Here is a 72,089-nt window from a genome sequence, read left to right as displayed (position 1 = left end):
GTTTTTCTTGTCGGAATTTCCGATCGTGTGCACGCCATTAGTCTTTTGACTAAAATCCCGAATGGATGTTTCCCCATTGGCCCTTGCCTGCCCTCCTCTCTGTACACAATCTCACTATAATTTTAATACTCTGAGGTTTAGTTTTGTATATAAGCTGTGAACAGAGAAGACAGATTGAACAAGAAATCGAATGTATGACTATCAGCTGTTACTTCTCTTAATGCCGGAATTTATCAGTCTATGTATTTCTGGTGTTTTTCAGGGGAGAAGTCATTGCTAAGGCTGGGGCAGATGAAACCATCGTTTCCACAGATATAGGTAAAGACTGTCTGTTCTCAGTGTGTTCAGCGTGAGATAATATTGGATCCTCCAGGATGATGCGCTTTTACAGACTCACTTTTGCCAAAGTATTAATCTGCCATTTTGCCAGTGATACATATACAAAATAATCCTGATCGTCCCTCACTGTCATAATCGAGGTAAAGTGTACCTGAAACATTCACATTAAAGCGGTATTAAACCCAAAACCAAAAATGTATTATATTGCAGCCTACCAATTATTGGATGTGGTGGCTGCATCAGTTTTCTTTCATTTGGCTTTTTTTCCCCTCTGTTTTAACCACTTAAGGACCGCCTCCTGCACATATACGTCGGCAGAATGGCACGGCTGGGCACATGTACGTCCTGTACTAGTACCCAGCCGGGGGTCGTGGGCGTGCGCCCGCGACCCGGTCCGAAGCTTCGCGACCGCGGGACCAGCTGGAGAACCGCGATCGGTCCCCGGAGCTGAAGAACAGGGAGAGCTGTGTGTAAACACGGCTTCCCCGTTCTTCACTGTGGCGGCTGCATCGATCGTGTGATCTCTTTTATAGGGGGACACAATCGATGACGTCACACCTACAGCCACACCCCCCTACAGTTGTAAACACACTTCAGGGAACACATAACCCCATCAGCGCCCCCTTGTGGTTAACTCCCAAACTGCAACTGTCATTTTCACAATAAACAATGCATTTTAAATGCATTTTTTGCTGTGAAAATGACAATGGTCCCAAAAATGTGTCAAAATTGTCCGATGTGTCCGCTATAATGTCGAGGTCACGAAAAAAATCGCTGATCGCCGCCATTAGTAGTAAAAAAAAAAAAAAAAAATTAATAAAAATGCAATAAAACTATCCCCTATTTTGTAAACGCTATAAATGTTGCGCAAACCAACCGATAAACGCTTATTGCGATTTTTTTTTTTTTTTTTTACCAAAAATAGGTAGAAGAATACGTATCGGCCTAAACTGAGTAAAAAAAATATTTTTTAGATATTTTTGGGGGATATTTATTAAAGCAAAAATTTAAAAATATTGAATTTTTTTCAAAATTGTCGCTCTATTTTTGTTTATAGTGCAAAAAATAAAAGCCGCAGAGGTGATCAAATACCACCAAAAGAAAGCTCTATTTGTGGGGAAAAAAGGACGCCAATTTTGTTTGGGAACCACGTCGCACGACCGCGCAATTGTCAGTTAAAGCGACGCAGTGCCAAATCACAAAAAGTGGCAAGGTCCTTTTAGCTGCATTTTGGTCCGGGTCTTAAGTGGTTAAGGTCACTTCCGCCATCCAATGGTATGGAGCCATCTTCTTTCCCTCTCTCGGCAGACAGCCTCTCAGGGGAGCAGATCGGATCGTCTCTGCTGCGACTGACGGCCTCGGTAAGCGGCGGAGACAACCGGAGCGTGGCAGGAGGGGGGGGCCCCTCTCCCGCCCCTGATAAAAGGGATCTTGTGGCAAATTTTCCGCGGAGACCCCTTTTACCAGAAAGAGGACCGTCCGCCGTTTAAGAATATATGGGGGTATAGCAGCGATCTGCTGCCATAAACCTGGTATTCTGCATCCAAATTACAGACGTAGAAGGGACCCAACAACTTCACCCACTACAGGCTGTCTGCAGAAAACTACAGGAGGGGGCGGAGATAAGACCATACACCCTGCACAAGGAGAGAGAGCAGCAGTGACCGGTCTGCATTATAGGAAGCTCCTGCACATAAGAAGACTTTTACGCTGGATAACAGCACAGATCTAGAAGAAATGCACAAAGAACACCAAGTACAATTACAACAAGCATCTTGTATTTATATATAATTTGCTTAAAAGAGACCCACGCAGCAACCTTTACTGCATTACAGTGCTCTAGCATTTATCAGACCCTTCAGAGTTTAACACTTCTTGTAATAAAGGATGCCTGTGTCCTCTGCCATAAGCTGTGGCCTCTTCCATTGACCCATACACAACTGCTGAGTCCTGCAATGATGTGGAGGCCAGAAGAATGAGTCGCAGTGCTCAGCTGGGGACAATGTGGCATCTGGCATTCCCAAAAGTGTTAAATGCAACTGATTGATAGATAATTGTACTAAAAGTTCTCTTTAAACATACTGTACAAGGCTGACTGTGTTATTTAAACATTACAGTACTATGTATTTAATCTTCTACTATATATGTATATATTTTTTTCAGACTTGCAATACCTCGCTGATATCCGTCAGCAAATACCAATTCATAGCCAACGTCGCCATGATCTCTACAGTGTGGAGGAGAAGCCCAAATAAACTCCTTAGATGTCATTTTTTCTTTACACAAATTGTATTCCTGATCAGAACTGTGATTATTTATAAGGACTTAATAAGGAGTATATAGGTTGTTGGAAAATATATCTGTGATTAAATGTAAATTCTCTCACTGAGTAAAGAGGAGCTCCAGAGTTTCCATACTTGCAGTTCCTTGATCATCCAGAGGAGGGCGACGATCATAATGCATCAGAGTGGTGGGAGATATCCGAATTCATCACTGTAATGTATGGTGGGAACGTTTGTACTGCGTCCTCACAACCATGTAACAGATTAGTGAATGGGCTTATTTAGTACAACAGAGAGGAATATGAAAAGCACATTATTTTTCAAATAAACCAATAAGCATTAATCTTTCTGGCTACTTTGAACTGAAGAAAGGAAGAATGTGATTGGTTGGTATGGTTCTTTGCATATTTACCATATGTGACTTTTTTCCTCCAGTCAATGCTAGTGCTTATTTTATCCCAATAGAATACAGCTTTTTATTTCACATATAGTATTTTTTGTCCCCCATACATTTCATCTTCAATGAAAATAAAAGTTTGTTAAGTGCCTTTTATACAGTGGATGATTTTTATACACCTAGTTTTATTATTTCTCTTCACCTCTGACAGTCTTCTCTGAATAGATGGCAAGTGTGACAACATAACCTCTGTATTCTCTGATTACCAACTGTTACTATTAAAATGTATATTTTGTGCTGATGATCTCCTTATTTCTCATTACGTTACACATGTAGGATCATTTTTTTAACATTTCAAGACCTCACATGATCTATTTTTTGAAGGTACAAATACTAATGATATACACAAAACCCTATTTAGTTAGAAACAGCCTTATAAAACAACTGAACAACTCATGACTGTCATCCTGTGGTGATTCGGGATGAGCTTCGAGTTCGACTCAAACATTGCCTGTTCGGCGAACAATTTTGAAAAGCCGCGGAACACCCTGTTAAAGTCTATGGGAGAAATCTAAAGTGCTCATTTTAAAGGCTAATATGCAAGTTATTGTCATAAAAAGTGTTTGGGGACCCGGGTCCTGCCCCAGGGGACATGTATCAATGCAAAAAAAAGTTTTAAAAACTGCAGTTTTTTCGGGAGCAGTGAATTTAATAATGCTTAAAGTGAAATATTCCTTTAAATTTCGTACCTAGGGGGGGTATAAAGTATGCCTGTGAAATAGCGCATGTTTACCCTACTTCAAACTGTCTCTGCCCAAAGTGTAATTTCTGAAGGAAAAAGTCATTTAAAAATCACTCGCGGCTATAATGAATTGTCGGCTCCTGGCAATTCAGAGAAAATTCATTCATAAAAATAAAAAAAAAGCAAAAGCGTGGGGGTCCCCCCAAATTCAATAACCAGGCCCTTCAGGTCTGGTATGGATATTAAGGGGAACCCCGCCGTCAATTTAAAAAAAAAATGACGTGGGGTTCCCCCAAATATCTATTCCAGACCCTTCAGATCTGGTGTGGATTTTAAGGGGAACGCCACCCCAAATAAAAAAAAAAATGGTGTGGAGTTCCCCCAAAAATCCACACCAGACCCCTTATCCGAGCACGCAACCTGGCCGGCTACAAAAAAAGGGGGGGGGACGAGAGAGCGCCCCCCCCCCCTTGAATGTCACGTGACGGGTGGCTCTGCCTCACCTATATAAGAGCTGTCACTGGCTCAAGCCGTGTCATTCGCCAGGCTGTCTCCGGTGGAGACAGGTGGCTGGCGATGCGTGCGCTCTGGATCCTGGACCTGGATGAAGAGATCTTCTCATCGCTGTACCCCGGCAGAGAGGAGATCACCCGTCGCAGGATACCGACAACGTTGGAGCGGGGATCGAGAGTGGATTACCACCGCTAGATTTTTATTTTTTAATAAAGGATTTTTTCCACGGTGTGTGTGTGTTTTTTTACTATTATTTACACTTCCTTAGTGAATTGGTAGAGGTACAATGTACCCCATTACCAATTCACATGGGGGGGGGCGGGATCTGGGGGTCCCCTTTGTTAAAGGGGTCTTTCAGATTCTAATAACCCCCCTGTCCGCAGACCCACACAACCACCGGGCAAGGGTTGCGGGGATGAGGCCCATGTCCCCATCAACATGGGGACATCCTCCCCATGTTGAGGGCATGTGGCCCGGTACGGTGCAGGGGGTCTCTCTCATCCCCCCATCTTTTCTGCGGCCGGCCAGGTTGCGTGCTCGGATAAGGGTTCTGGTGTGGATTTTTGGGGGAATTCCACGCCATTTTTTTTTTATTTGGGGTGGAGTTCCCCGTAAAATCCACACCAGACCTGAATTTTTTTTTTTATGAATGAATTTTCTCTGAATTGCCAGGAGCTGGCAATTATTTATAGCTGAGTGATTTTTAAATGACTTTTTTTCCTTCAGAAATGACACTTTGTGAAGAGACAGTTCTAAGCACGGGAAACATGCACTTTCCTGACAGACTCCATGGCAGCCTACGTGTGGGTTAACCCCGCCTCTCATACCTCATAGGACCCTACTCCCATAAAGCTTTGCTTCCTGGCCATAGACAGTGTTCCTTTTTTGTCCTCCTCCTAGGACCTATTGTATTTTCAATCTAAAAGGTTCAGTCCTGGCGGTTTTTATTTTGGGAGATGATATGTACTAGTGTCCAACATGTCCCAGCTATTAGCAGGGTGAAGTGAACAGTACAAACTGATGCCTGGTAGAGCTTACTATCCAGCCATTGGCTGGCAAGCAACTTTGGTCGTTTATCCTGGCTATTAGCAAGGAGGCCCTTTTTCACCCTATATGAAGTTTCCCAGGCGGTGAATACATGCTCCCTGTTCCAGGCTGGACCGGATCGCTGGTGAAGTATAAACTTTTATGTTTTAAAATCTCACATGGCAGCTGTTTATGTTTGTTGTTCGTTGCGCCGCACAGCCTTACCTGTTGGTCAAATGGCCGCTGGAACGCATGCTGCGTTCCACCTCTTCCTCCACTCAATTCCTGTGTGTGAGAGCCTGCGCGCGCACGCGAGTCTCCGGCTCGCGCGTGCGCAGTAGCGTCTGATCGCCGTTCGCGCATGCGCACACGGTAGCAAGGGTCACGCCAGTCACAGCGCAGTTGCGCGGTGGACGCGGCGGGCGCGGTGACGTCATTAGGGCGGCAGGTTTAAAAGACTGTCAGTGACAGCTGATCCTGGGGGTGCTCCTAGGATCGTTTTCTGACTTCCAGGCACGGTTTCTGTTGGACAAGGTAAGGTGCCCTGTGGCACTTGGTACCTTCTACTGCATCATGTTACTGCTATTGTACTTGCCTATGCCCTATTCTTATCATCTAAACTTCTGATTGTTTGCAGTGTAAAAAATTTTTTCACTATGGATGTCTCACCGCCCCCCGGTGGCCAACCCTTGCACCGCAGGTAGGATGGAAATTTTTAATTTCCTCTGCCTGTCTGTTTGGGTCATTAATACTGTATTTATTTCTGATTTCCCTTTTTTTTCTGTTACCATCAGCCCTTCTAGGTCTGATCGTCAGCCTTCAGTCCATGAAGATATTGACGTCACTAGATTACATCGACATCATTCTAGAGCAAGTTCTAAACGCCCAAAGAGCAGGTCACCTTCCAGACATCATGGGGAAAAATATAGATCCACCTCTGAGCGTCATTCCCACCGTCATTCCAGCAGCTCTGGAAGAAGGTCTTGCTGGGGGTGCAGGGCTCAAGTCCCAGAAGACAAATCCCTCTGTGATTCCTGTTTCTCTCGGGCTACAAGAGAAAGAGAAGGTGGAGACCAACAAGTAGAAGCTCTAGTCAGGAAAGTGGTCCTGGAATCTCTGAATAAACCTGATCCCAGTGGTGACATCCTTTCGCCTGTAGTTCCAGCTCCAGTCCTTGTACAAGATGACTCTGAAGTTCCGGGTCCATCTCAACGTAATCGCTCCTCAAGTTTATCCTCCTTTAGTGAGGAAGAGAGTGTCGTCAATTCCACTGGATTTGACTTTTCTCTAGTCCCAAATCTGGTGAAGGCAGTTAAAACCGCTCTAAAATGGGAAGATCCGGTGGAAGCTCCTAATAAACAGAAAAAATATTTTAAACACCTCAAAAAAGAGCGTCCTAGCTTTCCCCTTTTGGGTGAACTTAGTGAAATGATCACTGATGAGTGGACCTCCACTGAAAGAAAGAATTCCTTGATCTCCAAAGTGTCAAAAATGTATCCATTTAAACGCGAAGAAGTGAAACACCTAGAGTCGGCCCCTTTGGTGGATGCCGCTTTAATGAGACTGGTCAAGCATGTTACTCTTCCTTTAGAAGACACAGTTTCTTTTAAAGATGCTTTGGATAGGAAGATTGATACTGACCTCAAGCGCATATATATTACAGCAGGTATGGCTTGTAAGCCAGCTCTGGCCCTTGCGGCCCTCTCCAAAGCAATGGAGACCTGGACAGATGAGGTGGATTCTACTCTTTCAAATGTGTCTGGTCTCCTGGTCAGAGACCTACCAGTTCACGAAATAAGAATGGCGGCTGCCTTTATGGGAGAAGCTTCCCTTGACATTATCCGCTTAGTGGCACGGGTCATGCTCTCATCTGTTACAGCTAAACGCGCCCTATGGCTCCGTCCTTGGGTAGCCGACCCAGCCTCTAAACAGGCATGGTGCCGTATTCCCTTTCAAGGGTCTTCCCTGTTCGGGAACAAACTTGACAGCGCTATCTCCCGTGCCACAGGGGGTAAGTCAGGTTTCCTTCCCCAAGACCGTCGTCCCTTCAACCAAAGGAAATTTTTTCCCAGGCAAGACCAAGATCGTGCTAGAGAGGCTCGTCGGTACAAGCCGGGTAGAGAGTTCAGGAAAAATTGGAGAAGAAACCAACCGTCGGGTCAAAAACCCACTAAAGGGGCAACTCCGGGTAACCGTGACACCCCTAAGTCCTTTTGATATTGGGATCGCTCAGACGGAGCAGGTTGGAGCTCGGCTTCTGCAATTCCGGCACGTTTGGGCAGCCTTGATAAAAGACTTTTGGACAATCAAGACAGTATCCTTAGGTCACTCCTGGACCTTTGTCAACCCTCCTATACTTCAGTTTGTCCCCACAACTCTGCCTCACTCAGAAGAAAAGAGAAATATCCTTCTAACATACACAGACACTCTCTTGTCTCAGGGCGCCGCTATACAAGTTCCAGCGGCAGAAAGATTTCAGGGAATGTACTCACCTCTGTTCATGGTTTTGAAGAAGTCCGGCTCTTGGAGGCCAGTGATAGACCTGACGCATCTGAACACCTTTATAAAAAAGGAAAAATTCAAGATGGAGTCACTTCTCACAATTCGTCAGACCATTCTACCGGGCGACTGGCTTGTGTCAATCGACTTGAAAGATGCCTACTTCCACGTGCCCATAGCGGCAGAATTTCAGAAATACCTTCGGTTCGCAGTAGGCAGTGTTCACCTTCAGTTCACGTGTCTCCCATTCGGGCTTACAACATCGCCGCGAGTGTTTTCAAAGCTCTTACTGGCTGTCGTGGCCCTAATCAGAATGAAAGGCATCCGTCTATACCACTATCTAGACGACCTGCTGTTACTTTCACAGAACAGGGAACAGATATTGATACATCGGGCTCAAGTTATCCTTACTTTGACCGAGTTCGGCTGGCTTTTGAACAGGGAAAAGTCATCTAGAACCCACACAGTCCCTAGTCTTCCTCGGTGCCCAGTTCGATACGATCCAGAGTACAATTTCTCTACCCTTAGAAAAAATCCCAGTCATCCGGGAAAGAGTTCGTCTTGCGTTGGAGTCCCCTTTTCTCAAAGCTTCACTTTGTCTCAAAATTATAGGCACCATGGTATCCACGACGCCCATGGTCAGATGGGCACAATGGCGAATGCGTCCTTTCCAGAGGGGTTTTCTCCAACAATGGGATCCGAGGCCCCAGGACCAATTAATCCGGATAACTCAGTCAATGAGGGACAGCCTCCTCTGGTGGCTTCTGCGGAAAAATCTCCTCAATTGTCTCTCAATAGCCCCTGTCTCCTGGATCACAGTTACATCCGACGCCAGCAACAGCGGCTGGGGTGCCCTTTGCCTGAAAGAAGTAGCTCAAGGGAAGTGGGATTTCCCATCTCGAAAGGTAGTATCCAATATCCTGGAACTCCGTGCAGCCTTCTGTGCCCTTCAAGCCTTCACCCATCTGGTAAAGGGGTCGTCAGTCCTTCTAAGGATGGACAATACGACAGCCGTGTCTTACATAAAAAGACAAGGAGGCACTCGCAGTTTGTCCCTTCTGAGGGAGGTGGAGCCGATTATGTCATGGGCTCAGACACATCTGACAGATCTAACAGCAGTTTATCTCCCCGGAACTCAGAATATTCAAGCAGATTTCCTATCGAGGACGACACTCGACAACAACGAGTGGTCTCTCCACAGCGAGGTTTTCATCTGGATCCTGTCACTAGGATTCACACCGGAAGTAGACCTATTTGCATCCCCGTGCAACTACAAACTGGAGAAATTTTACACAAGAAATCGCTGTCCCCAAGCGCTCGGGGTGGATGCTCTAACAGATCAGTGGATGTTCCACAAAGCCTATGCCTTTCCCCCAACTCCAGTTATTCTCCGGTTCCTGTCGAGACTCAGATGGGAGAAAGTCGAGGTGGTCGCAATAATTCCTTACTGGCCCAACAGACCATGGTTTCCACTGTTGTTTCAGTTGAGCTTCCGGGATCCAGTTCTGCTCCCATCCAGACCAGATCTCTTGCTCCAGGGTTCGACCCCTCACCCTTGTCCATCACACCTGCACCTGATGGCCTGGTTTTTGAGAGGGAAAGATTGGAAGCGCTAGGTTGCCCAAGCCAAGCAATCTCTACATTACTAAATGCCAGGAAAGTGAGCACCAATAAAGTCTATCAGAGGATATGGTCCAAGTTCTCGGATTACACCTCCTCCATGAACAGTTCAGCCAAAGTCCCCAGAGTACAGGACATTTTGGGCTTCCTTCAAACTGGGCTTGACCTACCCTTATCAGTCAGCTCCTTGAGGGTCCAAGTATCAGCAATCTCTGCTTTCACAGGTATTTCGTGGGCCAGACATTCCCTTGTCCGTCAATTCTTCAAGGGAGCCATGAGGTTAAGACCTTTAAGAAAACCAAGATTTTCTAAGTGGGATCTTCCATTAGTCTTGGACTTTTTTTCAGGAGATCAAGATTCAACTAATCAATCTATCAAAGATCTTTCCCTCAAGATTGTCTTCCTTGTGGCTATAACATCTGCCAAAAGGGTCTCCGAAATTGGCTCTCTAGGCTCCAAAGAACCGTTCCTCACCTTTTTCCCGGACCGTGTAGTGTTGATTCCAATGCTGGGTTCCAAACCTAAAGTCACGTCAATCTTTCATGAAAACCAGGAAATTGTACTTCCCACGTTTCATTCTTCTGAGGGTTCTATGGTTCATCCTCTGGATGTCGGCAAAATCCTTAAACAATATCTGGAAGCCACAGCGTCCTTCCGTAAATCTGATCATTTGTTTGTGTCATTCCATGGAAAAAACAAAGGCATGCGTGCTTCCTCCAGAACCATCTCCGCATGGATCGTCCAAGCTATCCAAAGGGCTTACAAGGCTAAAGGGTTGGCTCCTCCTGAAGCGGTAACCGCTCATTCCACGCGGAGCGTCTCTACATCATGGGCGGCTGCCCGACATGTTTCCCCTGAAGTTATTTGCAAAGCGGCCTCTTGGTCGTCTCTAAATACATTTATGACGCACTATTGCGTAGAACCGGCCTCCTTGTCGTCGGTTAATTTTGGTTTGAATATATTATCTGTTGACAATGTCAATTAAAATTTTGTTTCTTTAACCAGCAATTGCCCACCCGGGTGTGTTTGGCTAGTCATTTCCTACACGTAGGCTGCCATGGAGTCTGTCAGGAAAAGGGAAAATTTATATGAAATACTTACCGTAATTTTCCTTTCCTGATGGACTCCATGGCAGCCGGAGTTCCCTCCCTTTGCTGGAGTAGGCTATATTACGGAACACTGTCTATGGCCAGGAAGCAAAGCTTTATGGGAGTAGGGTCCTATGAGGTATGAGAGGCGGGGTTAACCCACACGTAGGCTGCCATGGAGTCCATCAGGAAAGGAAAATTACGGTAAGTATTTCATATAAATTTTCCCTTATTTCACAGGCATACTAGACACCCCCCAAGGTACGAATCTTAAAGGAATATTTCACTTTTATTGTTTTACTTTAAGTATTATAAAATTCACTGCTCTCGAAAAAACTGCAGTTTTTAAAACTTTTTTTTTGCATTGATACATGTCCTCTGGGACAGGACCCAGGTCCCCAAACACTTTTTAGGACAATAACTTGCATATTAGCCTTTAAAATTAGCACTTTAGATTTCAAACGTTCGAGTCCCATAGACTTTAACGAGGTTCTAAAGTTCACACAAACTTTTGGTCTGTTCGCAGGTTCTGGTGCGAACCGAACGGAGGATGTTCGGCTCATCCCTAGTGGTAATGTAAGGAGTCAGAGCCATCTCTTCAGTTCTTTCACCATCCATTACTACAGTCTGGAAATGGCTTCCAAATGGAGGTCATATAAATATATGTCTACCAGTTGGAAGATAATTGCTTGGTTGCATACAAATCAGATCAGATAGATCCACCATGTGACAGCTTCTTGGACATGAAAGGCTGAGTCTGGTGAACTTTGTAACTTCATAGTGTTTCAGTCTTCAGAAGTGATATCTTCATTCCATCACACCAACTCTGTTCCTGTCCACCTTAAAGGGGTTGTAAAGCTTTGTGTTGTTTTACCTTAATGCATCCTAAGCATTAGGGTGAAAAAACACCTTGCTGTGTTTTACTTACCAGAGCCCCGGGAGGAGCCAAGAGAGCCACCCTGGGACCCCATAAGAGGATGTTCGGGGCCACTCTGTACAAAACAAACCACAGTGGAGGTAAGTATGACATGTTTGTTATTTAAAAAAAGTGAACCATTAGTGTCACTTTAAGCCTCGTACACACAAACAAAACCTAAATGAACAGGCTGACAGTTCCTATATCTCTCAGAAATACAGGGGAAAGGAGACGAAGCCTTACAACGTGAACCTTTGTCTTCTTCTTAAAATGTCTTCTGCTGTCATATGCGAAAATGCTAGTTGCTTGGCTGTCTCTGGCTTCAGTAGTCTCTAAAGACACACGATACGAAAATCGGATGGAAAAATTTGTACGACGAGCTGTGTGACGATTTTCGGATCCTTAGTACGGTGCTTTCGACATCCGATTCCACTTTTTCCTCAGACAAAAGCTGGATGTGCAGACTATAACATTTTGGTCGGATGTGAACTCAACGTCCGATTTTTGTTTCATTAGTACGGTTTTCGTATGGAAAAAAAATCGTACTACGCATCAGTGGTGGCTGGTGCTCAAAATTTTTGGGGGGGCGCAAACGAAAAAAAAAAATTCCAGCCTTACTGTGCCCATCAATTGTCACCACTGTGCCATCAATTGTCACCACTGTGCCATGCCATCAAACGCAACTGTGCCATCAATTCCCACCACTGTGCCATTCCATTAAACGCAGCCACTGTGCCATGCCATCAAACGCAGCCACTGTGCCATCAATTGTCACCACTGTGCCATGCCATCAAACGCAGCCACTGTGCCATGCCATCAAACACAGCCACTGTGCCATCAATTGTCACCACTGTGCCATGCCATCAAACGCAGCCACTGTGCCATCAATTGTCACCACTGTGCCCTTTAATTGTCGCCGCTGTGCCCTTTAATTGTCCCCACTGTGCCTATTGTCACCACTGTTGATGTCACTGTGCCCTTTAATTGTCGCCACTGTGCCCATTAATGCCGGTGTGCCAATTGTCCCCATTGTGCCCATTGATGTCACTGACTGTGCCCTTTGTCGCCGCTGTGCCCTGTAAAGTGTCCCGCCCGGCACTTACCTTTACTGGAGTCAGCCATCCACGTCCCTCGATGTCTTCTACCGCCCTCGATGACTGACAGGCATCTCAGCCAATCAGGTTACCGGTAGCCAGAATCGGCCAACCTGATTGGCTGAGACGCCTGTCAGTCTTATCCAAGGAGCGCATCCCTAGTGCGTTCCTTGTATAAGCTTCCGGGACCCGAGGGCTGTACTCGGAAAGCCTATCAGAGCCATTGGCTCTGATAGGCACTTCCATACAGCCAACCAGCTGCCGTTATTCAGATGGCTGGACAAGAGCGCCGACCATCTGAATAGAACAGCGGCAGCGGCGATAATAACATAGATTTGTGCAATGCATGAATCTATGTTATCAGACTCAGTGGCGGTGAGAGCCAGAGGGGTAACCTCTTCACTTTCCACATGAGACTCGCATGCAACAAAAAACGGACGTTCAGTCGTCTGAAAATCTAAGCGTGTGTACGAGGCCTTAGACACTGACTTGGAACAAACATAAAGATCTGGAAGATTAGAGTTAAGTCAGAGATCCTAATCTTCATAAACACGATCGGATTTTCTACGGACAAAGTGTCGGACTTCTGTCCGAAGGGCGTTGGCCGTGAACTTGTATTGCATACAAACAGCAAAGAATTGTCGGCCAACAAACACAAAACTTTGTGGTTTTTCAGCTCTTTAGTGCCACACTTTGGGCAACTTCTGCCAATGTTGTGTTATGCTTAGCATTGCTTCTGAGCATGCGTGTTTGTACTTTGAATTTTTTCCCGAAGGACTTGTGTACACACGATCGGATAATCCGACAGCACATATTTGTTGTCGGAAAATTGTGTGAATACATCAATGCTGTGCATGTTATCTCAGCTTGCAGAGCTTGGATTCATTCATTGAGTTGACCAAAAATGTAAATATTGCAGAATGTTTCAGAATATACAGCCTCATGCTACATAACTAAGCTCCATTTCACGATGAATAAACAAAATTATTTATGTATCTTAAATAGAAAACTATCTTTAGATTTTTACTCCAAAAGCATTTTATTAAAATAAATTAGATAAAAATCAAAAAATCTTATTTAAATAAAACATTTTTTTTTTAACCGCTTCCGGACCGCCGCATGTACATATACGTCGGCAGAATGGCACGTACAGGCACATTGGCGTACCTGTTCGTCCCTGCCTAGACGTGGGTCGGGACCCCCCCCCCGGTACTTGCGGCGGTCCCTGTGGCTGTCCGAGCGATCCGGGATGAGGGGGCGGCTGTTCGTTTTTGTCCGCCCCCTCCGGATCGCTCTCAGCCAATCCGCGCGCTCCCCCTGCGTATCACTTCCTCCTCCTGTGTAAACACAGGAGGAGAAAGTGATGTGATCTCTCCTCTCGGCGGTATTTTCAACCGCCGCTGAGGAGAGATCACAGTGACAGTGAGTCTGCACAACACTACACTGACACACACTACACTGACACCAGTACACACAGGCACATTAACCCCTTGCGATCAGCCACCCCCCCACCCCCCTGTCACAGTGTCACTGAATGCAGTGATCATATATGTACTAATCACTGCATTTAGTGTCAGTGTGACAGGCAGTTAGTGTTAGGTTCAGGGTAGCCCCCGTACCCCCCTCCCATATAAAGTTTTAACCCCTTGGTCACTGCCCTAGTTAACCCTTTCACTCCCTATTGCCAGTGTCACTAAGCGATTATTTTTCTGATCGCTGTATTAGTGTCAATAAAGTGATAGATGAGCGCAAAAATAGTGGTATAATAAAAATAAAATAGCAGTGAAACGTCCAATTAGAGAAAATAACACTAATAAAATATGATCTCCAAAGTGATGCAAAAGTGTAACGAATAGTGCCAAGTAGGCACAATGGATCTACAAAATCCAATGTGTAAATGATACAAATAATGAAAAAATAATAAAAAATGTGAAAAAAACCAATTGTGACAACAGTTCATATGTGACAGTTCATGAATCACAGAAGTGAATGACAATTCCAAACGGTGACTGTGTATCCAAGCAGAGTGATGAAAGGATCCACATGAGCAGCTGAGCTCACAATGTGCTTACCTCACACACATGCAATGACAGCATGGTATCTCCACAGATGAAATCCGACACGAGAATCCTCCTCACCTCTCCTATAGTGACACAGGTCTGTGGATGGTAGAGACGGCGTCCTTCTGGTTATGTCTGCAACTCCGGACTTCACCAAAATGTATTAGTGTCGCTGTTCCTGCTAGGTAACTATTTTTTTTTACTAAAGACATGTGGCTTAATACATTTTGGCCTAAATGTTTGACTAAAATTTAGTTTATTTGATTTTTCCTATAACAAAAAGTAAAAAATATTGATTTTTTTCAAAAATGTCGCTCTATTTTTGTATATAGCGCAAAAAATAAAAATCGCAGAGGCGATCAAATACCACCAAAAGAAAGCTCTATTTGTGGGAAGAAAAAGACGCCAATTTTGTTTGGGAGCCACGTCGCACGACCGCGCAATTGTCTGTTAAAGCGACGCAGTGCCAAATTGTAAAAACCCCTTGGGTCATTTGGCAGCATATTGGTCCGGTCCTTAAGTGGTTAATCATTGATTTTTATCCATCCTGCTCTCAAGCATGTCTTATTTAATTCAGTGTTTCCTATAGCAATCCTTCTTTTGTACATTGTTGAGATACTAATGCCTCTGAATGTGTGTAAGTGAAGCCACCTGCACTGCTGAAGGGGGAATGTGAATTAACCAGCCACAGGTGTATATAAGCAGCATGGGGGAAAGCCTAGTCTGTTCCACTCCTGTGCAAGTTTCTCTGAGATTAGGCAGCGTTGGGTGAGTGCATGCTGCTGTGTTTGGTTATTTAGTGTCATGCATTGACTTAGACTGGCCATACATTGTACAATTTTCTTGTTTGATTGCTTTAGATTTACCTTCAACTATGTAATACCAGGGCCTGCCTGGTTGCATACAAATTGAAAATGTTTAGTGCTGACCTCCCATATATGGTTTTGGCAAATCTAAAAGAAGATTGTATAATGTATGGCCAGCCTTATACAATTTGCGGCACGCTCCTTTCCTATTTACTTGATATACTGGTAATATTTTCGGGGGGCTGCTGAGTGACTCCCCTAGTCTGATGATCCTTTGCATTGCTGTGTGTGTAGCCTACCTTTTTTACAGGTCTGCCCCCCATATACTGTGACTGGATAGTGAAGAGATTGCAGCAGCCCCTTCTACTAATCTGCTCCTTATTTATGATCATGGCATATGCTGGTAATGCAGGTGGCTTTTAGTTGGCTTGGGCCTGTTTCACATGGGCTTCTGCTTATGTAAGCGCAGTGTGAACAGCACACTTTTACAAAGCATTTTCTGAGCTTTTAGCAAGCTTTGCTGTAGCTTTTAACTGCTTCTAGCCCAAGGATGTCATTAACTTTGAGTGGGGATATCTGAATGATGGGTGCAGTTATTCCGATATCATCTTTTACAGCTGGTGATTCTGTGCGCTGTAAGAACAATCATTGCAGCAGTTCAGCCGCTTTATCGAGCTTGCAGGCAGTGGCAATGGACATCCTCCCCTCTCCTGCTGCCCTCAGTGCCTCTCTGGGATCGCCCCCTACGATCGACGAACCTGAGAAGGAAGCCGCTGGATGTTGATCATAGATTTTTAGTGACCAGTCATCTCTATGACCTTTGGAGGGTGACAATTCCTCTTTATAGAGAGATGTGGGGCCTTTTAGACCCCCCCCCCCTTTATCTCTCAAAGAGGACCTGTCACGCACCATTCCTATTATAAGGGATGTTTAAAGCGGGAGTTCACCCGAATATTTATTTTTTTTGTTTTTTTACCCTTAGATTGATGCTCATTTTGTCAAGGGGGAATCGGCTTTTTTTTTTTTTTTTAAATCAAAGCTGTACTTGCCGTTTTAGAGAGCGATCTTCTCCGCCGCTTCCGGGTATGGTCTTTGGGACTGGGCGTTCCAATTTGATTGACAGGCTTCCGACGGTCGTGTCACGAGAAGCCGAAAGAAGCCTAACGTTGGTGCGGCTCTATAAGGCGCCTGCGCACCGACGTTCAGCTACTTTCGGAAAATCGTGACGCGATGTATGCGACCGTCGGAAGACTGTCAATCAAATAGGAACGCCCAGTCCTGAAGACCATACCCGGAAGCGGCGGAGAAGATCGCTCTATAAAACGGTAAGTACTGCTTCGATTTTAAAAAACTAGCCGATTCCCCTTGACAAAATGAGCCTCAATCTAATGTTAAAAATTTTCATTTCTGGCCCGGTGAACCTCCACTTTAAAGTACCATTCAGCTCTAGTTTGCAAGTGGTGAACTTTGGGGGTGCTGATGTCCCTTTTTTTTTTAAACAAGCTGTTAGCAGTTCTTGAAGCTTGCTGAAAGCCTCCTCATGGCCAGGGCTTTTTTTCAGGGGGAACTTGGTGGAACTCAGTTCCACCACCTCTGGTTTAGACCCTTTGGTGTCTGATCACCACAATCACTTGTAAACACAGGAGTCTGGTTTCTGTGTTTACAAGTGACAGCTCTGCACTGTGTATGTAATGCAATCCTGGTATTTAATGCCACTTTAGGACCCTCCTCCTGTTCGTGAAATTGTACTAACCACACCCACTATTTGATGTGATTTGGAGGGTGTATGTAGGGGAGGGGCTTTGTGGGGTCGTAGTTGAGTTCCAGCACCTATTGTTTGAGAAAAAAAGCCCTGCTCATGGCTTTATTTAAAGTGACAATTGGCACTCCCTTTATATCACTAAAAGAGTAGCTGAAGAGCACTTTTTTAAATGCTTGCACAAACCTGCTGTTGTGTGAAGGGGAAGCAGCTCGGGTGTGGAAGTCTTCAAGGTAATCACTCCACACAGAACTACAGGTGCAGGCAATGCACATACCAGGCAAAAACGAGAACTTCCGGACAGCTGCACTCCGAATAAAAAATTGCCTTTTTTTGTAAAATCCAAAACTGCACTACAAGGCACAGCACATCGGTGAAGCTGATGCGTTTCACACTATACTAGTGTTTAATGATGACTAGTGTTTTGTTCGGAGTGCGGCTGTCCAGAAGTTGTTTTTTTTTTTTTTTTTTTTTTTTTTTTTTACAAACCTGCTTTTCTTGCTGCTTTTATACAAGCTGAAGCCCATGTGAAATGCCAAAGCTGTATAAATTGGATTAACTTATGCCCTAATCTTTCTGATGTGTCGCAATGCAAACCTTGCTCTCTACGCAAGTTGTCAAACATGCTCAGAAAAACTGAGGCTCCTCACTGTGATTGGGTGTCTGTGAGAATGGTATTGCAAATGTCCTGTGCCATGCAACTGTGTTCTTCACTGGTAGCATATTCTGAGGGACACTTGGCAGTTATCACTAAATGTCTTTATTGCCCATCATAAAACTACTGCAGCATACCTCCCAACTTTTTTGAGATGGGAATGAGGGACACCTATCTGCAAAAGTATGCAGGCATAGGACACACCCATTGCCACGCCCCCTTAAAGGAGAATTGTACAAAAAACACTGGTTAAACCCGCAAGTGCCTTTTTACCACTACTATTCCTTTATATTGTTTTTTGGAATTTACAAATGTAGCAATTTAGAAATCAGATGAAAGGTTTAGCGCTGGAAAACACTTTTTGACAGATAACAATTTAATTTTATATAGATCAGACCAAAATGAGGGACATTAATTCAAATCGGGAACAGTCCCTCGAAATCAGGCACAGTTGGGAGCTATGACTGCAGCACCCAGCTGATCCATCAAACTAGGCCCGAAACAAATAGATTATGAAAATTGTAATTGATTAATTTCATAAATCGGCCAGTAACATAATGGGGTTAAAAAAAAAAAATTGGCTCTTTATAGTACAAAAAAGCAAATCACTACTGTAAATATTACTTTCACTGTCCCACAGTAAAAAAAATGAACCCCCTTACAGTAGCGATTATTTGCTTTTTGTACTTATTTTTGTCTTTTTCTTTAACCCCATTATGTTGCTAAACATCTCAGGCCGGGGTCACACCTGTGTTTTTTGGTGCTTTTTGCAGAAACACACTACAGTTCATTTACATGTTTTCCTATGGGACACGTTCACATCCATGATTTTTTTTTTCAGCTGCTGCGAATTTGGGAAGGGCAAGGACTTTTTAAAGCAAAACGGTGCTATATATATTTTTTTCAATATACTTCAACGGAGAAGCTGCAGAAAGGCATGTAATGTGTTTTTGCTGCAATTTGTGTTTTGTAATCTGCCCAACAATAAATTGGGCCAAAAAAAATGCAATTTTTTTTTTTTTTTTTAAGGCCATTATCTGATTAATCGAAACAATATTCGGCCAACTAATCAATTATAAAAATAATCGTTATTTGCAGCCCTACATCAAACTATACTCAGTAGGGATGTGTATCAAAAGCTTGATAGGAGGTCCTAACCAGGGGTCAAGTCCTGGAGAAAAAAAGTGTGGGAACTCCCACCCAAGATCCACTCCCCCACCAAAAAAAAAAAAAGATACGCTCTTATGCATAATTACTAAACCACATGTTTTTTCTAAATCCCACAATAACTTGCGGCAGACCTCCGCAATGTCTCCTGGGAACCACGACAAAAGCTCCTAGGAGACATTGCGGCATTGAGGAAGTGACGGAATACCCGCACACTACTCAAAGAATCCATATACAGGAAGCGGCCAGTAACATAAGCGATTACTAAGGTTCGCCTGCCCCTGACAGTGACTCGAGCTGGGCATCACCGCTTAGTGAAGGATTGGCTCGGCTGCTCTAGTCCTGCAAAGGGAACTGCGTTCCTGCTGTGAAAAAAGTGCAGGAACTCCGTTCCCGCAGGACTTGAGCCCTGGTCCTAACCCTTTAATGATCATTCATGTTGGAACTGCTTGGATTTTGCTGTCATTGTGAAGACTTGTCATCTCAGCATGAGATTGGGTTAATGGGCGTTGCAACTGGGAGGCACCCACAGCAATTAAGACGTGAGATTCTAATGTCTCGGGTCTACTAGAGGGTCCTCCCCTTCATCCTTCTTTAAAAGGGATTTCCCATCACTTGAATGGTAACTTGGCAAAATCACTCCAATGGGAACCCTCGCTTGCCATATAGTTTTGCCTGGTGTTTGAGGCATGGACTACAGCTGTGTTTTCCTCTGGTAACCTCTATTCCAGCAATAACCTCCAGAGCTCAAGAGGTTTAGGGACTCTGATCACTAGGGACAGTTTTGTCATATTCTCATTGAGTTTTGAGTTTTCCTTGTGTTGCACTGACAAAAAATACTATCTGTTGACAGGTTATCTTCATAATGTCTGGTCGTGGCAAGAAGGTTCAGAAGCCTGCAACTGCTGGCAAGTCTTCCAGGTCATCTAAAGCAGGTCTCCAGTTCCCAGTAGCCCGCCTCCACCGCTTTCTGAGGAAGGGAAACTATGCAGAGAGGATTGGCTCTGGAGCAAGCATCTACTTGGCAGCCACTCTTGAATATCTGTGTGCCGAGGTCCTGGAGCTGGCAGGAAATGCAGCCAGAGACAACAAGAAATCCCGCATCATGCCCAGACACATCCAGCTGGCTGTCAGGAATGATGATGAACTGGCCAAGCTGTTTGCTGGTGTTACCATTGCAGATGGGGGTGTCTTGCCCAACATCCAAGCTGTTCTGTTGCCAAAGAAGACTGCAAAAGGCTCGTCACAGGAGCCCAAAGCTGCCGAGTCTCAGGAGTTTTGAATAAACAAGTATTTAACTTTATGTACTTGTAATTTAACTTGATAATGCACTTATTTTATCTGTTTTGGTTTGAAATTGTTTATACTTTTCTATTAAAATTTGGTTTTTAATGTATTGATTGTTTTAGTTACTATAATGTGTGCAAGTAGTGAAAAGTAGGTGAGCGCTATGGCTTTTTCATAAATTGTAAAGCTGGCCCCAACAAAGTCTGCATTTTCTAAAGTGTTCCCACCTAAGGCCTAACATGGGCTTTTAATGCTAAATAGTCCTAGATTTAGGGACCGTGTGAAGAAACAGTCTATGAAAGTTGGCGCTTGGGATGTCTGTCCACTAATGCAGTGTTTCCCAACTCCAGTCCTCAAGGCAACAGGTCATGTTTTCAGGCTTTCCATGCACAGGTGATTTGATCAGTTTCACTGCCTTAGTAATTACCACAGCCGTTTCATCTGAGGGAAATCCTGAAAACATGACCTGTTGGTGTGCCTTGAGGACTGGAAATGGGGAAACGCTGCACTAATGATTCTTATTATGAAATCACACATGTCAAGTGTGTCATTGGTGAACTCGGGTGCTAAATGAAACAAATTGTTCACAGGGTGATGTTGACGGAGCTTTAGAGGCTAGAACAAGCTATGTTGGATAATAAAAATGTGGAGCAGTGTGCAAAGAAATTTGAATAAATTTGTCCTAATCATCCATTTCATGGCATCTCTTCACTTTACCCAATGACCTTGTAAGCTATTCTACAACATGGGTGCTCAACCTGTGGCCCTCCAGTTGTTGACCTGCAAGGCTGACGGGTATGAGCATGACTCCAGAGGCATTATGGGACTTGGAGTTTTGCAACAGGTAGAGGAGCCACAGGTTATGGCCCATATTCTACAGCAGTGTTTCTCACATTGGTCTTCAAGGTGCACCAACAGGTCATATTTTCAGGCTTTCCATTGGCTTGCACAGGTGACTTGATCAGTTTCACTGCCTTGGTAATTACCACAGCTGTTTCATCTGAGGGAAATCCTGAAAACTTGACCTGTTGTTGCACCTTGAGGACTGGAATTGAGAAACGCTGTTCTACAGACTAGCTTGGGTTTTAGTTGCTGCTGTCCTGTTATGAAAATGCTGGCTGTCCAGGTAATTCTAATGTTGTGTCAGATAACCAATAGAACTTCTATTCCCAGTATAAACCTTCATTATCCCTTGGACAAATTTTGATATCCACCTTCATTCTGTGGTGGCTGGTGCTAAATTTTTTGGGGGGGCACAAACTAGCTGAAAAAATCAATTGCAGCCAGTTTGCCCACAGCCTGGCCCTTGCCGTCCTCAACACTACCTTGTTGGCTGAAGCGACAATCGGGTGACTGGTAACCACACGGTGCACCTGATTGGCTAAGAGGCGGGTCAGTGTTAGGGAAGCGATTCTATTCCCTTACACAGCATGGTTTAACCAGGGAACACACAGCCTGTGCTCCCTCTGTTTAACCATTTGGAAGCTGATAACCGCCTAACGCTGATAAATATAAATATCAGGCGTAGTATAGGGAAACAGTCCTGCTCTCACTTGTAACACTTTCTGTGCCACTCCTGCCTCCAAAGAGACACATTCAAAGTAAGTTCTGAGATTTTCCCGAACTGCAAGGCTAAGGAGAAATATATATATATATATATATATATATATATATATAATTTATTAGTACACACACAACTGTCTCTCTGCGGTGGTAGAAGTTGCAGAACACTGCCCCTAGTGGTCAGTGCGCTGGTACTACCAGTATAAGGCAGTCCATGCTCAAATTGGAGCAAAACTTTTCTTGCTGATGATGAAGCCTTTGGGACCCTAATCTTGCTAACTACATCATCCCCCCCTCCCCCAAGTTCTGCACATGTGGCCCAAATGTGGATCCGGTGAGGATGAAAACAAAAAACTGAAAAGGGTGATTACTCCCATCCTTGACTTCATCAAAGCAGCAAACAAAAACGGCACTGTAGGCAAAGATCCTACTTGTAGAACCTTGGGTCAGGCGAAGTGATGATGTCTCCTCTTTTGTTTGTGGTGATAATGGAGTAAACTTGATCCACCTTTCCGGGACATTTGAGAACCACCTTGTCACTGTAAATGTACTGACCGGGGCTCCAGTCCTTCAAGCAGCCCTCAAACCGGTGCGTAGTCAGTGCCGCAATCAGCTTTTGGAACTCCCAAGTATTCCCAAATTGCATCCCTGCACCAACCCTCTCATCAATTACGGGCATGAGGGCTGTAGTCCATGGCCACCTTCTTTATAACGATGCGTTGAAGGCGAGCCAGTTTCAGCAAGGTACGGGGGGGGGGGGTGTCCTAGCAGGACAATGGCGTCTGGCGCTCTCTTTTCAACAGGCAAGGCAGAAGGCATGGGAACAAACTCTTCAACAACACTGGTGCTAGGCACTGCAACTCCCCATGTTAGCTGCGGGACCTCCGCCCGTGGCGTGGAATCCCCGGAGCGTCTCTTTTGTGTTTGCAGGGTTTGGAAGCACGGGAGTTTCTGCCCCACTGTGATTCGGGCAGCTCCGGCTCAAACCATTTATCATCCCCAACATCGGATGAAGAGTCCAAATCAGAAGTGTCATACTCTTCAGCAGGCAGACACACGCTCTCCGACAAGAGTACTGACCTTCTCATGCTTGCATGTAGGTAGGCCTCGACCACAGCCGTGGGAGACCTGAACGGGGCCCATTTTCCCAAGGGTGAGCCAAGAAGGGATCACCGCCATAAACACTGTCTTGGTTGCAGCATCCACCTTCACAGCAGGCACACTCTTTATCTTCAGTGTTGCTTACCTCCGGTGACACAATCGGGGTACCAGCCGATGGCAGGATCAACGTGGAAGAGACAGTCACTGTTTCAGGATCGGCTATAACAGTAGTGGAAGAGGGTTCAGGCCTTGGGACCTCTTCTTCCGCGGTCACCGTTCCACCAATCCAATCCACCTGATACTCCCGGGGAGATTCAGTTGGTGGCTCCACTTGGAACAAGTAGTCTCGGCATTTCTTACACCGAACAAAAGGCAAGATCCGGACAGCCAGCGCCGAACAGCGGGGGCAGGACAGCCCAAAGGGCCTCCACGCCACCACTGGAAAACAAGTTGAACCTTCCCTGGCTCTGCATTCGGATCCCGGTATCAGTCAGGGGGACTCCCGTGGCAGCAGACCTTAAATTGACGCCCGGTACAGACATCGGGGGTCTGAGCTTTTCAAACGGCGTTGGTGGCACAGATATGGTTGCATGACTCTCTCTCGTGGGTGGGCACTCACTCTGTCCTTTGGCGCCAAACTCACCCTACATCTCACGCAGGGGTGGGTAACTCCTCCCACTTTGAGTTCTTTTTCTCGCACATTGTAGGCACACATCACTGCGCTGCACGTGTGCCCAAAATTTCAATGGCGACGTTAACTCTTTCCTCACCAGCACAGTCCAACACCACGACAATTCCTTGTATTAATGGCGGAATAAAACTTCTGAATTCGGTTGTTCGAGGTAACAGCCTATCCCGGACGAGCCCCCACGTGTAGCACTACCCCCGGAGGAGCTGCTGGTTTGTTTTGGGTGGCACATTTACTTCGTGGCTCTCCAAATTCCTAGGGGTGTATGGTGCATTAAGCAATAGTAATGGAATGTCCGAGACAGGTGTCTTTTCTGTGCCCTTTTTTACCCAGCCGGGTAAAAACAGTAAAACTTGTGGTGAAAGGATAGAGTTGAAGGGAGAAGGAGAACCGCAGATTCAGGCGTAGTATAGGCAAACAGTCCTGCTCCCACTTGTAACACTTTCTGCGCCACTCCTGCCTGAGTGGACCTAGTGTACCCGGACAGGCCTCTCTCTCTGACCCGGCAGCCAGAGTATCACTCAAACTTTTTTGAGGAAAAGTCTCTGCCACAGACGCTCCTGGAATGAACTTGAAGCTTGAGGAAAAGTCTCTGCCACAGACCCTCCTGAAATGAACTCAGGGAGAAGCCTCTGCCACAGGCCCTCACCGATTGCAATTATGGAGACGATCCTCCTTGGAAGAATTACGCCTGGATCTCCTTCAGATAGTTTGTCATTAAAAAACCTTGTCCACTAGATGGCGGTAGCGGCGCATCGGCGCGCACGGGCGCGCACAATCGCGGCACTTTGACGCGCACAGGCACGCGCATGAGCGGCAGCGGTGTGCGGGCACGTGCAGATGCCATTTTGGACATTTAAGGGAGCCGACACTGGGGCCTCTTGCTGTTCGGTCTACTCTACAGCGTTCCGTGAGACCCACCTGTTACCCATTAACCGCTACTGATCCTGTTCCTGATTGCTCCAGACGTCTGCCTGCCCTGACTTCGGCTTGTTGTGACTACTCTTCTGCCTCTCCCTCTGATCCCTCTGCTGCACGCCTGTTGCTGACCCGGCCTGAACCACGACTCTGCCTCTGCCTACTGTACCTGATCCGCCAGCCTGTGTATGACCCGGCCTGTTTGGACTTGCTTGTGTCTGTAATACGGTACACCTTCCCCGTTTCTGCAGCTTCCAGTACCTCCACCTTCAGCCATTCAGTCTGCACCTACACCACTGACGCATCCCCGGAAGTCTTGCTCAGCTCCAGCACCAGCGTTACACCAGGCGCTTGTGCGACTCTGCACTCTCGAACTCCCTGTCTGCTCTACCAGGGGTTTCCAGGCTCAGAGGAGTAAGAGTAGCCGCTCCCTGCATATCGGGCTCAGACAGCCACCAGGTACGTGACATAGTTGCTCAGGTACCGACTGACAGGTGATCAATCCCTCAGTGTCCGGCTACCTTGATCCCTGGTGGTTTATCGAGATCCTTTTGGATCGCCAGCCTCTCATTGGCTCTCCTCAGATGGACTCCCCACTGAACAGCTATACCGCATGGGATCTTCAAGAATGGGAACCCAGTCAACCACTGGGCTCCCGCCACAGCTCAAATGTTCTGGACCAATATTGTCCCGGAACCAGGAACACCGCGTGGCATGTCCTCCCCCGGCAAAGTAGGCCATAACGCCGGGGCGCTGTGGTGCAGTCACCTTAAAGGTGGGTGCCGCACTTGGCGAAGAAGACCCAGACTCAATGGCGCCTGCCCCATAAATACCCTCCCCCAGCATGCCCAGCAAGGAAACTCCCTCCTGATTGGCTGCTAGGGCAGAGCACCCAAGTCTCAACTCCACTGTCAACAACAAAACCTGGGGAATGCCCAGGGAAAAACCAAGCCTCCTTACCGACCAGCCTGCAGAACAACCAAATTAACGTGTCTAACAGTATGCGTTAAATACAGGGGTTTTGTCCGCACACATTTGTAAACGCATGCGTGAGCCACAGAGCCGCGCCAAGGCACCCTGTAATCTGTGGTCCTAACACTTAACAATGAGCGTCCCCACAGTGGTGGCACATGCATTCTAATGGATAGATGGGGGCAGGTGGACTGAAGGGGAGCCACCCCTCCTTAAAGGTACAGGAGCACACCAAACACCCAGCATATAGCACAATGGCTGCAAAGGTGTTGGTGCACTGCTGGACCAATACAAGCACCACAGGTGAAACAAAAACCTGTCCACCACCCCCATCTATTGCTGGCAATCGCAGTAAGTGGCATAGGAAGGCTAACACAGATAACAACAAAACCTGGGGAATGCCCAGGGAAAAACCAAGCCTCCTTACCGACCAGCCTGCAGAACAACCAAATTAACGTAACAGTATGCGTAAAAAACAGGGGTTTTGTCCGCACGCATTTGCAAACTCCCCTTCCACCCACCGCTCGCCCCCCTCCCCTTTCTCCTCTCAGCCGAGTGAAGAACAGAGAGCAGCTCTAATGTTCGTAGCGACACCGCCCACCTTCCTGTACACTGTCCCCATCGGCCACAGCAGAGGGCCAATCAGAAGACACTGGGGAAGCATCATGGGAAACATAGTCCCGGAAGATAGGCGCCGGGCACCACCAGCACCCCATGCTTTCAGTGGTTAATGTGCCGATCGATCAGCAAAGCAGCACGTTCCCCCTCCTCTCTGCCAGACCCCCCCCCTCCTCTCTGCCAGACCCCCCTCCTCCTCTCTGCCAGACCCCACTCTTCTCTGTCAGCTCCCCATGTGGCAAGTGACAATGCGCAACATGTGGTAGGTGACGTGGCAAGTGACAATCTGCAACATGGAGCAGGTGACGTGGCAAGTTACAATCCGCAACATGTGGCAGGTGACAATCCGCAACGTGTGGCAAGTGACACTACGCAACATGTGACAATCCGCAACGTGTGGCAGGTGACAATCCGCAACGTGTGGCAGGTGACAATCCGCAACGTGTGGCAGGTGACAATCTGCATCTGGTGACGCAACGTGTGGCAGGTGACAATCTGCAACGTGTGGCAAGTGACACGCTGAATCTGGTGACAAGGAACCAGTGGCAAGTGACACGCTAAATCTGGGGATAAGTGGCAAGTGACTTGCTGAATCTGGTGGCAGGGGACAGTAGCAAGTGACACACTGAATCTGGTGGCAGGTGACGGTGGCAAGTGACACGCTGAATCTGGTGGCAGGTGACACGCTGAATCTGGAGGCAGGTGACATGCTGAATCTGGAGGCAGGTGACGGTGGCAAGTGACTCGCTGAATCTGGAGGCAGGTGACGGTGGCAAGTGACACGCTGAATCTGGAGGCAGGTGACGGTGGCAAGTGACATGCTGAATCTGGAGGCAGGTGAGGGTGGCAAGTGACATGCTGTAAAGTAGAAATATTGTACTTTCATTCGTGAGAGTAGGTGCGTAAATTGGGGCAAGCTTGTAGGGGCCCCATAGCATTACTTTGCCCAGGGGCCCATGATGCTATTAAGATGGCTGTAGGAGACCAGATATAGTGAATGCAGGGTCCTGGGTTTAGTAACAGATGATTTGTGGAAAGTGGGACCTTACAGTTTTAAATGCCACAATGTACAAACTCTGACAGGCTTAAAGCGGAGTTCCACCCAAAAGTGGAACTTCTGCTAAATCCACTCCTCGCCCCCTTACATGCCACATTTGGCATGTACATTTTTTTGGGGGGGAGTGGGGCATCCTATTCCACTTCCTCCGAGGGGCTGCTAAGGCGATACATCATTTCGCCTTTTGGCGGCCCCTCCCTGTCAGCGATCGACTGGGACACGTGACAGGTCCCAGGTGATCGCCTGTCCTATCAGATAGCGCAGCGCTGCTCGCGCATGGAGTGCCCGGCCATGAAGCCGTCACGGCTGGGTACCCACAGTAACAATGAGGACTCCGGCCGACGCGTCGCTGGAACGTGGAGCAGGTGAGTGCGTTTATTAAAAGCCAGCAGCTACACTTTTTGTAGCTGCCGACTTTTAATAAGCATTAAAAATGCCTGGAACACCCCTTTAATAGGGCATGTTTTTCCAGACTTTCTAACTGGGTGAAACCAAATCTGAACTCTGGAAGCTGTGCCAAAAGCCAACAGCCAAAGAGCAAAAGGTCTAGTCACTAGTACGACCAATCACCAGGAGTTGTCACTAAAACATGAAGGCAATCTTCCAATGGGGACACATTCTAGTGACAACTTACTTCTTTCTTTGTAGAATCTCCTTTCTCATTAATGGAAACCTCAGCCTCTATTATTACCACGTGCAACGTCAGTGTTGTAATAAGAATATATGTCTGTCCACATTCCTTTAGAAGAGGAATCAACTTAGGGAGAACCTCTCACAAAAAGAAAATTGCCTAAAAAGTGGCTTATCAAAGCAGATCTCAGGGAAAAGTCTCGTCATACCAAAAGGAAGTAGCATTTTAATTCTGAGTTTTTGAAAATTACAGCAGCTCCAGACTAAACTTATTTTCTTTTTTAAATAACATTAAAATACAGAATGTTTATCAATTATATATTCTTAAACCAAACTTGTTTTATTTTAAATACTTTTTGAGCAACGGACTTGGTACCAGAGTGTAGATTATTCACAGTGAAGTCAGAATCTGGACCTGTACATGTTCTAGGTAAGCGAGCGTATTATAGCCAGGTAGCAAGCATTTTCAAAAGCAAGTTGAGCAATGACAGCCTCTATATGCTCCTCTCAGCACAGTATATCAAAAGTGTGTGTGTGTATATATATATATATATTTTTTTTTTAATTTAAACAAAAAACCTTATCTAGCTTTGGCTGGAGTGCCAACAAGCTATATCCTATTTAGTTTTTTTTTTTTTTTTTTTTATAGCTGTGCCTCTGCTGAGAGATCGAATCTCTGAATTTGTACTGGTGACCATTGTCCCCAGGGCTGAAACAGGGAAAATCCAAATGTTTGAGTTGGCACCAGAACAGAAATAGAGATTTTTTTTTTTACAATGGGACACTACATTTCTCTTATGTCTATGGGGCAGGAAGTGAATGTTGTTCTCCCCATAAAGACACTGATTGCAAAAAATAAACCAGAGTTTTTTAACCCTTTCCTACTCTAAACAAAAAAAGTTCTGGCTTACTTTATAGCTGAACACCAACTCACCTTGCCTTCAGTCTTGCACAGTTGGACAAGCTTCTCGCCATTTTTTTTTTTTTTTTAATTGCTTACTCCAAATTCACTGCATACTGTGAGCTTCATAGGAAGCTGCTGAAAGTTGGAAAGAACTTGCCTAATTTCCTGGCTACAAAGTCTTTCCTTCTCCAGATTTCCTATCCCAGGCCTGCCCCTTCATGCATTGAATTTCAGTTTTTGAATCGTGGCGGTTTAAAAGGCACATTGTTGGTATTCCCTTTGACAGTCCACCTGAAAATACAGCCGTGGCCAAACGTTTTTAGAATGACACAAATATTAATTTTCGCCAAGTCTGCTGCCTTCGATTTTTATGGCATTTTGCATATACTCCAGAATGTGATCAAGCGTTATCAGATGAATTGCAAAGTCACTCTTTGCCATGAAAATGAACTTAATCCCAACTCCAAAAAAAAAACATTAATGGTGATAAGGACAAGGCTCAAAACCACTCTGTAATGCTGAGTTAGAACAGCCTGGAAGCTTTAAAAGGAGGGTGGTGCTTGAAATCATTGTTCTTCCCCTGTTAACTATGGTTACCAGCAAGTAAGGATTCACTGGAAAGGATTTTGTAGCTACTAAGATTGCACCTAAATTAATATTTTTTTGATATTATCAAGAACTTCAAGGAGTAAGGTTCAATTGATGTGAACAAGGCTTCAGGGCATCCAAAAAAAAAAGTCCAGCAAGCGCTAGGACCATCTCCTACAGTTAATTCAGCTGCAGGATTGGGGCACCACCAGTGTAGAGCTTGCTCAGCTATAGCAGCAGGCAGGTGTGAGTGCGCCTGCACACACACAGTGGGTTGAAGACTTTTGGAGGATGGCCTGGTGTCAAGAAGGGCAGCAAAGAATCTACTTCTCTCCAAGAAAACCATCAGGGACAGACTGATATTATGCAAAAGGTACAGGGATTGGAAAGCAGTAAACCAATTTTCTCTGATGAATCCAATTTCCGATTGTTTGGTGCATCAGAAAAAACCTTCATGCCAACAGTAAAGCATCCTAAGACCATTAATGGTGTTGCTTCTCAGCCAAAGGATTTGGCTCACTCACAATTTTGCACAAAAAAACAGCCACGAATTAGGAATGGTACAAAAACATCCTCCGAGAGCAAATTCTACTAACCATCAAAGAACAGTTTGGTGATGAACAATGCCTTTACCAGCATGATGGAGTCTTGCCATAAGGCAAACGTGATAACCAAGTGGCTTGGGGAACAAAATAAATCGAAATGTTGGGTCGATGGCCAGGGAACTCCCCAGAGCTAATCCCATTAAGAACATGTGGTCAATCCCCAAGAGGCGGGTGAACAAAAAAATAAATAAAAATTCTGACAAACTCCAAGCATTGATAATGCAAAAATTGGCTGCCATCAGTCAGGATGTAGCCCAGAAGTTGATTGCCAGAGGTCTTGAAAAAGAAGGGGGCAACACTGCAAATAGTGACTCTTCTTAACCACTTAAGCCCCGGACATTTAGGCAGCTAAATGCCCAGGCCAGGTTTTGCGAATTCGGCACTGCGTCGCTTTAACAGACAATTGCGTGGTCGTGCGACGTGGCTCCCAAACAAAATTGGCGTCCTTTTTCCCCACAAATAGAGCTTTCTTTTGGTGGTATTTGATTACCTCTGCGGTTTTTATTTTTTGCGCTATAAACAAAAATAGAGCGACAATTTTGAAAAAAATGCAATATTTTTTACTTTTTGCTATAATAAATATCCCCCAAAATCATATATACAATTTTTTTTCCCCCTCAGTTTAGGCCGATACGTATTCTTCTACCTATTCTTGGTTAAAAAAAAAAAAATCACAATAAGCGTTTATTGATTGGTTTGCGCAAAATTTATAGCGTTTACAAAATAGGGGATAGTTGTTTTTTTACTACTAATGGCGGCGATCAGCGATTTTTTTCATGACTGCGACATTATGGCGGACACTTCGGACAATTTTGACACCATTGTCATTTTCACAGCAAAAAAATGCATTTAAATTGCATTATTTATTGTGAAAATGACAGTTGCAGTTTGGGAGTTAACCACAGGGGGCACTGAAGGAGTTAGGGTTCACCTAATGTGTGTTTACAACTGTAGGGGGGTGTGGCTGTAGGTCTGACGTCATCGATCGAGTCTCCCTATAAAAGGGATCACTCGATCGATGCAGCCGCCACAGTGAAGCCGTGTTTATATACGGCTCTCCCCATTCTTCAGCTCCGGGGAGCGATCGCGAGGGGGCGGCTAGAAACAAATAGCTGCACCCTTGTCCCAGATCGCTCCCCGCGGGTTACCAACCGCCGCATGTACCGGGGAAGGGTCCCGATCGGACCCCCGACCCGCGGAAAGGCAACGTACATGTACGCCCATATGCCTGTATGTGCTATTCTGTGGACGTACATATACATGCGGCGGGCATTAACCGGTTAAACTTAATGTAATTGTCAAAAGCCTTCAACACATATGAAATGCATGTAATTCTACTTCAGTATACATCGGACAAAAAGGTCCAAAAACACTGAAGCCGCAGACTTTGTGAAAATTAATATTTGTGTCATTCTCAAAATATTTGGCCACAGCTGTACAGCCTGCCTAGGAACTCCTACTCCATCAGACTCACATACACTTCAATCATTTGCATAACTCCTCCCAACAGCCCGCTGCTTGCACCAGCTCACACCACATGCAGTCCAATGCGTTTGTTTTTCCTGCATCAAAAACGCATTGAAAGTAGGTTATATTGTTTCCAATAGCATAGTTCACACCAGTGCAGTCTGTTCCAGAAAAGTAGAACATGCTTAATTTTTCCTGGACTAAAATGCACATCAAAAATGCACTGGACATCAGTACAGTTATTAAAAAAAAAAAAGCATCCAAAAACACGCATGCAGAACATATCTTGGGTGCATTTTTGTGGTGTGAACCAGTCCTGAGATAGTGATGTCATCATGAAGCTCTGTACAGGACCTCTCACCAGCAATGCTCTGCTTGCATTTTACAGAGACGCAGTGCTATCATTTGGGATTAAAATAAGGTATGTCATGAAGATGGAATCATTTATTATAAAATATCAGCAAGATGTTGATGAGGGGGGAGAAAGGATGGCAAACATAAGCAAATTAAACTTCAGCTTTAGGCACTACATTCAACACTTCCAAACTGGAGCTGTAGTGTGATTTAAAGTGAAATAATTATATTAGCTTTTTAATAATAGACATGAGACACTAACCCTCTAAACAATTCTTTTGTTTGTTTTTTTTAAACCTATTTTTTCTTAATGTAAATTTTAACGTTATGGATGTACAAGGGGTAAAAAAAAAAAAAAAAAAAATCAGCAGCAGTTAAAAAACAGTCCAAACTTTTTTTTGAAGAACCCTTGTATTATGAGAGAGCCATATATGCTCATCACACATGCAGGCATTGCAGCACTACACCCATTGATTGTTTTTACTACTTCCTTTCACAATGGAAGCCTAAGCTCAACCAACCAAAAATAACTCTCTTAATGGTTAATATCATAAAGAGAAACACCTAGACTGACAATGCTTATAGTTCACAATTACCCCCCAAAAAAAATGCACTATGCTGTTCTATATAGGTATAATGGCATCATTTGATATACCTTCCTTCCAGGCAGAGCTCTCTTTCTCTTCAAATACTGTATATACCCGAATATAAACCGAGGCACCCAATTTTACCACAAAAAAAATAAATAAAAAAAAATGGGAAAACTTGACTCGAGTATAAGCCTAGGGTGTCCATCTGCATGCCTCACTGTGCCCATGACTAGACTTAAGTTTAACATGGGAGTCTATGGAAGAGGTGCCCGGGTTTGAAAAAAAAAAAATCAGTGCTCCCCAGACAACACACTTTTAGAGGAGAAATGGGGCTACATGGGGACCTACGACCAGGTCCAGAAGATCAGGCGCAAAAAGGTGACTCGAGTATAAGCCGAGGGGGGGCATTTTCAGCACAAAAAAAAAAAAATATGTGCTGAAAAACTCAGCTTATACTTGCGTATATATGAGACTTGTAGGCCATAATCAAATAAAAAAAAAATTGCTTTCTTAAAATCTTCTACAGGCTGTGATGGGCCAGTCCTGAGTTATTGAGAGACAAAAGCAGTCATCAGGAACCAGAACCCACTAATGCAATAAATGGGAGGGCGCACCATTCTGTTCTTTCATTCCACACTTGCACTCTCTCCTGCCACAGCTGCTGAACTTATCATAGGCAACTGGACAAAGTTAAAACTGTGCATGAGCAGTCAGAAGGCACAAGACTGCTGGCATTAGGGGGGCACTGGTTCCAACAGCTGCTCCGCCACTACAATAAATGAGGATGGATCCATCATTGGAAGATTTTAAAGGATAAATTCACCCTTTCAAAAAAAAAAAAAATGCATTTTATGTTAAAAAAAAATAAAAAAATAACCTGCATTTTATTTCCCTGGATTCTGCAGAGAATTTCACCTGTGATCAGCAGATCATGGGTACACTCTCAGTCTCTTTTTGACTCTCTGCCTGTACCTCATATGGGCAAGCAGTTACCTGAGAGCAGGAAGAATCAATGGACTACCAGAGATCTCACCAGCACCCAGGACTACAAGCCATTAGCCTGAACAGGTAGCCATGCATTCAGAGGAAACTCTGAATGAAGCACCCGTGTTGGTGGAGCCCCACACGGCCATGTTCTATTCAAATTGTGGGAGTGGAGGGTAAGGTGGGAGAGCTGCAGGAGTGGGAGCATGTTAAATGCTCCATCATAAAAACAGGAACAAGTAACATGTTCCGAAAGTGAACTTATCCTTTAAAATGGCTTCTCTAATGCAACTTTGCCATACATTGGCTGGAAGGGTAGGTTTAGCACACTGTGCATATCCAAATTGGACAGCAGGGTCTGTTTTTTTGGAAAAGGTAACCAAGTAGTTCTGAAAACACTATTTGCATGGTTGTTATGCATGCAGTATTATAGCCAAGCAACTAGCATTTTCATAAAGACAGAACAGCAAATATTTGTTTTCTATAAACAGACTTCCAATGAATATTTCAAGCAAAGGAAAAAAAAAACCACAAAATATCCCTGTGTATTGAACTGTGAGGTCAACTTGCTATGGGTTACTGTACTTTTCACAGCACTGCCGATTCACTGTTCGCTCCATAATAATGCTGAAAACCCCTAAGATATTATAATTTGCATGCTATGAAATAATTCTTCATCCTTACTGTATAGGGCAGGGCTGTGGATGAGTCTTTTGTAACAAACAATAAAAATGAAAAGTACGATTTCTTCTGTTCAGAATGGAATGTGAAGCTTGTGCATGCCAAGTATCTATTTATTTTCAAAGCTGGTAACTTAAAAAATAATAGTTACTTTTCACTACTAAAAAGGAAGAAATCAGCCTTTTGTGATCAAATATGTACAAGGAAATCTTGACAGGCTTGAACTGAAGCAAATTGGGGAAAAATAAAATTGTAAAAAGTACCAGACATATATATAAAAAATGAAATTTAAGAAAAACTGCTCACACATTAACCATCCATTCCCAGACAAAACTCAAAGAAACACAATGCTGTCATTTTATTTGCACAGCCAACCGTGTCGTCCTGTTCTCATGCAAAAAGGTGCCTTTATTGTTCCCTCGCGGAGTCCGAGGGAAAGGTGGCGCAGCATCCCAGACACCCAATCCCACAATACCAAGAACATCTAACAGAAGGGATGAATGACAACACCACAAGCAGAGAAACAAGGGTCCGCCATTCCACATTTTTGGATGTGTGCCTCTCCTCACAGGAAAGACTTGTCTTCAATGACAATAACTTCTCAGCTTTCATTTGCTCATCAGCTGGGAGTCCATTTTACAGTGTTGGTGGCTTCAAGCCGTACTTCCTGGCGACCTCTGTCTGAGCGTATGCGGCATCACATAGTGAGTAGAGGTGGGCCATTTCCATTTCAGATTTAGCCAGGTTAATGGCCTTGTTAAACATGTCAATGGCTTTGTCCAGATTTCCCCTGAAACAGAAAGTAATTTATTAAATTTGTGTCAGTGACCACCAAGTAACCCCCGCCCTAGAGATGTGTTGGCTTATTTTACACTCCCATTAAAACATTTATTGCCGAAATCCACCGATTGAGAGAAGCCACATGGCAACTATTTTGGGTGAGCTCATGTTTTAACTTGGTTCTGTGGCACTGGGGAGGGGGCATAAGAAGTTTGGCTAAGTAAAGGTAGGGTGGAGAGGAATGATGCTTTCAATGGTGGACCATAAACAACGTTTCAAAACTACTGCAAAAAAGGAAAATTCAAAAGATCATTGCAATAAGTGGCAAATAACTAATAAAACTATTGCTTGAACTTACCTCTGAACTTCTATTGTCCCCATGGTCTCGTAGGCAAAGTCACATTTGTTGTCTATTTCAATGGCTTTGCCGATGAGGTCTAGCCCTTTATCTAGATCTTGCTTCCACTGAAGCTGAAGTAAACTGTAATAAAGACAAGAATATATTTTACCTAACACGATAAAGAATGAAATACCTTCTTGCCATGGTTGGCTCTGAATGCCAAATTGAGAGGTTCCTCTAGTCTGAATCAATATTTTAGCCAATAAAGCTTTTGAAGCTTTTAAAGCATCCTCCCTATAGTAACATTAATTTGGAACAAGCAGCAAGTACAGCAAAACCCCCGTTTGATGACTGATACAGAGGGGCGGAGCTGGGAACTCACATGTAGTCCCACAGCACCTGCACTTAAAGGTATTAGCTGCCAATTCAAGCAGCCAAGTCATATTAAAAAATTAAATACCACTTTTGAGCAGGTTGACAATTTACAGGAAACAATCATCTTTTTCCACATACATATGGATCATTATTTCCATGTACAGTTCCTAATATCTACCTAAAGGAGATCATTTTTACGGTGCAGGACCTATGTGTGCATTTGCGTTTATTATCAGTAGTGCTTTTACAGTTAATTTTTATTTAATTTATTAAAATTTGTTTAAAAAAAAAATATAATAAGACTGTATTGTTCTCACCAGGGTCTAATAAGTCCCAATATTAAAGCTTTGCCCAGGTGACAGGTACTCTTTATGGAGACATTAGGGGTCTATTAGACCCCTAATGTCTCCCTTGCCCTCTAAAGCAGATAAGCAAGCATGGAGTGTGTTGATTAGCTGCTTTTCTGGCTACAACAGCCAGGGAGCGACAACTGTGAAAACAAAATCGAAAGTCGTCACTTCCGAATTCATTAGTCAGAGAAATGGGGGCGTGAATATGCCTCCACCTTCCCCGTGTGAATTTAATTTGTGCTATTTAAAGTGGATGTAAACCAGATACCTGAAGATATGTGCCCAGCTCAAATTTCATGAGTTTTGTTATCTCTCTCCAAAGCACTATGTTCCGCAGCTGTCTCCTGCTCAGTTCTTTTGTTAGCCTAACTCCTGACAAGTTCTCCGTCACATATGATAAAAGCAGCCTGAGTTGTGTGTTGGGGAGGATGCTATAGATTAGCAGAGCCCTGAACGATGTAAGGGACAGAGCTGAAAAGTCTTTACCTATGAGGAGAGGGGCTGTGTGCCTTTCCTCCAATCAGCTATCTTGGCTGAATGCCCAGATTTCACTGCAGTGCTAACCAGGATAAGAAAGTCTAACATAATTAAACAGTAAAGATGAAGACAGCAGATATGCATGCAAAACTTGAGGGAGATTTGTTTCATCCCTGTATATCATTGGAGGCTGTTCACTTCACTGGGTATGTGTGAGGATTTACATCCACTTTAAGGCAGTCCCAGACTACCCAAAAGGAACAGAAGAACATGAGAACCATCATGGGTGGTGGCCCTTCTCAGTACTGTAAAACTGATGGACTTTTTAATAATAGCAACCAATCACTGACTATAAAGTAACCATAACACGATCATGGCTACCAAGCATTTTGCACCCTTTCATAAGGGTATGCTCCTTAGTGCATATCAGGCATGAAAAACAATGTAATCATTAAAATTCCATCACTTTTCTTTAATAAGGTAACGAAAACCAATAATCAGAAGGCACTTACCCTTTGTGAACATATGTTGTGGCATTATCTGGCTCTAACTCTATGCACTGGTCATACATCTCATCAGCCTTTCCAAACTGTTGCTGATCTGTTAGTGCCTGCAAACAGGAAACTGTCAGGGTTAGGAGATTGGCCATCGGTATTCAATGCAAATGTATACATGTCTTATTTTTTAGCAACGACTGCAGAATTTTATGATTAAACTGGCACATTTAAAAATAGGACTCATAAGATACAAAGAATTGGCAAGAGGTAAAAATATTCATAAGTAACTGAGCACATATAAAGAGAGTCAGTATCCAGGGAAACGGTGTCTCTTCTCAGATTCAGACAAAGAAGTCACTCAGTAGATAAAGCCTGACAGCCTCCTCCTTCCAAGCATGTGTCTGACTAAAGACAGGAAATGCACCAAAAAGCTGTTTAATCTCTGCTACATGAAAGAACTGGGCATTCCTCCGCTATTACAGAGATACACAGAAAAAGCTATAGACTATATGGCTAAATGTTTGCAGACACCCGACATTCACACCGACCTTTAACAAAAAATGTAGACACCCCATCTAATTGATCTAAAGTGATACTAAACTCAAATTATTATTTTTTAGTTAAAAATAAAACAAACATATTATACTTGCGTGCCCTGTGAAGTGGTTTTGCACATAGCACCCCCGATCCTCCTTCTCGAGGAAGACTGCTAGTCCCAAAATGTACCATAAGGGGTTTTAATACTGTACGAGTAGAGGGGGCTCAGGGAGCGCTAAATGTCCATGGGTTAGGGGCGCAAATTACTGGTCTTGCCTTGGGTGCTGACAACCCACCCTACGAAAATAATTTTACTGTTAGGGGTCCCCACAACTTGGGAAATTTTATCAAGGGGTCACTAGAAAGGTTAAGAACCACAGATTTAGATGGACCTCAAGTATTAGGGGGGCTGCTGGACACAGAATGCATTAAGATAAAAAAACTTTCTGCCTTTACAACCCCTTTAAGGGGTTTCCAGTGAAGAGTATTGTACATGTTACTCCAAAAGGTATTTTAGACAACTGTGCACTGCCACCTTTATGGCAACAGCTTGGGGAACACCATGCCGGCTCCATAAAGACACAACGTGACTAGATTGGTGTAGAAAACTCCAGTGCTGTGCACAAAACCCTGAAATCAACAGCTTTGGGGTGAACTGGAACACCAACCAGGTCTTCTCATCTAACCTTAAAAATAATGCTCTTTTGGCTGAATGGGCTCAAATTCCTGAACACCCTCCAAAATCTCGTGAACGAAGAATGGAGGCTGTAATAATTGCAAAGGTGGAAGGGGCATTATGTATTGTCTGATTTTGGGATGTCTAACAAGCTCATAAGTGTGAAGGTCAGATGTCCAAACACATATAGCTATATATAGATTATATTTTTGATATTTGACCTTATGTTCTACATATAGCAGCCAGATATCTGTGTCCTGATCTGTGCATCGGACCTGCAGGAATGTACACTCTGGGATGCATGTGAAGTTCTGTTCAGCCGTCTGCCTGTCAATGATTTGAACAGGCTGACCTGCACAGATCTACTCAAACACCTGTGCATCCCACGCTGGTGAAGACATCCCCTTTGCGCATATCTGCATGCTCATATGTGAGAGAGAGAGAGAGAGAGAGAGAGAGAGAGAGAGAGAGAGAGAGAGAGAGAGAGAGAGAGAGAGAGAGAGAGAGAGAGAGAGAGAGAGAGAGAGAGAGAGAGAGAGAGAGAGAGAGAGAGAGAGAGAGAGAGAACACGCATATTTATATATATATTACACACTCACACGTGTACATGCAATTGTGAATGTCCCACTTCCTGCTTGATGTTCATTGCATACCACAGATAATGCAACTAAAAAGAGTAGGACATGACAAAATGGGATCCCCCATTACGCTACAGCCCAAGATATGCCTGCTGGGCATTTTTCCAGACACTGAAATCAATAAATTTCTTAAGATTTTTCTGCACGAGACACTTTTTATAGCCCGAAAAGTAATAGCACGGGTCTGGATGAGGTCGGAACCCCCAGAGTTGTCCCATTGGCTGGCAGAGGTCTACAGCACGCTGCCCTATAAGAAATTGGTGTATTCGCACAGGGGCTGCGCGGCAAAGTACGAAAAAATCTGGGGAAAATGGCTAAATTCATCTGCAACCTGCTCCCGGGAGGGATAACATGACCAGGAAACCACTGAGCTCATGGGAGGGCATGGGGGAAGGGGAGGGGCGCGGGTTTTTGAAGGATTACTAACCCTACTGTGCTGGGCCCGCATCGTGGGAAGACTAGGCATAAATGTTATTGTACCCTCTGTCACCTATAGTCGAGATACCTAAGCTTGTACTTTGTCCGTGAACACTTGTTGTATACTATGACTGTACGTTGCTATTTTGCTCAATAAAAACCTTTTTTGATTGAAAAAAAAAAAAAAAAAAAAAAAAAAAAAGAGTAGGACAGCCTGCCAACCTCCACCTGTATCTTAAGGATAGACTGATCCATTTATTCTTTTAGCCGATTACCCTGCATTCATACCTGAGCAAAGCATACTCCTAGTGATTTTAAAGCATTTTTGGGGTACTTTACAGGCACTATGCAGTTGATTTTGCATGAGTATTAAGCACCAGGCATTGGTTTCCTGGGCTGGGCAAGGGAAGAGAAGAGTTTTTCAAAACACACCCACTGAAGACTATGGGAACAAAAACACCTATACATCCTCCAAAAATATAAAAACCCTTGTGTACTTTTTGGAGCGTGTAGGGCGACCGAGCGTACCAGTATGCCATAGAAAAAAAATGGAATTATGCATGTTGGGTGTAGTGAAGTGCAAATGCATTCTCTGCATTAAGATAAAAAAACCTCATCCCTAATCACTTACCTGATTCATCTCATGATCCAGAACTGTCCCACATGCACAGCACCACTCTCCCTGGTCTCACAGAAGACGCGGGGAGCATCGGGAGCCATTGGCGTTAGAGATTGCTCTGAACAATAGTAAGGTTTGTTTGCCTCTTATTTTTTTAAATGAAGGCTAAACTGTAACCATTTGAAAGACTGCACACGCTTCTACCCAAATGTATATAATGAAATGTTTTCATATAGTTTTCTTAGCTGACAGGGGGGGTTACAAGTTAAGCTTACTCTTCTGTCTTCACACAGCAAAAGCAGGAACTAAACTTATGTTAGTAGATATCAGTAGAATGAGAGATTGTGCCACATTCCTAGCATCACAATACAGACTGCTGTTTATAGACTAAAATGACTGGTGCACTTTACGCAAAACTCAAGTGAAAAAACAAAGAAAGACAGCTTAAGATGAAGAGGAAGTGTGATGTACCTGGGCATAAAGGGCATAACCTTCTGCACATTTTGGAAACTTCTTAATAACATCTTCAAAACCTTTCATGGAGGATTTGATCTGTAGTGGATTGCTGCCTGTATACGCTTTTCGATACTAAAGCACAGAAGGGAGTGGGAAAAGAATAAACTGTGAGATACCAAAGCAAGGTTGAAATACCATGACATATTAAAAGACAGACAGACGATATAACACACCATAAAATAAACCTGTCATAAGTGAAAAGTATGTGAAGTGATATAGTGAACAAACTGCAGCTACCCAGAAAACTAAATTTACAACAGATTAAAGCACCCAAAAACGCTAGGGCACTACTCATCGATTAAAGGACCAACAAGGAGCAGTGGGATGGGCTAAAGTTCACATTATTGCACATTTAATACATATGAAGTGCTTAGGAACCTACTGAAAGGTATTGTAGGGCACCAGCATTTCATCCACATTGCTTACCTTACATAGAAACATTGATTTACTTTAGGATGTAAGATCAGAGAACATTGTGGGATTATTAGCGTATGGTGAAACACCATGCAGTTTGGATGCACTACAGCAACAGTGCAAATGCAATGTATTTAAAGGACTTCTACTTCATCAAAAACACGAGTTAAAAAGAGGTTGTAAATAAAAAAAAATCCTACAAAGGCAAAATGAGCATTGCATACTAGCTCATTATGAAATACACCTTAGAACGAAGCTGTTCCCACGGCACCTGTACACCGCTGACATTTTTCTCCGAGTTTCTTCTGGGTTCTCAGGCTTCAGTGGTGCGATTGGCCGGAGCCACAATTATGTCACTCCCGCACATTGGTTCCCGAAGGAACAGCACTTGTGGTGGTTCCTTCAGAGCGCATGCACCAGTGATGTCACTGGCTGCATGCAATTTAAATATATCTCCTAAACGTGCACCGTTTAGGAGACATTTTCACTACCTATAGGCAAGCCTTCAAATAAGCTGACATATAGATAAATGTAATCAGAGAAAGTTTACTTCCTCTTTAACAAGCATCAAAAAATCTGTAATCAGCAAGTATGGAGCAGCTCTGGAGAATTTAAGTTTGAATATTTTCAGGACTTACTAGTGCAAAGCATTTTTGTGCTTGAGCCAGAGCAGAATCCGGCCGCAATCTAATACATTCGTCAAAATCTGATACGGCTTCCTCCACTTGGTCTAGCAGGATTTTTAGCTGCAAATAAAGAAAGGCAGTTGAGTATTTCAAAAGCAGTGACACTGAAACAGGATTTAAAGCAAAATGGTAAATGTACAGTCTATATAGTAAAAATGGGGAGGATTTGAAATTCTGTTCAGCCAGTCTTTTAAACCAGACAGCACTGCCAGGCTCTAGAATTCACACTATAGACAAAGTAGGGGGGCCAGTCTGTGCTACATTGAATAGTTAGCATGTTTACGGTGTTAGACTAACAGCACTATACAAAGCAATACAAGTGCACCGTCCTCTCATATTGCTGCCATAGAGAGTATTGAAGGGGACAGATTTGGGTTTCTATGATTGCTGTGTTTAATTATTCTTACTGCACTGTTAATTTTCAAATAACTTTCATATTGTAAAAAGCAAACCTTGACCCCTGGACGGGTGGTTGTTTCAAATTTGCCTCAAATGTTTTTTTTTTTGGTGTTTTACCCCAGTTTTTATTGATTTATTTTTTCCATTCTTATTTAACGGGATTGACTTTTTTTTTTTCACCCACTCAATGCAATTGTTTGTTCACATCGCCATTCCTATATTTGTACAAATTATGTATGCTCTGGAGTTCACCTAGACAGTGTATACCTGCGTTTCTTCAAACTGTTAATGATTCATATGTATTCTCTTTTGTATGATTTGCAAAAATGTATAAACAATAAAACAAAAAAAAGCAAGCCTTGTATCTCACCTGCCCTCTATGATGATAAACATCAGCATTTTGGGGGTCAATGTCAGCAGCCATGTTAAAGTCTTGAGTTGACAGCATAGGTTGTTGTTGCTGCATGTACATGCTCCCTCGTTTGATCAGGGCATTAGCTCTTAACTAGAAAGAAGCAAAAATAAATACATTAGAAAGGATTTTGCAGATGCACGAGATGCTAACCAGCAGTGTCAGCCTAAATATGCAAATTTTACCCTGGACAGAGCTATATACCACAAACATACTTATATGTTCAGCAACTTTGGCCTCAAATCTCAAACAGATTATGGATATTTAAAAAAATAATCTGTTAGAGCAACTGAATTGGATTTCAATTTTTCATCGGGTATCCAAACTGCTCTCCTCACTGACTACTTCTATGTGAGGACAGGAGAGCCGATCGTCTAGCAACCGACTACTGTATTTACAACACATAATGGCTGTGATTGGACGATCACAGGGCCCTCCTGCCGATCGAAGATGCGCTGTGTCCGGGTGACACCAGCGCATCGGGATAGCGCCACTGCGAGGGACGTTCCTGAAGAATCGCCCACCCAGCCGTATATGTACAGAAACCGTAAAAAATACACAGGTGTTGTAACACTTTGCTGCACCAAAGCCAACAGTACTGTATGCATTTGGGCTTTAACAAAAAGGACTGGAACTGCAACACCCTTTAGAAGGGAAAAGCACCTTGTTCAGAAATTAGGCAATTTGTCATTTATAAAAATGAAATGCGCATTTATGGGAACATTGCACAACAGTCCAACTGCCATCACATCCTACCTTCACATTGGCTTCTTCCATGCTAATAACCTGATCTAGGTCGGGTTTAGCAGCTACAGAGTTTCCAATGAGCAAGAAGAAGGTGGCCCTCAGTATTAACGCTTCTGCCATGTACTTTCCTTTAGCCTCCACTTCCTTTGTGCACTCACTTATGATCTTGTCATAATTCTCTTCATCCATGTATTGTTTTGCCTTTAAATAACCAAATCTGCAAAAAATAAAATGGTGTAACTTTACAATGGCTTTTATAAACTTCAGCATAAGATGTGCATGGAAACAAATGGAGGGCATTGCAAAATGGTCATAACACTGGTAAACGTTCTCTCCCAACCTGCTCCAAAGAGAAAAAAAACACAAGAAATGCTTACTCACTTCTCCTTTACCACATCTTGCTCTCCCTCCTTATCCTTGTCTTCATCTGACTTCTCTTCTTTGTGCAGTGGTTGAGAGATAATGTCATCTGTGAAAGAGCTGAAGTAGGATTTGATGAACTGAGGTGAAGGCATTAGTGGCTCCCTGTTCTAGAATAGAAAAGATGATTTGCCATTTAACATCTTGTATATTAAAGGATATAAAGTTTTGTTCAAAAAAAAAAAAAAAAAAAAAAATCATGTCATGCCGCCTCTGTGCCGTTGGTTTTGCAGAGTGGCCCCAATCCTCCTCTTCTGGGGTCCTGGCTCCTTGCCCTATTGGAGAGCTGGCTCTCTCAGGGCACTCGTGCGGGCACGCTCCTGTGTCCCATTGCTGCATCAATTAACAGACAGCAGGACTTGGCCCAAGTGTCATTTGATTTGACAGCAGCGGAAGCCAATGGCTGCGCTGCTATCAACCTACCCAATCAGGACCCCGACACACCGGCTGGAGCTGGGGGCTGCTGCACATGAAGTTTTTCACCTTAAAGCATTAAAGTGGTTGTAAAGCTTCGTGTTTTTTCACCTTAATGCATCCTATGCAATAGGGTGAAAAAACACCTTGCACTCTCTGGCCCCCCAGCCCCCCCCCCCCCCGTTTTACTTACCTGAATCCCGAATCTCCATGGGCGTGATTCCGCAATGGGTTCACCCCAGCTTGAGGCAGCTCTTCATTGGATGATTGATAGCAGCACAGACATTGGCTCCCGCTGCTGTCAAATCAATGAAGAGCCGCCTTCCCAAAAGGGGGTTAGCTCTTGTGGGGAGGAGCAGAGACAGCGGCCGATGGACCCCAGAAGCCGAGGACCGGAGCCACTCTGTGCAAAACGAACTGCACAGTGGAGGCAAGTATGGTATGTTTGTTATATATTTTTTGAATAATTAAACCTTTATAAACCCTTTAAGGTGAAAATCATCAAGGATTTACAACCCCTTTAAGACAAAACATTTAAATCTGAATGCCATCTATTGTTTTTTTCAAGCAATCAACTTCTGTATAAACATTTGTCGAATTTTCCCTACTCGATCAGCGGCGACAGCTATAGAGTATTCCGATGACGGAAAGTCTATCCATGGTCAGAATACAATATCCTCAGAGTGAACGATTCCCCCATTTACATTGCATGTGCAGCTCAGTTTACATTCCGGCACACTGCCTGTGTGCCAGGATGACCGCAATCCCTCAAGTGACATCATCTCACGCCAGCCCATCAACATAGCCAGAGACTGTCACCTGGAAGAAGCCAGGCAGAAGATGCCAGTGAAGGGCCTCACCGGAAAAGAGGTATTACTGCCTTTAGATCCGTTTTAAAGTCATAGGCTTGTGTTATGTTTTAGATGTAGTTGGTATGGATTAAAATCCCTATTAGGATTTTGCCTGTGTCCCCACTTCACTTCCTGTACTGAAAATGCAAGAGGAAATAAGAAAAAAAAATCTCTACAACGTGAACAGAATTCTCATCTCAGGAAGTTGATATTGGAACAGGTTTCTCAATTGTATAATTTTTCTTCACTTCTTCTGGTGAATGAATTTCCCATAGCTTCTGTCTCAGCAACAATAGTAACAAGGACAAATAAACTCCACAGTGGGGACCAAACAGTATTTAAAACTGAATCTAACCCCTCCCTACTCTAAAAAAAAATAACCCCATCTACACTTTAAGGCGATTTTCACAAACTACATGAGAGGCGAGAGTGGAAAGGAACAATCTCAGACAGTGGCAGCAACACCGGCTCACCAAAATGTGAGCTGAATCATCTATACCAGGGGTCTCCAAACTGCGGCCTGAGGGCCAGATGTGGCCCTTTTCTAGCTTCTATCCGGCCCTTGGGGCACTATTCCTTTCACTGACATGAGGCACTATTCCTCCAACTAACAGCAACAATGGGGCACTCTTTCTTCCACTGATACCAATGATGGGATACTATTCCTTCTATTAATAGGGGCACTACCCCTCCTATTGACCACCAATCCTGAGACCATATTTATTCCCAACGATGCCGAATTTTTTTGCCCCTGCTGGCCACAATCCGGCCCTCCTAAAGTCTAAGGGACAATAAACTGGCCCTTTGTTTAAAAAGTTTGGAGACCCCCTTATCTATACGTACACAAATGTAAAACATATCATTTATAATATATAGAGAAGAGATTTTAATAAATCTCAACCTTCTGAAGAGACCAGCAGCTTACACAGTTCAGCATCAATACCTTGTATTTATCTTTGGCTTTCTCTTTTCCAAGCAGCTTTAGTACTTTATCTGCAAGCAGCATGCTGGCCTGGTTCTGGAAGCCCTCCAAGATACAAACTGCCGTAACATCTAGATCAAAATAAAAAAAGACAGAGTTTAAAAGCAGATACAAGTTCTGTGAGATCAGAACATTAAATAGAAGACAAGGACATAAAGCAAAAACGATAACGAAAATTCTCAGAAATTAAGCACTAGCAGCCAAAATCTCAAACTCTAAAACCGTATTCCTTAAAGCTTTTAGTGAAGGGTAAATAGTTTGGATTGGACCAAGCTGGTCCAAATGAACTCTTTACTTCACCAACAGATGCAGCAGCTGTATGCGCTCTATAAACGGTTTGTACCCCAGCCGCATACAGTGATGTGTTCAGGCAGTTCCCGTCCTGCTCCTGGAACAAAATGGAGTCAGGCCGAGTGCTTCTCAACCATTCACAGTGAACTTTGTATACTAGAATGAATACAAGGCTTCCTCTGATTGGAAGAGATATAGAGGTCCTTTGCTGTGATGCGGTCACTAATAAAAGTGTGCTGGTGACATATCCTTTGTTCTCAGTCATCCTGGTCTCCAGAAGGTAGTCGCTTTGGCACCCATTACTCTACAGCCACTTACAGGAACATGTGTTGGGAATATTGTTCAGAACCAAACCGATTTGGGTTGAGCGTTGCTCATTCTCAGTGAGATCAATTCATTGAATGCAAAGCTCCCTGTGAATGTCTTAGTAACACTCTGCCCTGACTCAGTTTCGTTCTTGGAGCAGGACAGGAAGTTCCCTTCCCATTACCAGAACACAGCGCTGTGTACTGTATGTAGCTGATGCTACTGTTTATGCAGCATACATAGCCGCTGGATCTGTTAGTGTAGTAAATTGATAGTTTGGGCCAGCTTGGTCCAAAATGAACCACTTTAAAACTTCACTAAAAAACTGGAGTTAGGCTTTAACCACTTAAGGACCGCCTCCCCTGAAAAAAAAAATAGGTAGAAGAATACGTATCTGCCTCAACCTAGGAAAAAAAAAAGTTTTTTTTAATATTTTTGGGGGATATTTATTATAGCAAAAAATATAGAATTTTTTTCGAAATTGTCGCTCTATTTTTGTTTATAGCGCAAACAAAAACCCCGCAGAGGTGATCAAATACCACCAAAAGAAAGCTCTATTTGTGGGGGGGGAAAAAGACGCCAATTTTGTTTGGGAGCCACGTCGCACGACCGCGCAATTGTTTGTTAAAGCGACGCAGTGCCGAATCGCAAAACCTGGCCTTTTAGTTGCATTTTGGTCCGGGTCTTAAGTGGTTAAACTTTTTGCTGCCAGGACCTGCGCTCCACTATTAAATTCAGGTTGCCAAACCATTTTTGTAGTTCTTTGAGTGTATTTTTTTTTTCCCCACTTGCAGCTTTCAGAGCTTGTTAAAGTGGAGGTTCACCCTATAAAAAAATTCTAAACACTACATCCAGCCCAGTCCTGCATATAAAATTACACTGACCTTTTTTCTTTGCCGTAGATAGCGTTAAGCCGTGGAATTCACCGCGGCTTCCGGGTAGGGAATCCCGCGGGAGTGGGCGTTTCTATTGTCATGCCAATTGACTGACATGCTAAACGACGGCACACACAGCGCGTCACGACTTCCCGAAAGAAGCTCGGCTCTATTCGGCGCCGGTGCGCAGGCGCCGAATAGAGCCGACCCAAGCTTCCTTCGGCAAGTCGTGATGCGCTGTGTGCACCGTCGTTTAGAATGTCAATCAATTGGCATGACAATAGGAACGTCAACTCCCGCGGGATTCCCTACCCAGAAGCCGCGGTGAATTCCACGGCTAAACGCTATCTACGGCAAAGAAAAAAAAAAGGTCAGTGTCATTTTATATGCAGGACTGGGCTGGATGTAGTGTTAGAAATGTTTTATAGGGTGAACCTCCACTTTAAAGATCCCCACAAACCATACATCTTCTGGAAGCATAGGATCAGTAGAATACAAAAGTGCTAATGATTTTTTAGGCCCTGTGATATTTGCGCAAACATTTATGGAAAGCAATATTTTTGCAAAAAAACACTAAAATCATTATTAGCGGACAGCAAAACTTCAAAATTCTACTAAAATATATATATATATATATATATATATATATATATATATATATATATATATATATATATTATATATATATATATATATATATATATATAAAAACCAAAAACACACACTGTATTGAGTTATTAAATAAAATTACTAAATTTTAAAATTGCACCTTTTTGCAAAAAGGTAAAAATCTAAGGCATGCAAAACTAATAAGCAATCTGGTCTAAAATGTTATTTTGAAGTTTTTTTTAGAGATGCGCCTACTGTATATATTGGCCAACAATAGGGTTATCAAAAAAAGGTACCGATAAAGGCCACTGAAAAATGCACGCGATTGTCATGGGTCAACGAACCAGTGTGAAGACATACATAGAATTTAAAGGGACGCTGTTTTCTAAAAAAAAAAAAAAAAAAAAAAAGCGCAAGAAAAGTTTAAAGGAACACTAAAGGTTTGTTTTTTATTAGATCAATTGATTGCTGTAAGCTAGAGCATTTGAATATCACTTACCTCGTTTTTCCTTTTGACCTCCAAAATACAGTAATCCAGGTTTGAAAATGCCATTTCCTGTCTCTCCTCTTCTTGCTTTCCACCAGCATCTGAGCCGTTTTGCATGGTGGAAAGCAGAATGTGCTCACCCCCTCCCTATGACTACAGCCCTGCGTGAAGATGCTCTCTTATCCCTCACAGGCATGGAGGCTAAGCCTAATGGGAACTGTTGTTCCCATTAGGCTGTGATGTAGCAAGAATGAATGCGCACCGCAAACCAGGAAGTCAGTGAGAATAATGATTCAGGAGTGACGGAGGTGAATAAAACCGCTCCATTTCAACAGGTATCAAACTAGTTATAATGCAAAACATTACTTTTTACTTTATCAGCTACTGTCAGACTTTGATTTAAGAGGAAAATATTTTTGTCTTTACAACCCCTTTAACGTAAAACTGCTTAAAAAAAAAATATTAAAAAGTTGATATAGATTTTTTTTTTAAACTGTCCATTTCGGTTTTTGCCCAAGTGCATCCTGAATTTTCGGTGTACCACCAGCTATTTTTCACTTACAGCTTTCACACTTAGTAAAATCAAAGCTCAGTCGATCACACCACTCCTCTACCTATCAAAGCAGGTATCTGAAGATTACGAAAGATTGATTCAGGTCAGACACTAGCCACCACAAATCTGTGTGTACCTTCAAGACATTCTTTCTTGTTTTCAAGTCTTTCATGTGCTTTGGCCCGCCGGAAGAGCGCCTTCACATACTTGGGATTCAGTTCCACTGCTTTCGTACAGTCTTGGACCACTTCTTTCCACGTTTGCTATAAAAAATAAATACAAAAAAGTCATAAAACAGCGCTGCCTTAACAACCAGCATTTCTTGATAAAACAATCACATTTATTGAACTTCATATTAAGGACTGGCTGATCATCATAAGGACGCTCCAACCCCCACACCTCTAAGCCTAGGATACAGCAGACTGTACCGATTAGGGTTGTCCCGATACCACTTTTTTAGGACCGAGTACAAGTACCAATACTTTTTTTCAAGTACTCGCCGATACCGATACTTTTTTTTAAATGTGTCCACAGATGCAGCCATGTCCCCCCACAGATGCAGCCATGTCCCCCCACAGATGCAGCCATGTCCCCCCCCATATCCAGCCATGTCCCCCCCCCCCCCCAGGGAGTACAAGTACTCGCAAATACTCGGAATCGGTACCGATACTAGTATCGGTACAACCCTAGTACCGATGATATGACCGTTTATGAACTATGAAAAAAAAAAAAAAAAAAAAAAAAAAAAAAAAAAGGTATTTACAATGCTTTAGTTTATGCATAAAATATTTTATCCCCATTTTGGCATGATTTTCAGTTTACAGTACAACAAAAAAGGCAAAACTTAATATTTTTTTTTTAAGTTCTATATAGAGAAGAGTTAAGAGTTTATTTCGTTTTTTACTGTCTCTGCTGTTGGTTCACCCTCTCTATCTGTCCTGTTTACCATTATCGTTGAAAGGGAAAGTAAGCCTGTTTACACTGGAGCGACTTGTCATGCGATTTGACTGGTCAAACCACACCCTATAGTTGGCAATGGCACTGTTCAAATCGGTGCGACGCTGACTTTGCTGTCCCGCACCAATTTGAAAAAGTAGTTCCTGCTCTACTTTCAGCGATTTCAGGTGCAACTTGCATAGACATCTGTGCAAAGTCGCACATGTCTTCCAAGTCGCACTGACATGGCAGCTTTGAAATTGTGTAATTTCAGATAAAGTCGCACTATTTCAAAGCCGCATTCAATACGAACAAGGGTCAAAAGTTGCGCACAAAAAAGTAAGAGGGGAAATCCTCCAATGGGGACACTAGTTCCTGGTGACATGGGCTGGGGAGCCTACAAAGGATTTACTTAAAGTGGAGTTCCACCCATAAATATAACATTATATCAGTAGTTTTAAAAAAAATTCATTAGTCCTTTAAGAAAAATTTTTTTTAGATGCCTTCAAAGTGTTGTTGCTAGGCAGAATAGTTAATCTTCCCACTTCCTGCACCTAGGTGCTTAAGCTTTCTAACCTACACCGCACAGACTCCTGGGAATGTAGTGGGTGTAACTTTCCAGGAGTCTGTGCACTCCCCAGTCTCAAAGAATCATGTGACTTGGACAGCACAGGTGCTGAAACCTGATCTGAAACCAATTACACTGCTTGTGCAGCACTGAGCATGTGCGAGATCTGCAAGGCTGAAATCCAGGAAGTCATACAGTCTGGCTTCATGATGCCCACACTTAAGATGGCCCCAGTCAATTTCTATTTTATAAAGTGTCTAAATGCTGTAACAACCTAACAAAACTGACCTTAGTTTACAGACTAACTTTACTAGAATACATTAAGCTTGTGTATTACAGGGGTATTTATATTTAAAAAGTCAAATTGTGTCCGGAACTCCGCTTTAACTTGCAGGGATTTCCTTTCACTTCCCGTTTTAGCTATGGAACAGGAAGTAAGGGAAAATCTCCACAATGGGACATAGATGGCAAAAAATAAAACTGATGGAGGTTATGACGCTCCCCTTAACCACTTCCCGCCCGGCCTATGGCCGATTTACGTCCGGGAAGTGGTTATGAAATCCTGACAGGACGTTCTAGAACGTCCTGCAGGATTTCATGCCGCGCGCGCCCGTGGGGGCGCGCATCGCGGCGATCGGTGAGGCGGGGTGTCAGTCTGACACCCTGCATTTCTGATCTCGGTAAAGAGCCTCCAGCGGAGACTCTTTACCACGTGATCAGCCGTGTCCAACCACGGCTGATCACGATGTAAACAGGAAGAGCCGCCGATGGCTCTTCCTCACTCGCGTCTGACAGACGCGAGTAGAGGATAGCCGATCGGCGGCTCTCCTGACAGGGGGGGTTCGCGCTGATTGTTTATCAGCGCAGCCCCCCCTCGGATCGCCACACTGGACCACCAGGGATGCCCACCCTGGAGCACCAGGGTGGGCAAAAAAAAAAAAAAAAAAAGAAGACAGAAAAAAAAAAGTCTAAAAAATAAATAAAAAAAAAAAAACAAAGAAAAAAGATGCCAGTCAGTGCCCACAAATGGGCACTGACTGGCAACAATCAGTGCTGCCACCCCAGTGTCCATCAGCGCCACCCCAGTGTCCATCAGCGCCACCCCAGTGTCCATCAGCGCCACCCCAGTGTCCATCAGCGCCACCCCACAGTGCCCATCCATGCCCAGTGCCCACCTAGCAGTGCCCATCTGTGCCACCCATAAGTATCCATCAGTGCCGCCCATGAGTGCCCATCTGTGCCGCCCATGAGTGCCCATCAGTGCCGCCCATGAGTGCCCATCAGTGCCGCCCATGTGTGCCCATCAGTGCCGCCTATGTGTGCCCATCAGTGCCGCCCATGTGTGCCCATCAGTGCCGCCTATGTGTGCCCATCAGTGCCGCCTATGTGTGCCCATCAGTGCCGCCTATGTGTGCCCATCAGTGCCGCCTATGTGTGCCCATCAGTGCCGCCTATGTGTGCCCATCAGTGCCGCCTATGTGTGCCCATCAGTGCCGCCTATGTGTGCCCATCAGTGCCGCCTATGTGTGCCCATCAGTGCCGCCTATGTGTGCCCATCAGTGCCGCCTATGTGTGCCCATCAGTGCTGCCTATGTGTGCCCATCAGTGCCGCATACCAGCGCCGCCAATCAGTGCCACCTCATCTGTGCCCGTCAGTACTACCTCATCGATGTCCATCAGTGCCATCTCATCGGTGCCCATTAGTGCCGCCATATCAGTGCCCGTAAGTGAAAGAGAAAACTTATTTACAAAAAAATTAACAGAAAAAAATAAAAACGTAATTTTTTTTCCAAATTTTCAGCCTTTTTTTAGTTGTTGCGCAAAAAAAAAAAAAAAAAAAAAAAAAAAAAAAAAAAAAATCGCAGAGGTGATCAAATACCACCAAAAGAAAGCTCCATTTGTGGGGAAAAAAGGACGCCAATTTTGTTTGGGTACAGTGTAGCATGACCGCGCAATTGCCATTCAAAGTGCGACAGTGCTGAAAATTGGCTTGGGCGGGAAGCTGCGTAAGTACCTGGTATGGAAGTGGTTAATCTATCAAAAAAAAAAAAAAAAAAAAAAAAAAAAATGTAGCCTATAGTTCTATTTGGGGGGGGGGGGGGGGTTCAGATCCATTTTAATTCACAGGGCCCCTTACTCTAGGCTCTGTCCGAAAGCTTGCACCCCCAAAAAATTTGAGTTAGGTTAGTTAAAAAAGCATTACCTGCATTTACTTTTTGTAACCAAATTGTGTGGCATCATGTTATATTCTGATATAAAGAGCATCACCTGAAGATAACCCAATACCCTAGACATGTAATATCAGCTGTTACCACATACAGGTCCTTGTATCAAAAATCTCAGGTGAATTCAGAGCCAGTAAGCTTTCTCTATGCATTACAAGGTTAATCAAACATGGCATTCCTCAGTATAAAGATGCAGTGCCAACCAGCAAAACTGAAATAGAGTATTGGGGCCATCATTATATAATGTGATCATAGTACCTTATGAGGTATTCTATAGAACAGATCTCAGATCTGAAGAAACAATGTCCTAGCCTGTATCCCCCGTGTTTACTCACCAGCTGCTCATACGCTGCCGCTCGGTTCTGGTAGAAGGTAGACAAATCCACTTTCTTCTCCACTGGACAAAGACCGATGGCTTCAGTGTAACACTGGATGGCTTGTTCGTATTTTCCAGCTTTAAAATATTTGTTACCCTTGTTCTTTGCTGCTTGTGCTTTTTCCAGGGGGCTCTAGGAAAACAAAAAGGAAAATACATGTAATGCTTGATTCACACTCATTTTATTTATAGGGACAGTTTCCTTAGCAGAGCAGTGATTAAAAAGAAGACCATGGCTGATACATGTGATATTCTTGGCACTACACATTATAGTTTTATCACACAATCCTCTTTACATTTACCAAGAAGAATGGAGAATGTCTCTACTTGACTGTACATACTCTGGTTGGATTGTTTTGTTAGACGGTTATACTACAAAGTTGTATTTAAAATTAAACGCAGTTCTAGTCTGTGGACACAACATGAATGATATGAGATGTGGAGATTAAACCCGAATAGAAAGGTGGATAAAGAGAATTTGCAGCTGAACTTAAAATGTCTTGGATGAAAGATTAAAGTAATATTCAAGCTTCCTTTTTTTCCTACTAAAATAACAAACATACTTACCAGCTTTGTGCAATGGTTTTGCACAGTGCAGCCCCGATCCTTTTCTGAGGTCCCCGCCAGCGCTCCCCCAATAGGAAGCCACTTCCCATGGGTGCACTTGTACATCCTCGCTCCCGAACCACCCTGTCTGCCTCTATTGACAGACTGGGTGGTTTGGCCCCGCCCTCTCGTCACAGGACTTGATTGCCAGCAGTGGGAGCCAATGACTCTTGCTATTATCAATCTGCCCAGTGAGCAGGGACAGTCTGGATAGACTCTCGTGCACATTCCTGTATCAGGAATGGGCTCAGATAAGTAACAAGGGGTGGGGAGAATCTGTAAAAATACTGTGATTGTGGATGGCCGACGTACAGAGAGTCCGCTGGACCCGCAGTATCTAGTATACAAGACGACATACAGGTACATCGTTTGGTGCAATACAATCGACCTGCCACAGTATATATATACTATGGCTGGTCGGCAAGTGGTTAATGCAAAGAATGCATTATGGTCAAAAAACCCTTTAGGCTTTAGAACCACTTTAATAGAAAATACTTTGCAAGCTCACTGTTGTGGACTAACAATCAGCTAATTCTGTAAAACCCATACACTGAAGAGCGGAACCTGAAATGACAGAACGGGCCAGTATACACCTTTACAGCACCATAAAAATCCAGAAATAATTCCCCCATGTGGTTGGCCATAACTAAGGGGCTATACCCAGACACTAAGGGGCTATACCCAGCCATTTTTCCTGGTCAGTGTTCCCCAAACATGAAAGGTGGCAATGAATGACTGGAGAAAGGAGAGAGTTGAGAATTAAAAACTGCAGACATCTGCAATGCCAGCTGATCAAAAATGTAAATGCCTGAATAAGGTTTTCGAACCCATCCAATCCGTGTATCAGACGGCTGTCCGTACCTGACCAACAGACATCAGACTGTGCCCCCCTATGGCAAAATGGGGGAACTACAATCTCAACACGCGCCAGGTTAAATGTTTACTTCCTGAAAAAATGAGGCTATTTCTTTAACCACTTAAGCCCCGGACCAATATGCTGGCTAAAGACCCAAGGGGTTTTTACAGTTCGGGACTGCGTCGCTTTAACAGACAATTGCGCGGTCGTGCGACGTAGCTCCCAAACAAAATTGGCGTCCTTTTTTCCCCACAAATAGAGCTTTCTTTTGGTGGTATTTGATCACCTCTGCGGTTTTTATTTTTTGCGCTATAAACAAAAATAGAGCGACAATTTTAAAAAAAATTCAATATTTTTTACTTTTTGCTGTAATAAATATCCCCCAAAAATATATATACAACTTTTTTTTTTCCTCAGTTTAGGCCGATACATATTCTTCTACCTATTTTTGGTAAAAAAAAAAAATCGCAATAATCGTTTATCGGTTGGTTTGCGCAAAATTTATAGCGTTTACAAAATAGGGGGATAGTTTTTTTGCATTTTTATTTTTTTTACTAGTAATGGCGGCGATCAGCGATTTTTTTCGTGACTGCGACATTATGGCGGACACTTGACAATTTTGACACATTTTTGGGACCATTGTCATTTTCACAGCAAAAAATGCATTTAAAATGCATTCTTTATTGTGAAAATGACAGTTGCAGTTTGGGAGTTAAACACAGGGGGCGCTGTAACATTTGGGGATTACTTTGTGTGTGTGGCTGTAGGACTGACACCATCGATCGAGTCTTCCCTATAAAAGGGATCACTCGATCGATGCGCCGCCACAGTGAAGCACGGGGAAGCCGTGTTTACACACGGCTCTCCCCGTTCTTCAGCTCCAGGGAGCGATCGCGACGGAGCGGCTGTAAACAAATAGCCGCATCGCTCCCCGAGCGGACCCGACCTCCGCATGTACCGGGGGGGGGTCCCGATCGGACCCCCCACCCACGTCAAGCAGAGGACGTACAGGTACGTGCTTGTGCCTGTCCGTGCCATTCTGCTGACGTATATGTACATGAGGAGGTCGGGAAGTGGTTAAAATAATTATCATCCATTTGTGACTATGGTGTAAAGGGACCCTTTGTACTCAACCTATTACCCATATATTAAAGTAAATCATTTATCTAAAAACGAGGCAGTGTTGCCCCATATGCCCACTTTTATTTGCTTTGGCCATCGCATTCCTTGTGAAGTAGTGGTTCTTTAGAAAGATCTCCTTGTTCCTCCATTGCTGATAAATACCAAGTTTTATTGAATGAACTCCTTCCCAGAATCAGAACTGAAGTCCATACATGCTTCCCATATATCAGTGAATGTATTGCAGGTAACCTCACTCCTCCATGAGCCGAGGCTCAGCAATGCAGTGCAACTACCTGCACACAAGTGAGAAAAACATGAACTTTCACCTAACATGACATCAGTAATAGATAACATCTAGTTATACCACTCAGCATTTATTTCCAGTGTAGCTTATGAAGCCTGAAAGCCACAGATATTTATATGCCAATTTTTAGCCGTCACTGGACGTTAAAAAAACGTTAAACAGGCCAGTAGCTTTGCAGTGTGTCTTTTAATGTTTTTGCAATAGCGTTTTTCTGCATTAGCGGTTTTTAAATAATTTTTAATTTTATTTTCCAATGGATCAAAAATGTTAAAAAAGGTAAGCCTTAGGTAAGGTAAGCCTTAATCTAGGCTTACCTGTAGGTAAAAGTGGTTGTAAAGGGTTTACAAACACTAACGTTTAGGGGCAAAAAATTAAATAAAAACCTTCTCACACACTTTTTTAAAGCGATATAAATATTATAGTGTAAAATAAGGTCAGTAAAGAAAGTGATAATGATCAGGAAAGTCTGTACACTGGGTGACCAGAGACACCGCATGCAGACAGACAACCATCAGTGCACTTTGTAATGGGCACAAACCACTCTGCATTCTTCTGGCATGGAAAGTAAATCTAAGAGGCAGCTACTGCATCAATTACCAGCGAATGCAGTATAAACATCAGATACAAGAGACTGCAAGAAGAACGTTCCATTAGCTAGGCAAACAGGCCAAAAAAAAAAAAAAAAAACCTAATAAAGAAGCATAGCATGAATGATGGAAAGCAAGTTACACCTAAGCCCGCAGGCTTAATTACTTAGGAAAGACTGACACACAGCAGTTACCTAATTGGCTCAGGAATACCGGTTATCACTAAAACATTGCTCAGATTTGTATCCATTAAGCAATGTTTCATTCAATGTGGAAATCATCTGCCCTAATAATCCATCGCAGTGTACAGGAATAGAGATGTGCTCAGAGGAGCCGTCTACTCTATGCAGCATTCTGCTATGCAGGTACAATACAAACTGAACCTGTGAGGATAGAAATATCGGGGCTGCCACTGTTTAAACATTTAGGTACAAGCTCCAGAGATCTCATTTGATCCCCACTGAGTCACCAACACAGAAGCATGCATGCAACCAGTGAAATCTTTACTATAGTCCTGCATGCATGTTTTGGGCCAGTGACACACTCGGTAGTGAAGACAGGATCAGGATGACAGCCCTGGAATCTTCCCAAGTATGCAGCAACAGATCCTATGCACCCCTTCTATTATGATTAGTTTCTTTTAAATAGAAGGCATGGCTACCTCAATCTGATGGCAATACAATTAGAAAAAGCCGGCAATACTTGCCCAAGCTGCAGAGGATACATCAACATTTCACAGCAGCCAGTCACATCACCAAAGCCTGGTTAGAAGAAAGTGATCTTAACTTGCAGTACAGCTTTATTAACCACTTAAGGACCGCCTCCTGCACATATACGTCAGCAGAATGGCACGGCTGGGCACATGTACGTCCTGTACTAGTACCCAGTCGTAGGTCGCGGGCGCACTCCCGCGACCCGGTCTGAAGCTTCGTGACCGAGACCGTGGGACCAGCGGACCCGATCGCCGCTGGAGACCCGCGATCGGTCCCCGGAGCTGAAGAACGGGGAGAGCCGTGTGTAAACACGGCTTCCCCGTTCTTCACTGTGGCGGCTGCATCGATCGTGTCATCCCTTTTATAGGGGGACACAATCGATGACGTCACACCTACAGCCACACACCCCTACAGTTGTAAACACACTTCAGGGAACACATAACCCCATCAGCGCCCCCTTGTAGGAGTTGTTCAGGATTAAAAAAAAGAAAAAAGAATCATACTCGCCTCCGCTGTGCAGTTGGTTTTGCAGAGTGGCCCTAATCCTCCTCCTCTGGGGTCCCTCAGCGGTGCTCCTGGTTCCTCCTCTTCTCAAGTGTCCGGTCGGAGAAGTGCTCTCCTTTGTGCTCTCCATGCGGGCGCCCTCCCGTGTCCTGCTTTTGCCTCTATTCACACAGAAAGCAGGAGCCAATGGCTGCACTGTTATCCATCCAATCAGGACCCAAGACACAGTTTTTTGCTGGTGTGCTCGTCCCCAGTGCAAGATAGAGGGGGTACAGGCAAGTAAAAACGGGGGCCCTGAAGCATTACAGGAGTTATTTTCTACCTCAATGCATAGAATGTAATAGAGGTAAAAAAAAAAAAACTTGAGGGTTTACAACCCTTTAAGGCCTCGTTTACATGTGTGCCCGGGAGCAATGCTTTCATGCCTCCCATAAACCAAAGTGGTTATACAAATGCCATGGCAAAACAATTATATCCTCCTGTGAATAGGGCCATGTCACAATTACCCTGTGAAGGCTGTAAATGAGCCCTAAAAGGGAAACCGTTTACAACCCATGCGGGAGCACGGTGGCTTAGTGGTTACCAATTCTGCACCTTGGGCACTCAGGTCTAGGCAATGACAAGCAATGAAGGACAGGCAGATTAATGCACAAAGCTATAGTACAGCTTCTATGAATGGAGGAGAGGAAATGGTAGGCATCATTCCTCATGAGTGCCTATGACAGGTCTAGAAACTTGTAGTAATCCCTGCAGCAGTAATCAAGTGCTGCAGGGGTTTAGTCCTAGTAAAACTGCCCACCCTTTGCTCGCCCCCTGCTCAATTCATAGAACCTGGGGCAGAGGACTGAAGATTCAGACAGCAGCCGCCAGCACAAGAGACACTGCTCATTCAATTTAAAGTGAAACTCTGACTTCTCTGTTATAGAAAAAAAAAAAGTGGAACTTGGACCAAAAAGGGAAGATCCTCTAAGTTCTCCTCCCCTTCCACATTTGGCAAGTAATTTTTTTGGGGGGGGGCATTGGCTTGCGGTTACCCGCTCTCACTCCAACTCGGATTACCTAGGTGATCCAAACAGAAGTTCTCCACACCTCCTTCCTCCCTGCAGTCTTCTGGGACACTTTACAGGCTGCAGGACAATTCACAAAGCGTAGAGCAACTCACGCACATGCAGCTGGCTGTGAAGCCGAAAGCCGCATAGCCAGCTGCGCACAGTTAGGATGCTGGCACAGAAAACCAGAAGGCTAGTGAAGAAGTAGCCGAGGTGCGGATAACATTGGATCGCTGGACAGCCAAGTGCTTTCCAGTAAACCACCTTTGTTCTTTGTGCCCAAGCTTAAGCCCTGGTTCACACTGATGAAGCTTTGAAATACTACTTCAGTGTGATTTCCCAGCCGCAGATTAGTGCGATTTGCACCTACAATTTTATTGCGACTTGCAACCTGGACAGGTAAGTGTCTATTTATTAAAAGTCAGCAGCTGCAGTATTTGTAGCTGCTGGCTTTGAATATATTTTTTTTAGGCGGATCTCCACTTTAAGAGAAAATTCTCCTTTCATAATGAGAATTTCTAAGCCATTAAAATAAGCTGAGACCTGCAAGATGGAGAAGGTTGTGGTGAATTAAACAGCCTAATACAGACCATTCAGCTGTATCCCTGAAGCCAAGATTAAATAGCAGACTCAGTCTACAGAATGACATAAGAGACAATGAAAGAAGAAGGTTTATTGTGTTTTATATCTCCGGAATCATTACCAGAGCCTCATTTCTTTTGTGTGCTCCGATCTCTGCTCAGTTTCCATCTGTAAGCGGATTCTGTCCATTTCTCACCACATTGTCCCTCTCTTTCAGTGACAGCATTTAACCCACATACAGTAAAGGCAACAATTCTGGGGGCTGATCAATACTTTAGGCCTGATTTGCAGATTGCATGTGCGTTTTTCAATACATGCTTTTCATCCATTGAAGTCTATGGAACCAAAAACATGCTAAAACCGCATAGGCGTGAACCAAACCTCAGTGACTGCCGGCTGTCATTTCACCAAGATCTAGTGCCAGATCACGTGAAGTGAACCTACTGTCAATAACTGATGGGGAATGGGTGTGGTGCTCAGATACAAATCAAGGTTCAGAAATGAAAGTATTACGTTTTTAAAGGCTACGAGTGGCTCCGTCCACACAGCCTCGTCATTCATTCACAGGGATCTGCGAATGAGCAAAGTACAAGTCCTGTCTGCCACCTTGATATAGGGACTTTAGTTATTATTGGAACACAAGAACAGTGATCACCACACTCAGTCCATTCAGTCCCCTCCCCCCCATGGACATGAAGCTGGAGGAGAAGTCTGCAGGAGCCTCTGCATCGCACCCTTGATTACTGTTTGCTGTTGCAATGCTTTGCAGGCTCATATGCAATAATAATACTATAGAAAATGCATGCATTTGTCTTTGGCTGCAAGAGGTGGACTTGGTGTTCAAGTGGATCAGTCAGACATTGCTTGACCTATGAAATTTAGCAAAAAATAAATAAAAAAAACACACCCCACACATACAAAGCATAGATTCCATTATCAATCAGATCAGTGTTTTTGAATGCCACCGTGTTCTAGCTCCAGAAAATACCATACAGATCCTTCGCCCTGCAATGTCTGCTCAACAAATGAATGAATCTGCAGAAATGGATCGTGTGCTGTGGCTACTGATATATTAGACAATATCCATTAACCACACTGACTCCCCTTTCACAACACGGCCTATTTAATGAGTATGTTTACGTTTGATCAGTTAATGGATTTCGCAATCAATACGAGAAAACCGGAAGGAGGCTTCTGGTGAGTTAATGCCAATATCCCAGTAAGTAAAGACGCTTCCCTTTAGAGGAAATTCCAAGACCATTTTAAATAAATAATAAGAAAAAAATCTTCTAGTCTAAATAAATGTATAGGTGACAAGTTCTGTCTATAAATATAACCCCCCCCCCCCATGTACTATACGAAACTAAGCCTTTAACCCTTTCACCGCCACTTTCTTTTTTGCACAAGTTAAAGCAGAGTTCCACCCAAAAGTGGAACTTCTGCTTAATCCACTCCTTGCCCCCTTACATGCCACATTTGGCATGTCATTTTTTTTGGGGGGGGGGGCGCTTCAGGAGTAGTGGGACTGCCTGCTCCACTTCCTCCTTCCGCCCAGGGACCGCTAAGGTGATACGTAATACCGCCTGGGATACGTGACAGGTTCCAGGCGATCGTCTGACCAATCACAGTGCGCAGTGCCACTCGCGCATGCACAGTGAGTGCCCAGCCATGAAGCCGAAAGCCGTCACGGCAGGGTGCCCACACTAAGAATGAAGACGCCGGCCGGAGAGGGGGCGAGAGGAGCAGAGCTCCTGCCGGCGCGTCGCTGGACCAGGTGAGTGTTTTATCACTTTTTGTAGCTGCTGACTTTTAATAAACATAAAAACCGCCTGGAACTCCTTTAAAAAGCACATTTAGGCCTGAAGAATGCTTAAAGCAGGGGTGCCCAACCTTTTGAAGAGCAAGGGCCACTTAAACAACATGGTAACCAGTCGAGGGCCACAATGAGCAGAGCAGGCGGATGACAGGTCGCGGCTACGCTACAGCCCTCCGATCCGCCCAGACGAAAGGGTACCAGCGCTGTAGAGGAAGCATCGTCTTATGGGATTCTGCTCCACAGCCTCTTTCTTCCTCTACCACCAGCTTCATTCACAACACTGATGCTGTGGTATGGCGGGTCGGCAACCTGCGATCTGGGCTTGCCAACCCACCATTACAGAGCAGGAGGTCGTGGGCCACATCAGAGGGCTCCGCGGGCCACTGGTTGGCCACCCCTGGCTTAAAGGATTAGTTCACCAATAGGAAAATACTCTATGCAGTCCAACAACACTATTCCATAATTTTTAACAAATTGATTAAGAATACCCATTATTGCTCCTCTGATACCCGCAGGTCATTTGTGCACAGAGTGAAGCCTGCCCCAAACAGTCCTCATCTCCAAGGATAGAGCAGCCACTAGGATGAGCATCCCTTAGCAGGACAGTATTTTTAAAATCTGAATAGTCTAAAGTTATGGAAAGTGGTCTGGGACTGCAGAGAGTATTTTTTAAGGGTGACTTCATTAGTGTGCTATTGTCCAATCAGCAACCTGGTGTAGGTATTGCATCTTAGATCCTAGGAAGAATAGGTCTATTCCTTACAATGAGAGTTTGCATTTGGTGTACAGCTATGGCATTTAAACCAAGCACCAACTGTTGCTGCTGCATAGTATTTAAATAAAAAAATTAGGGTTGTCCAGATACCGATACCAGTATCGGTATCGGGACCGATACCGAGTATTTGCGGGAGTACTCGTACTCGCGCAAATACCCCCGATACCTAAATAGAATACTTCCCCCCCCCTTTCCCCCCCCGCCGCTGCCGCCGCATCGCGCCGCCGCATCGAGGGACATGGCTAGAGGGACATTGCTGCATATGTGAGGGACATGGCTGCATATGTGAGGGACATGGCTAGAGGGACATGGCTGCATATGTGAGGGACATGGCTAGAGGGACATTGCTGCATATGTGAGGGACATGGCTAGAGGGACATTGCTGCATATGTGAGGGACATGGCTAGAGGGACATTGCTGCATATGTGAGGGACATGGCTGCATATGTGAGGGACATGGCTAGAGGGACATTGCTGCATATGTGAGGGACATGGCTAGAGGGACATGGCTAGAGGGACATTGCTGCATATGTGAGGGACATGGTTGCATATGTGAAGGACATGGCTGCATATGTGAGGGACATGGCTAGAGGGACATTGCTGCATATGTGAGGGACATGGCTAGAGGGACATTGCTGCATATGTGAGGGACATGGTTGCATATGTGAAGGACATGGCTAGAGGGACATGGCTGCATATGTGAGGGACATGGCTAGAGGGACATGGCTGCATATGTGAGGGACATGGCTAGAGGGACATGGCTGCATATGTGGGGGACATGGCTGCATATGGGGGGGACATGGCTGCATTTGGGGACACATTTAAAAAAAGTATCGGTATTCGGTATCGGCGACTACTTGAAAAAAAGTATCGGTACTTGTACTCGGTCCTAAAAAAGTGGTACCGGGACAACCCTAAAAAAAATAAAAAATAAAATAAGAAAAATCAGAAGTCCTTATAGACTTTCCGGGTTAATGATAAGCTACTGAAGCAAGAGAGTCAGAAAGGCAGCCAGGTAACTGGCATTTAAAAGGAGAGATCAACACTGGCAGCCTCTGTTTTTCTTGAATGACGAGTTTCCTTTAAATCACACCTAAATTCTATCACCAAAACTACGAAGAGAAAAAACACACACACACCATGTAATAGAACAACTCCATGCTGCCTCAGGCTGTAGCAGTAAGACACGTGCTCTGTTACAGGGTGGAGTTCAGGAAGAGAGCTCCTGTCCGGACAGTAACCTTGTGCTCGGTTGGGCTGGATTCACACCTATGCAGTTTTAGTGCATTTTGCAGATTTGCACTACAGTCCATTTAACATGGTTTCCTATGGAACACATTCTGTAGTGCAAATCTGCAAATTGTAAAAAGCACTAAACATGCCTAGGTGTAAATCCAGCCTTACAGGGTGGAGTTCAGGAAGAAACAGCACCAGTCCTGACAGCAACCATGTGCTCTGTACCTACAACTCTGTTCAGGGAGCAGCAGGAAGTGGGAGTCTGCCGCGATTGGCAGCTACGGTATTATGACAATGTCAGATTGCCAATTCAGTCATCAGGGACTCTATATCAGCCCCAGAACTGCTGAAATTTAAAGTCTCTTTTTTTGATATGTAATAATTACCTGTTCTGTGTAGTGGTTTTGCACAGAGCAGCCCAGATCCTCTTTTTAGGTACCTCTTTGGCTGCCCTGGTCCCTCCATCCTGATGAGTGCCCCCACAGCAAGCAGCTGTGGGGGCACTCCATTCATACACAGAGCCGCAGCCCGGTCCCACCCCTTTCTCCCCTCATTGGCTGGCTGACGGGGGGCCAATGGTGCCGCTGTCTCAACCAATGAGGAGGGGAGTCCCGGGCAGCTGAGACACTCCTACAACATCACTCGATCTAGGTGGACCTCAGGTAAGTATTGGAGAGGCTGCTGCACACAGAAGGCTTATCGTAATGTATAGAATGCATTAAGATAGACATTTTTCTGCTAGCATCATCTCCCTCCCCTGCTTTACTATTCCTGGCCAACGCCTTTCATTGGCTGGATTTCAGATCTTTTAAACACAGAGGCTCAGCATCACATGAGGCCATTACCTAGGGTGGTCTGCATACACATGCAGCCTGCCTAAGAATACCCAACGCAATACGTTTTACTTTCAAAAGATCCGTTTATTTTGAGGTAATTGAAGAATTCCATCCAGCCTTTGGAGAATTTAGGTTTGTTGAGGATCTTGAAAATATGTTATCAGTTACGGATGTGTTAAAGTATTGATTTCCGGAGGGAGGGAGGATTGGAGGGTTGGCTCGGCCTCTGGGACACAGAATGCTTCCGTTAGGGGTGTCGGGGAGGTTGGGGTAATCCGGAATTCTTTTCCTTTGATTAATCTCTATAATTTGGGCTGATACACACATTGCGTTTCCTTTTTATATACTGTGTGGTATTAATGGACCTAGGGATTCCTTAAATTATAGAGATATTCCTTTTTTTTATTTTTTTCCTTTCAACAATGAATACTTTATATTACTTTATTCTATATGCTTATATAAACTACCTTACCCTTACCCTATGGTGAGGAAAATGTGGAATTGCTAGATATGAGAGGAAGTTAGTAAGATGGGAATAAATGTTATAAAATACACTTAATTTATTATATTTATGTATGCTATTTACATATGTCCTGCTATTTTAATACAATTGTATGCTCTTCTTTTATTGAAAATAAACTTAAACTTGAATGAAAAAAAAAAAGAATACCCAACGCCTCCAGACTGACAGCCACACATCAAGGAATTCTGATAATTTCATATCACCTCCCACTACTTGCATCTGAGCCAACAGATCCTGAGAGGAGTACTGAGGTAGGGTTTGAAGTTTTTAGTGAGTGATGTGAAAAGCACTCTGATGGCCTCTCCTACCAGCTATGTTCTGCCTGCATTGCATAGAGAAGGACAAGCAATAAGGTCACTGGGTTTAAAGGGGTTGTAAACCCTTGTGTTTTTTTTTCCACCTTAATGTATCCTATGCATTAAGGTGAAAACTTCTGACACTGAACATTCCCCCCAGTTTTTACTCACCTGAGCCCGTTTGTTCCTCCACCAGACACACTCTACCTCTCTGGCTGGGGTTCTCGGCTCTTGATTGGATAGACAGCAGCGGGAGCGAATGGCTGCACTGCTATCAATCAAATCCAATGACACGGGCACCGGAGGGCAAAGCCGAGTCCTGCATTCTGTGTCTATGGACGCAAATGCTGGACTTGGGAGAACACCTGCAGGGTAACCCCAGAATGAGCGCTTCTCCTAGGGGGTTTATCGATGCGGGCGAGGAGACGCAAGCGCTGCTGGGGGACCCCAGAAGATGATAATTAGGGCCACTCTGTGCAAAACGAACTACACAGTGGAGGCAAGTATGATAAATGTTTGTTATTTTAAAAACAAGGCTTTACAACCCCTTTAAAATAAGGAATGTAATGAAAAGCTTATATTTAAAAACCTCATTAACATGTTAATAAAGGGGAAGAGATGAATCAAGGAAGGCAAAATATAAGCAGATTACACTTCAACATTTCCCAAATTCAGACACCATCGGTGTGCCAGCCACAATCGGACTCATGTGACACGGGCCTCACACTGAATTCTGAGGGAATAAATGCGGATCGGATAATCACTGAAGTTGTCACTGTGCATGGATGAACAGTAATATAGTAACACTCATCTGAAATCTGATCTCCAATCATTTAGGGAATGGGCAAATGTCCGATATTCAGTGAATCATTTTAGGGCAATGCCCACATTTAGATTTACTGAAAAAAAAAAAAAACCTGACGGATTTCATTGGTTGGCGAGCTTACATGCAGAATAGATGTAATTGTATATTTGTAACATCTTCCGGGTCATAGTTCACCAGCACAATCATCACTGTAGGATGGAGTGACCCCTGTGAAGGTCGCAGTGAAGAGACAAATCAGATAACGGCTCAGTCCTGTCAATATTAGCAGATTCACAAATCACAGCACAAAGGCTGACAACACATCTGTGACTATATAGTTCCACCATATACAGAGTGCAGCAAATTCTCTAAATAAAAGCCTGCTCATTCCATAGAAATCATGAAGAGTGTTGCAGCAGGTAAACACATATTTCTGCCATACAGAATGGGCTTCAAACACACAATGCAGGTTTTAATGGGCCTGCAAAATATATATTTTCCCACACGGCGCACAGATCCGGTGTGCGACACACATGCATTTTGGGATCTGCAGGGAAGGTGCACTTTAGTGTCATTTAAAATGAATGGAACCACAACACACTGCATGAGGTTTACAGTGACAGCGCAGGTCCGAATAGAGCCAAAGGTAGGGAGTCAGGGTAGGACACAGAAGGTACCATTGCAGAGGGTCAGCAGATAGCCGCTGTCCTAACAGTGACTTTATAAGGCATTTGTGACACATTATTGGTGGTATTTTGACTGTTGGAATCAATGTGAGCAACAAATTCAACTAGTCCCCAATTGTATTCTGCAGCCGCTGATCATTGCTGCTGTCAGAATATCCTGACGGGTGGGATTCCTTCAACCATCCCCTATGTTTGAACGGACGCATCATCCTCTTTTTTCCGTTTGGCCCGCTGGCTGAAAAAAAAAAAAAAATAGGGCTCGTTCACACTGCCTGCACCTGTCATTGCATGCTCAACAGAATAATAGCCGCTAGCAATAAACGCATAAAAAAATCCGTCAGGTTGCTCAACTTGGGTACATTCAGCCTGCCCATACATGGTTCGAATCTCAGCCGGTTCCTGCTGAACTAGCTGAGTTTTGAACTGTCTATAGCCGGCTTAAAGGGGTTGTAAAGGTTTTTTTTTATTTTCTAAATAGGTTCCTTTAAGCTAGTGCATTGTTGGTTCACTAACCTTTTCCTTCGATTTCCCTTCTAAATGTTTTTTTTCTTTGTCTGAATTGCTCACTTCCTATTTCTCCTCAGTAAGCTTTCCACCATCATCCGAGCGGTAGAAAGTCAGCCAGAATAGCTTACTTAACAGCTTACTGGGGAGAACAGGAAGTGAAAAATTCAGACAAAGAAAAAAAACATTTAGAAGGGAAATCGAAGGAAAAGGTAAGTGAACCAACAATGCACTAGCTTAAAGAAAAAACAAACCTTTACAACCCCTTTAAGGCACATGGAAAAACCATCTCTTTCCCAATCCTCACCGCAGTGAGGTGCGGTCTACTGCATAAAAATACAGACATGTTGGATTTACACACAGCCAACTTCATGTTAACACAGTGCACCACAACACACTGTGGTGCATTGCAGTCCGTCTGTTCAGCGGGCATGGCTGGTCTGTGTACATTCCGCTTATGCAGAGCGGACACAGATGCTCTCCTCAATGGGCAGTTGGATATAAAAACGGACCACCTGTCCATTTACACCCAAATGCCATCCGATCCGCCAAGAAGATGGAGAACTGATCCCCATGTCTTAAGTGGACAGAATCATCTGCCATTTACATTACAGGACTCGGAAGGAACGGCCCAGGTGGCCCCGATGACATCATCCGCTTACCTGCAGTTACTTCCTGTAACAATCCTGCTTACCCAATTTTTTATTATAAACTTTTTTTTTTACATTTTGTCAAGCAAATAAAAGATATATCATAGAAAGTAAGAATGACGTGTCCATCTGACACACACGGGGTGACAATATTTATAAGAACCACCAACATTGCCACCACTGTTGTAAGAGACGTTACAAAAGATAACGGAATATGATGTGCAGAATAAGAGTACACATCGAACCTCTATTACAAGGTCAGTCCGATGTGTCCAGACTGAAGTGCTGCTCCAAGCGGGAGTACACTGCTTTTGTTTATATTGTACCTATATGTAAATCTATAATAAAACGTACCTGTAGGTACCGTACATATCTCCCAAATATCACCAGCTGTTACTTGAGTAAATATTTCCAAACGGTGCGTGTTGTCCATTTAAAGAGCCGTGTTAGGGGAGTGAGTGACATCCTCACTAGCTCATTATGCCTGTCTCTTGCAGGGTGTTTTTTTTTTTTTAATTAAGAGTTTACTTTCTCTTTAAAGGAGAAGTCCAGCCTGAGCTTGTTTGGCTGGGCTTCTCCTAAGGGTCACAGGAGTGGAATTCGTTTTGCACTTCTGTGACCCGATATCAGCGGAGAGCGGTCTAAAGTCTGCTCTCTGCTGATGTCACCCAGATCGGTCCAGACACCGCATCATCCCGACTTAAAGCGGGGGTTCACCCTTAGAGGGCACTTTTTAGCCTTAGATTCCTGCTCGTTTTGTCTAGGGGAATCGGCTATTTATTTTAAAATATGTGCAGTACTTACCCGTTTACGAGATGCATCCTCTCCGTCGCTTCCGGGTATGGGCTTCGGGAATGGGCGTTCCTTCTTGATTGACAGTCTTCCGAGAGGCTTCCGACGGTCGCATCCATCGCGTCACGATTTTCCGAAAGAAGCCGAACGTCGGTGCGCAGGCGCAGTATAGAGCCGCACCGACGTTCGGCTTCTTTCGGCTACGAGTGACGCGATGGATGCGCCCGTCGGAAGCCTCTCGGAAGACTGTCAATCAAGAAGGAACGCCCGCTCCCGAAGACCCATACCCGGAAGCGACGGAAGAAGATGCATCTCGAAAACGGGTAAGTACTGCACATATTTTAATACAAATAGCCGATTCCCCTAGACCGAACGAGCAGGAATCTAAGGGGAAAATAGAAAAAAATAATAAATGGGTGAACTCCCGCTTTAAAGGAGAAGTCCAGCCTGAGCTTGTTTGGCTGGGCTTCTCCTAAGGGTCACAGGAGTGGAATTCGTTTTGCACTTCTGTGACCCGATATCAGCGGAGATCGGTCTGAAGTCTGCTCTCTGCTGATGTCACCCAGATCGGTCCAGACACCCCATTATCCCGACTTAAGTCTGGATCCGCCTGTTCCCTGGACTGATAGCAGTCTCAGCCTCTCAGCGAGCCGCGCCCATCCACAGCTCAGCATTCCAATGAGAGTGGAGGATCAGAGCAGGAGAGATGCTGACTGCCAGTCAGCATCGCTCCGCTCAGTGATGTTCGGTGGCTCGGTTCTCAGGGCAGAGATGCCGGGGTTCGATGCTGCATCCAGCTAGGCAAGTATGATTATGCAAAAAAAAAAAACTTACTTCTTTTAAAGCACCACTGCGCTGCAACCACGTGCGTTGGACGCAGTTGTAGCAAAGCCTCATTCACCTGAAGAGATCACACTTGGCAGAAGGTGCTGCCCGCTAAATCTAACAGGGAGAATAGTAAAGTATACATCTCTGCAGTTTGGGGGGGGTAGGCGGTACACATAGGTAGGGGTGGGTCAGCAATGCCTCTTGACCATTGACCTCGGGGGACCCGCCTTCTGACCTCTGGGAGAGGTTCCTATTCCAATTCCTGAGTCCTAGCCTTATTCTTCAAGGGAGAAACCCTCATCCCATTCAAGAGATTTCCCTCAACTTCCTGCCTCATATCCAAAACAGGAAGTGAGCAGAATCCCTGGATGTCCCCATGTGAAGATCTTCAGCATTTTCTTTCACTCTTTGTGAGGACAATACAGAGGGGAGGGATCTCCAGGAACAGCCTGTCCAGGGGTCTCATCCCTCCCCCACACCTAAAGACAAAGCAGCTGGCTTCATTGTAATCAAAGAGCAGAACAACCAGGAAATACTCTCCATACACTTCATATACAGAGATGGGATGTATTCCTATCACTGGAGAGCCCACAGCCAGGTGTGATCAGTACTCCATGCAGTCACACAAGGACACACTCCATGCAGTCACACAAGGACACACACTCCATGCAGTCACACAAGGACACACACTCCATGCAGTCACACAAGGACACACACTCCATGCAGTCACACAAGGACACACACTCCATGCAGTCAGGGTCATCCTATGATCAGGGCTCAGTCATGTCTCCCCTCCCCCCACGCCTCTCACCATCTCCGGCGGGGGATTGGCCTCGGGATTGGCGGTGCTCCCTGCTCCTCCGCTGGGTACCGGGCTGGCCCTCCCCTCCGGTGTCCTCCTCTGGCTGTCCTTCTTGTTGGACCTGTGCCGGCTCCATAGATACACCGCCCCTGCTCCAAGAAGCAGCGGAGCCCCTACGGCCAGGGCCAGCTTCCAGTGCGGGATCCCGGGCCCTCCTTGCGGCTCCACAGGCTTGGAGGCGGCCATGATGAATCCGTCCCTGCAGCTGCGGACACACGGGGAGAGACGAGGGGGGCGGGGCGCCGGAAACGCAGGGAGACCTGGGAGCCATGCGATTTGCCATGAAATGTGATGGTCCGCCTCCATCACATCCCATTGGCTCACTCATGTCATGTGACATATACACACGTCATCAGTCTCAGCGCGAGTCTACGCTATTAGCGTAGACCTGTATGCGCAGTAGTAAAGCAGCTGAAGCGTGGTGAGTAACATGTGTTCATTGACTCTGCAACGGCAAATTTAGCTTACTTACTCGAGCGTCTGACGCTGGGGGAGAGGTGGGCAGGCAGATGGCTGCCCATGGTGTGTGTGTGTGTGTGTGCTGCTGGCCACACAGCCTGAGAGCAGCAGGAGGAGGGGAGAGGCAGCCTATAGATGTGTGTGAGATCATTGTTTCTATACATTGTTACACCAGCAATGCACTCACTGCAACACAGGCGGCTCCTCACAGAGCTGTGCATATCACACTGGCTTCTCCTTCCTAACAGTATATACCTCGACACACAGCCTGAGGGGCTTTCTCCTGCCTCATATTATGCATTATGTTCCACCCAGCATTGCACTTCTCTCGCCTCACACACACAACATAAGGGGCTTTCTCCTTCCTAATATTATGTTACACCAGGTGCCCAGCACATCACCTATTTAATGCATTTGTCTTACTACACACAAACTGAGGGAACATCTCCTTTCCAATATTATGTTTAATATTTGGTACCAGAAGCCCAGTGCTGCACTTTCTGCTGCGTTCACCACAGACAACCTGAGAGGGTTTCTCCTTCCTTTGCACCCTGCATTCCCAATTTAGGGCTGTGCATGCTTTATATCAGGTGTGCGCCTCACCACAGACAACCTGAGAGGGTTTCTCCTTCCTTTGAACCCTGCACTCCCAATTTAGGGCTGTGCATGCTTTATATCAGTTGTCCACCTCACCACAGAGAACCTGTACTGTGCCCTCCTGATCCCAGTTTGTGCCCTCCTGACTCTCCGTGTACCGTGCCCCTCTGCCCCCCACCGTACTGTGCCCTTTGAGTTGATTAGTCTGTTTTTGTTTAAAATCGATTTCATTTAAAAGTACTAATAGACATACAGTATATTTAATTCTATCAAATTTTACTTTAGCCCCTCCTGACTCTCCGTGTAGACATACACTATATTTAAAGCGGGGGTTCACCCTTAGAGGGCACTTTTCCCCCTTAGATGCCTGCTCGTTTTCTCTAGGGGAATCGGCTATTTGTTTTAAAATATGTGCAGTACTTACCCGTTTACGAGATGCATCTTCTCCGTCGCTTCCGGGTATGGGTTGCGGGAATGGGCGTTCCTTCTTGATTGACAGTCTTCCGAGAGGCTTCCGACGGTCGCATCCATCGCGTCACGATTTTCCAAAAGAAGCCGAACGTCGGTGCGCAGGCGCAGTATAGAGCTGCACCGACGTTCGGCTTCTTTCGGCTACGAGTGACGCGATGGATGCGACCGTCGGAAGCCTCTCGGAAGACTGTCAATCAAGAAGGAACGCCCGCTCCCGAAGACCCATACCCGGAAGCGACGGAAGAAGATGCACCTCGAAAATGGGTAAGTACTGCTCATATTTTAATACAAATAGCCAATTCCCCTAGACAAAACGAGCAGGAATCTAAGGGGAGAAAAAAAAAATTTAATAAATGGGTGAACTCCCGCTTTAATTCTATCAAATTTTACTTTAGCCCTTGAGAGTAGATGCAACATGGTTTTGGTAAACCTGAAGAGAAAAACCTGCAGGAAAACTGATAGTGTGAATGGGGTATTACTCGCGCACCCAGGGAGGTCAACTGGCCATGCGCAGTCTGTATATTCCACATAACCTGGAGCAGCTGCAGAGTGGTGTGTGTGACCTGCCCGAGCGTCTGACGCTGGGTTCATTTATGTAATATTTTGTTGGTGAATCGGGCTGGTACATCATTTGGGGTGGCTGCGGCTGTAATTGCCACAGCTGTGTGACTGCAGTCACCCACAAAATCATAGGAGGCGGGGTCATAGAATTGCTTGAATCGGTGTGGAGGTAATAGGTGTGTGGGTCACCTGCTAGGCCTCTATTGTTCTACTGGATATGGTTCTTCAGCTGCCCCAAACCAAAACTACAACTCCAATCATGTTGCAACATAATCTAAATTGAACTACTATATAGTGCAAGATGCTTGCAGTTGTAGTTTTGGTCAG

General features: G+C 44.5%; 3 protein-coding genes across 3 annotated transcripts in view; 2 read left to right on the top strand and 1 right to left on the bottom strand.

Moving 5' to 3' along the window:
- The window catches only part of NIT2 (nitrilase family member 2), a 25,672-nt gene extending 22,352 nt beyond the window's left edge, over positions 1–3,320 (top strand). The window contains exons 9-10 of the mRNA XM_040338691.1: positions 263–318; positions 2,503–3,320. Of these exons, the coding sequence (XP_040194625.1) occupies positions 263–318; positions 2,503–2,594 (148 nt within the window). The 3' untranslated portion in view covers positions 2,595–3,320. The remainder of the gene's footprint in view (positions 1–262; positions 319–2,502) is intronic.
- An 11,918-nt stretch (positions 3,321–15,238) lies between these two features.
- On the top strand, positions 15,239–20,359 carry LOC120927782 (histone H2A, sperm-like). The gene is made up of 2 exons (XM_040338690.1): positions 15,239–15,344; positions 19,817–20,359. Exon 2 carries the CDS (start codon positions 19,829–19,831, stop codon positions 20,243–20,245), a length of 417 nt encoding a protein of 138 aa, XP_040194624.1. The 5' UTR covers positions 15,239–15,344; positions 19,817–19,828; the 3' UTR covers positions 20,246–20,359.
- Positions 20,360–34,065: 13,706 nt separating this feature from the next.
- TOMM70 (translocase of outer mitochondrial membrane 70) lies at positions 34,066–69,910 on the bottom strand. Its single transcript, XM_040338689.1, has 12 exons — positions 69,624–69,910; positions 52,703–52,876; positions 48,775–48,901; positions 45,479–45,588; positions 43,232–43,380; positions 42,860–43,067; positions 42,062–42,196; positions 41,245–41,352; positions 40,148–40,264; positions 36,805–36,902; positions 35,109–35,231; positions 34,066–34,760 (listed from the first exon to the last, which is right to left on the bottom strand). The coding sequence occupies exons 1-12, from the start codon at positions 69,858–69,860 to the stop codon at positions 34,607–34,609; spliced, it is 1,740 nt and encodes a 579-aa protein (XP_040194623.1). The 5' UTR covers positions 69,861–69,910; the 3' UTR covers positions 34,066–34,606.
- Positions 69,911–72,089: the final 2,179 nt, after the last annotated feature.

Source organism: Rana temporaria, chromosome 2 (genome assembly GCF_905171775.1).
Source record: "Rana temporaria chromosome 2, aRanTem1.1, whole genome shotgun sequence".
Classification (NCBI taxonomy): domain Eukaryota; kingdom Metazoa; phylum Chordata; class Amphibia; order Anura; family Ranidae; genus Rana; species Rana temporaria.
The sequence above is the reverse complement of the archived record's forward strand: the minus strand, read 5'-3'. Positions and strand labels throughout refer to the sequence as shown.

Bases quoted from the DNA above. Each gene is read 5' to 3' on its own strand.
- LOC120927782 (XM_040338690.1), top strand. From the start codon at position 19,829: ATGTCTGGTCGTGGCAAGAAGGTTCAGAAGCCTGCAACTGCTGGCAAG.
- TOMM70 (XM_040338689.1), bottom strand. From the start codon at position 69,860: ATGGCCGCCTCCAAGCCTGTGGAGCCGCAAGGAGGGCCCGGGATCCCG. The intron at 52,877-69,623 runs GTGAGAGGCGTG...TTGTTTTCCTAG, and splicing joins CCAATCCCCCGCCGGAGATG to AGCCCCCTGGAAAAAGCACA. The intron at 43,381-45,478 runs GTATTGATGCTG...TTTCTATTCTAG, and splicing joins AAGCCAAAGATAAATACAAG to AACAGGGAGCCACTAATGCC.